We start from the raw sequence: 72,089 nt of genomic DNA on the forward strand, positions 1-72,089 counted from the left end.
TCTCAGTGTGTCCTCAAATGGTGGAGCAAGAGACAGAATGGAAGAAAACACTCTACTGTCACTTCCCATTCATGACCTAGTTACTCCTACCTCCAAAGCCCTACCTCCTAATACCATCACCCTGGGGATTAGGATTTCAACATATGAATTTTGAAGGATACAAATGCTTAGTCCAGAGCACTAATCAACAGATTTAATTATTTCATTATTTTCCCTCAATTTTCATCATTGTCTCCTCTTCAGAGAAGTTTACATATAAATTTAGTTTGGAAGAGGGGGTGCTGCACAAAGCTTTGGATTCATTTTGAATTTTGTTTGTTAGGTCATGTGATCAAACCATAATATAAACTGTACACCTTGAACATTAAAATCAATACCCAGGCCAAGTTAAGTACATTTCACACAGGGGAGATGGATAAGTGAAGGTTATTTTTTTCTCTTCTTGAAACCCAAATGTTCTCTTCATAATAAAAGTATACATAAAATGATATTTTCTTTTGTACTGAATCTCATGGAGATTGAAGGAACATATATAACAAGAGCACTGAGCAGCAATTTCCAGACTGATGGGACCTGACAAAGATGATCTATTAATGTGCTATAAGCCATTTCTATAAATTTTGCTGCCAATAATAAAAGGATGAAATATCCTTATTGGTATCTAAAATGAAAGACTACAACTATGTTACAATTAATATTACCTATATTAAAATTTCTGGAGAAAAAAAATATTTGGCAAGGACTTTTTTTTCACTAATTTATGACCCAATGTAGTATACTGTAACCCAGAAAAACACACAGGTTCTTCTCACTTACAAAAAACATTATAGTAACTCTAAGAGTAGTACAGTTCCTAAGAATAAAGGCTATTTTACGAAAATTCAATCTTTTTTTAAAAAAAAATTCTTCGACAATCATTCAAAACAGACTGGATGACAAAATGCTGTTCTGTGGTCAACTGGCTTTTATACAAGTATATAAAAGTTAACATAAGAAAACTTTACTCAGTACTCAGGCTCCTGTTTCCATCTTTTCTCCTCTTAGTATTAGTCTAGTCTCCCTACTCATTCCACCCATTTCTGAAGACCTGTTCTCACTGTCCCTGATCCTGTCCTATGTAAATAATCAGAAAACACAAAACAAAATCTGAAAAGATCTGATTAACAGTTACAGTTACATATTGATTAGTAATTACTCTTTAATTAAAATATGCATTCAAACTAATGAGCTATCTTACTGAGGACTTTCTTTTTCAAGGTTTAAAGGGAAAAAAATAAGTTCTCTTTAAATCTGGCTTTTCAAAGTTAATACTAAAAAAATATTAATTAAATTTTGCCCTCATCTGGAATGGCCAAAGACTTTCCATCCTGGGGCAATTCAGAATTTCAAGTTCTGCCTCTCTTAGCCAATGGTGCCACAAAGCCAGCTTGTCATTTTATATCAGTGATCCAGTAATCACTCTTAAATGGTAACTGTCTCTTATTCTTCATTCATTGTTTCTGTTATCTACTCCTGTGTAATAAAACTCCCCCAAAAGTTAGTGACTAAAAGTAACAAAAATCTATGAGTTCTCATAACTCTGTGGGTTAGTTGGGCAGTTCCTTAGTGATTCTTCTGAGCTCACTGATGAGGCAGCTTTCAGTAGAAGTAGAAAGTTCAGATAGAATGTTCCTTACTCTGTTAGACAATGCTGGCTATCAGCTGGGTGCCCAGGGATCTCCTTTTCCCCTGATCCTCCTATCTGCTAGACTAATTTCTTTACCTGGCCATCTCAGACAGTGTTCTATAGGCCAAAAGCAGAAGCTTCAAGCTCAGAAGTCATATAACATCATTTCCACAATGTGCTTTATTTTTCTTCAGAGCACTTAATGTCACATCATGTAATTTGAGGATGTACATTAGTGGACTTATTTATTTCTCTCTCACTAGAATACAGCTTTGTGGGAACAGGAGCTTTGTCTTTTTATCTCAGTAGCCCAAGTGTCTACAATAGTGTCTGGAACAGAATAGGAGCTCAATGATTAATTACTCAATGAATTTAAGGATGTATCTTCTTCTTTGGTCATCAGGTCCTGCCAATTCAGTATTCTAGGAGCCAATTATCAGATTTCCATTAACTCTCACAAGGATGCTGAAATGGCCTCCTAACCCACCTTCCTTGCTCAGGCTCTTCCCCACCTCCAGTCCACCCTCCATGTAAATCTGAGGGTTATTTCTGAAGAAGAGGTCTGATCATAGTATTTCCCTGCTTCAGAATTTCAGTGGCTTCCTTGCTGCCAATAAAATAACATCCCAAACCTTAACCATGGAATTCAAAGCCTTCATGACATGATCTGAATCTCCCTTTCCTGCCCCTATTCCTCTCCAAATACCCATCTCCCAACCCATAAATCTTGCTTCCAATGTACATCAACCTCACTCCTATTTTCTCATCACTAAATGCTCTACGCTGTTTGGTAAAACTTGCACTTTACCTTCTCTGGCTGACAAACTCCTGCCCATCTTTAAGATCCAGATTTTCATCTGGAAACTTGCCCAACATCCCCTTTACTCTAGGTTTCCTCAGAATTTTGAACTTAGCTAAATTAATTGTTTTGTTATAATTGTTTCCTTATGTATTCCCTCCCTCTCAACAAACCATTATTTCCTGTGTCTTTTCTTTTTAAAAATGTGCTATTACATTCTAGGCATTTCTCAGTATAAAGTATCCATTAAATAAATGTTGGTTGGGCAGCCCAGCCGGCTCAGCAGTTTAGTGCTGCCTTCATCCCAGGGCCTGATCCTGGAGACCCGGGATCAAGTCCCACATCGGGTTCCCTGCACGGAGCCTTGTTCTCCCTCTGCCTGTGTCTCTGCCTCTCTCTCTCTGCCTCTCTCTCTCTCTGTCTCTCATGAATAAATAAATAAAATCTTTTAAAAAATTTTAAATAAATGCTGATTGAATGAAAGTCCTAAAGATAGATTTCAAAGGAATCAGCTTTAGCATAGGATTAGTGTACTCAGTGAAGCTAGCTAGCTACATCCTGGGATGATTCCAGACCCAAAACCAGACCAGACTCAGACATTATGAATAAAGAGAGCTGGAGAGATAACATACCCTGAGGCTTTTGTCATTTGGCTTAAAGCTTTCGGCTTCCCCTTTTAGGCAGCCTCATCAGGAGGCCAGTTCACAAACACTAACTACTAAGAATGTGATCTGCTGCTGTAAACATACAAATAAGAAATTGCAGGAAAACCTAAAAGGTTGTGTTCCTTCTCACTTCATGGGACATGGCAGAGTAATGAACTTGAAATGTCTGAAGGTGGGAACTGTAGTCAATGATTAACTGATTCTGTATCTGCTCACATTAAATTATCTCTAGAACTGCTGGAAACAGATTCTTAAAGTAAAGAAACAATTTTCCCCAGAGATTTTTTTCCTAGTCAAGGACAATCAAACACCTGAAAAAGCAGTACATACATTTTTGCTCAAAGAAATACTGAAGCTTTTCTTCTTATATATTGATGTTGAGGACATTTTTAGAAACATAAGAACTAGTATTAACACTGTTTTAGTTCCCACCACACAATAGTTTTTCTTATAACCCTTTATCATGACATTTTTACTAGAGAGTAAATCAAATATCCTCACCATTTACTCCATGACATTTCCACCATTAGAGATAAAAGCTTGCCCTATATAAGGTGCTCCAGCTGGTGAACCTCAAGAAAAGCACTTCTACTGGTGATATTATGTCATATCCCTTATCTCTAGACCTTGTGTTTGCAGGAGAGCGGACTACAGATCATCTTGCCCTTGAATATTTTTCTCTAGTTAAGGACTATCAGCTCCCAAGAGAGTAGTTTGTATATTTTTGTTCAATGAAATGTTGAAACTTTTTTCTTGTACAATAATGTTGAGAACAATTTTGGAAACATACCAACTAGTATTGACCTTGTAAGCACTGAGTTCCTTTTTGGCTCTGATTTCATCTCTTGAGTTATAAAAGAAGGTGTTTCTTTAGCAAGCATATAATTAAATGTGGTAAGTTAAATATGATTTGTTTTTCTAAAGAAAATGTATTTAATCAGTATGTCTTTTGGCCTTTATTGATCAGCCAAGGACATAAAAATATTCTGAATAATATTGAATAATGTCAATAAGGCCCTTTCTGTTCTAAAATTATACTATCCCTTCTCCGTTTGGGCTGACAATTATGGTGAATAATAAAACCATCATTATCTGGAGACATGATGTGGGCACACTGCTAATCTGTCCCCCTTATTGCTTTAGTCCTGATATGGCAAATATGAGGCTTAGGTACAAATTATGACACCCATCCCCCACTTGAATTCATGGTCTCATTGCTAATCAATCTCACCATTCTTCACCACTGAACCCCGATTAGACTCAGGAATCCTTCTTAACCAAATGATTTTAGTACCCATAACCTAGTAAACAGATCCAGCATGTGAGATTTTTTTTTAAATTTAATATTTAAAAAAAAAATTTAATATTTCCATTTATCTCAAGTAGAGACACCTCCCAACCCTACTATAAAGCTAGTGAAGTAAAACATGAAGAATGAGATCAGATACATACAGGATCCAACTTTCAAGTAAAATATACTTTGGTCAAAACAAAACAACCAACAATCACAAAAACAAGAAAAGATAGGCCCTTTGATATTGGTCTTGGCAATGATTTTTTTTTTTTAATTGACACCAGAAGCTAACATAAACAAATGGGACTACATCAAAATTAAAAATTTCTGCACAGCAAAAAAAGCCATCAATGAAACAAAAAGGTAAGCTACAAAATGAGAGAAAACATTTGTAAACCACATATCTGATGGGGTAATATCCAAAATATACAAGGAACACATATACAAATAGCAAAAACACAGATAACCCAACTTAAAAATGAGCAAAGGACCAGAAAAGACTTTTTATAAAGAAGACGTACAAATAGTCAACAGGTACCTTAAAAAAGTACTCAATGTTAGTAATCATCAAGGAAATGCAAATTAAAACCACAATGAGATACCACCTCAACACTTTTTAGGGTACCTATTATCAAAAAGACACATGATAACAAATGCTAGCAAAAATGTGGAAAAAGGGAACTCTTGAACACTATTGATGGGAATGTAAACTGGTACAGCCACTATGGAAAACACTAATGAGGTTCCTCAAGAAATTAAAAATAGAACTACCATATGATTCAGCAACTCCACTTCTGGGTCTATACCCGAAGGAAATGAAATCACTATCTCAAAGAGGTATCTGTACTTATATATTAAATACAGTATTATTCACAATAGCCAAGGAATGAAAACAACCTCAGTCTCTGTCAACAAATGAATAAAGAAAAGGTGATATCTATCTGTCTATCTATCTATCTATCTATCTATCTATCTATCTATCTATCTATGATGAAATGTTATCCATCCTTAGAAAAGAAGGAAATCACCATTTGCAACAACATGGATGAATCAGTAGGCAATTGTATTAAGTGCCAAAGGAAGACAAGTCTGCATGGTATCACATGTATGTGGAATCTTAAAAAAGAGAGAGAGAGAGAGAAAGAGCCAAACTCAGAAACAGAAAGGAGAATGGTGGCTCCAGGGGCTGGATGGGCATTGATGGTTTGGTGGGGAAAATAGGAAGAGGTTGGTAAAGGGTACAAACCTTCAGTTATAAGAGGAATGAGTCTTGAGGATCTAATGCATAACATCATGACTATAATTGATAACACTGTGTTGTACAATTAAAATTTGCTAAGAGAGTAGAACTTAAGTGTTTTCACCAGAAAACAAAAACCAACCAAACAAAAAAGGTAAATACATGAGGTGATGGAATGTGTGTTAAATTAATTCAATAGTGGGAATCCTTTTTCAACATATACATATATCAAATCATCACATTTATATTTATAATACAATTTTATTTGTCAATTGAACCTCAATAGACTGAAAAAAAAAGTAGAAATAACAGGGCTGGAATGGGGTCTCACCAAAGGTATTAATAAACTTGAAGGGAGTCTGTCTAAAAAAGATGAAGCAGGTTGAGGCAGGTAAAAACAGAAGTCAGAAATACAAAATTTTCTGAGGATTATTTACCATGATCTAACAAAGAGAGATACTAAATCTAGCATTGCTATTCCTAGAGAAGTGTTCTCAGTCAGGAGGCAAGGATAATTCATTAGGCTTTATCAGAAAATGAATGAATCATTCCTCTAAATTATCTAACACTGGGTTCTGATCTGGCTTGTCAACCATCAATCAACTTTCTAATTATAGCTTCTCAGCTTGGATACAGGTGAGAGTGTTGTTGGAAAGCTGACATCAATAATCCAAAAACTAAAAATAGATATTCTCCATTTAAAACAAATAGATGGCAATGGGACAGATGAATGCTGGCACCCAGTCTGATCCATTCTGACTTTTCTTCTTCAAATAAATATATTGGAAACTTGCTTTATACGTCAGTCTCTTTTGAGTTTAGTCATATGGTTGTTCCCCAAATATTTCCAGTCCTCCACCTTTTGGACAGAGAACAAAACTACGTATCTTGGCCCTCTGTGGTTGGATGAGACATATGACAATGATGAATTCATGCATGAAAGCAATGTGTCACTTCTGGGCTGAGTATTTAATTGCCGGTATGAGACTTTCCAGAGCTTGTATCTCTAGTGTTGGTGGTTTGGCAACATTTGAGATATGAACTGCCCTGTCGTCTTGAGTCCTGGAAGGAGGATACTGTACTCAGTGTCCCCAGATGGTGGTGGTATCAGGAACCAAAGAGAAAAATGGACCAAGTAACCCATTCCATTGATGACTCCAACAATAATCATTCTGATGTGTTTTCTAACATGAAATATATATTGGGAGAGATTCCTACTGGATATAGCTTTAATATTGTCATAACAACCCAGTATCAGTCATTATCATGAGCATGAATTACTTTAGGATATATTGAGTTGTGAAAACTATTGAAGTGTATACAGAGATGTGCTTTTGGGCCTAAGAATTAAACAAATACTAATCAGGCATTTTGCACACATTATTTCATTTAATCCCTGTACCACTCTAGAAATTATTATTTCATCTTACACTTGATAAAATGGACAATGAAATTCTAAACAGGTAGTAAACAAAGATTCTTTACACATGACTATTTGTGGGCAAAAGCTACAGTCTTTCTATACTGCTATCTTGCCATTTGGTATTAACGCTTTAAATTTACTTTTTAAAAATTTCTTCCTATGTTGAAGCCCTATTTCTTGCTAACAATTTATTTGTGTTTAGTAATTCCCTGAGCCTTCCTTTTTAATTTGCTGCTTCTACTAAGTAGTGAGCTAGGGAAAGCAAATAAATAATTTGTTAGATGTTTTTGGAGGAAATATGTTCTGGCCAAGGACCTACTGTACTTGCTCTGTGAGCAAAGGAATTTTAATACATGGACTCTGAAATCTGTTTTTGAAGTATAAGACTTCCATTTTCAAACTTGTGGTTTTCAGACAAGTTCTGAAGAGTGGAGTTTACAAGTAAAGAAAATTTCAGAAAACTAAAATATCCACCTTTATATCTCTCTGGATCTGCCTAGAATTTTCATGAATTTTTTTGTTGTTGTTTATGATAATGAGTTTTAAAATACGACACAATGGTTTTAAAAAGGTGATACTTTTAAAGATTTATGCTGTGTAAATGTACTGGGTTTAAACGGGTCATTTAGTGATCAAATAAAATTGCTTTTAGGTTATTTGACTTTTTCCCCCATTATGTTTCTTCAATTAAATTAAAATTGTTTCCCAACTCTCATTTTATTCAGTAATTTTCATAAAACCTCTACTGAGAAAGCTAAAATAAAATGTTATTGCCTTTCTGTGGATACAAAAAATAGAAGCCTGATGGGGTAGAAGATAAAATAACCAAATAGCTAAAGGACAATCATCCAACCATGTACTACCATTTAACAGTCTGATCCTTTTGTGAATATTACTAAAATACAAAATTGCTGGCCAATGTCATCAACTACTGATTTTAACAGAAGGAGGTGAACAGAAGGAATCTGCTATTTCCTTTTAGACCCTAGTTCTAAGTAATAATGAATAATTATTAAAATTGCAAATGCTGCACTAAAGTAAGTATAACAAAGTAGGTTTTGTCAATTTTAGTTTTGTTTATTTATTTACTTTAAAGATTTTATTTATTTATTCATGAGAGACACACATACACACACACACACACACACAGAGGCAGAGACACAGGCAAAGGGAGAAGCGGGCTCCATGTAGGGAGCCTGACATGGAACTCGATCCCGGGTCCCTGGGATCATGCCCTGAGCTGAAGTTGGTGCTAAACCGCTGAGCTACCCGGGCTGCCCAATTTTAATTTTGTTCAAGCACTATGCCAGGCTCTAAAGATTCAAAAAGAAATTAAGAGATAGGTCTTTTCCTCGACTAAAGGAAATAAAGTCAGGATAGTTTGATGGTAAGGCTTTACAGTCATGGAGTCAGACACATTTGACATGGGATTCTGACTTAGGCATTTGATCTGAGTGATGTTAGACAAGACACTCATGAGTCCCAGGTGAGTCTCAAATTCCCAATTTGTGCTACTGCCTGTATCACCTGAGATATGGCAGGGAAGGGGCAATACATCCTCATGGATAAATCTGTGGATGCTAGAAACCAGTTGCAGTGGTTCTTAACCTGGCTTTTCCACTCATTAGCCTTAAAAAATTATTTTATCCTTCATTTGCAAAGTAGGAATAATAATAGCACATATTCCAAAGATTATTATGAAAATTAAGAGAGAAAATGAATGTAAAACACTTAGCACACTGTTTTCTTTATCAGTTTGCTATCCTCGCCATAATAAAATTCCATGGACTTGGTGCATTAAACATTAGTTTATTTTCTCACAATTCTGGAGGTAAGTCCAAAGTGCAAAACTCCAAAGTCAAGGTGTTGGCAGAGCTGGTTCTTTCTGAGGCCTCTCTCCGTGGCTTATAGACAACCATCTTCTCCCAGTGTCTTCATGTACTCTTCCCCTTGTGTCTGTGTCACAATCTCCTCTTCTTACCAGGACATCAATCCACACTGAATTTGGGCTCACTCCAATGATTTCATTTAACTTCCAACATCTCTTTAAAAACAGTGATGTGATGAGATACTGGGGGTTAAGACTTCAACATATGAACTGGGGGGGGGGGGGGTAGGTGGAGACACAATTCAACCCATAAAACTGGCCTAAAAGAAACAATAAATGTTAGCTATCATTGCTGCTGTTAACTGCTGCTGCTGCTGTTATTATAATAATCAAATAATTTATCAATCTCAAAAGGAAGTAAAGCACCACTACTGACCTAACAGTAGGCTTTTTTTATATTTGATTTCACAAAAAGGGGCATTTTAATCATAATGATATTTACTATCTGCTACATTATGTGGTTTAGGACTATTATAAGTACAAGCTTCTGATAGTTTCCACATTGATTAAAATACTAATACAGTCAATGTCAAAGGTTCAGTCCATTTTTGGGGCAATGGCTTCATTCTGTTCCGTAGTTGCAGAATGTACCCCAACCCTGGTTAATCACATTACAAGTAAAAGCCATTATTTCATAACGGGAAAAGGGCAGGAGGGTATGCATGGGTCAGCAGAACTCTATCATCAGGACCAGAAAAAGAACCCTGGGTGCATGCCCTCCTCTAAATGAATAAATGATCTCTTATCAGATCTTTTTTTTACAGTGATATGCAAAAAATGCTTAAGAAATGATAACTGTCTCACAAAAGAGCAATGAGTGGAAAAAGAGAATTTGCTTTTTGACTTTCCCTTTTTAAAGCACTTAAACTAGTAAAATGAAATTACTGGCATCTATAGGAATACTTAAAGGCCAGCCACTTACTTTACTCCTACCTCTTCTTATAATTTTCTTGGAAGATACTGAAACAGTGTACCCTGATGGGATTAAGGGGGGAAAAGGTTCAATTATATTTTCAGATATAGAGACACACTTTATTTTGTACCCATGAAAGTGTCAAGAACTCAGCTCCATTTTGAAAATGATATGCGGGATCCCTGGGTGGCTCAGCGGTTTAGCATCTGCCTTCAGCCCAGGGCGTGATCCTAGAGTCTTGGGATCGAGTCCCACATCCGGCTCCCTGCATGGAGCCTTTTTCTCCCTCTGCCTGTGTCTCTGCCTCTCTCTGTGTCTCTCATGAATAAATAAAAATCTTTTAAAAAATGACTTGCAATCTAATAGATATAGATGATAGGCTTACGTGTATAATAGCCTACCCTCAAGGTAGGAATATTACTCAGCCATCAGGAAGGACAAATACCCACCATTTGCTTCGACGTCGGTGGAACTGGAGGGTATTATACTGAGTGAAGTAAGTCAATTGGAGAAGGACAATCATCATATGATTTCACTCATATGGGGAATATAAGAAATAGTGAAAGGGATTATAAGGGAAAGGAGGGAAAATGAGTGGGAAAAATTAGAGAGGGTGACAAAACATCACAAAGGGTAGTGGAAGGGGAGGCGGGAAGGTGGGATGGGGTAATGTGGTGATAGGCACTGAGGAGGGCACCTGAAGGGATGAGCACTGGGTGTTATATGTTGGCAAATCGAAATTCAATTAAAAAAGATACCTATTTTTGAAAGATACTTGTTTTTTCATGGTGTAATTAGCATTTCACTGGTTCCATTTGATATTCTATTTCTTTCTAGTTTACTAATACTGGTTTGTGACATGGAAAGATGTTCTCTTTATAAGAAATTCAAATTCTCTTTATAAGAAAATTTGAATATGTACTCCATAAACTTATGCCTTATTTCTTAGAATCAAAAGTTTCTTTCAGAGCAGCCTCTTTTGTATTCTTTCCTTCACTCCCACACTCGTTCAATGTTTTCTATTTTAATATTTCTTTGATTATGTACTATCAGACATCATGTGGCTAGAAGAAAAGGAGCCTAATGACATTTCACACCTAGCTACTGTGTGACTTAGCTTGTATTTATTTTAAGTACATACAATTCTATTCTACATGAAGGGAAAGCAATGATTGTCTGTTTACAAGCTATAGGTAAACTAAAATTTAAATATGGAAAAAAAGGAAGTACTATTTAACGAAATGCTTAAAACTTTATGTAGATCTAATTTTAAAAACTCATAATGTACTTAGAAATAAGACTAAGAAAAAAATAAGTCAAATGGGGATTACACTAGAACACAGTTAATATAGTTATGAAGTCTGAATAAATTAATCCAAGAATATATTTCGATAAAATAAATAATTTATTATTTACAACAGGCACTCCTAAGAAGTCAAAATAATATATATTGCAAAGTTGTCAAGAAAATACACTTTGAAATTAAGCCAGCTATTAGAAATTTTCATATCTATTTACCTGATACTTTTAAATTCCCAAGTAAACTTTTATTCCTTTTTTCAGATATAAAGAAGAGCTGAAATTTAAAGTTATGATAATAAAGCAAAAGTGCAAGAAATGAGACATATAGACTAATGAAACAGAGTAGAGAACCCAGACCTTCAGCCTCTAAAACTGAGACAAAATTAATTTCTGTTGTTTAAGCCACTCAGTCCTATGGTATTTTGTTATAGTAGCTCAAGCCAAGTAATATAGGTTCCAAAACCAAAGAACAATAACAATCTCTTTAATAGTGCTGGGGAAATTGGATAACTACATGCAAAAGAATGAGATTGTACCTTTATAATACACCATAAACAAAAACTAATGCAAAATGGATCAAAGACCTAAACATAAATTCTAAAACTATAAAACTCTTATAAGCAAATATAGGGGGAAAGCTTCATAACATTGGATTTGTCAAGGATGCCCTGGATATGACACCAAATGCATAGGCAACAAATGTAAAAATAAGGCATACTATATCAAACTTTAAAACTTCCATTCATCAAAGGACACAAATCAACCGAGTGGAAAAGCAACCTACAAAATGAGAGAAACTATTTGAAAATCATGTATCTGATAAATGGTTAATATCTATAACATATAAAGAATTCCTCAACACTACAAAATAACATGTCTGGAAAATGGGCAAAGGACTTAAATAGACATTTCTCCGAAGATGATATATTTTTGATGACATATATATGATACATATATATAATATACATATATATTATATATATTTCTCCAAGATAATATATTAATAGCTAACAAACATATGGAAAGATCTATATTAATAGCTACAAACATATGGAAAGATAATATGTTAATAGCTAACAAACAATAATCATTAGTTAAATGCAAATCAAAACCATAATTTGATTTTCCCTCAGACCCATGAGAAGAAAACACCAAACAAACAGAAAATAACAAGTGCAGGCAAGGGTGTACAGAAATTGGAACCCTTATGAATTATTGGTAGGAATATAAAATAATATAGCTACTATAGAAAAACAGTATGTGATGCCTCAAAAGTTAAAATTAGAATTATCATAATCCTCAATTCCACTTCTCAGTGTATACCCAAAATAACTGAAAGCAGACTCTCATAGAATTATTTGCATGTCCATGTTCATAGCATCACTATTCATAATAGCCAATAGGTAAAAGCAACCCATGTGTCCAGGGACAGATGAATGGATAAATAAAATGTGGTATGCAATGAAATTTTATTCAGCCTTAAAAAGGAAGGAAATTCTGATACATGTTACAATATGGATGAACCTTGAAGACATTATGCCAAGTAAAATAAGTCAGTCACAAAAGTGAAATACTGGGTCATTCCATTTTAATGAGAAATCTAAAGTAGTCAACTTCATAGAGATAGAAAGCAAAATGGTCATTACCAGAAGCAAGGGGCAGAGATATGGAGAGTTGTTATTTAATTCAGTTTTGCAAGATGAGAAAGTTCTGGGGACTGATTATATAATGATTTAATTATACTTAACACTATGAGCCGTGTACTTAAAAATGGTTAAGATGGTGAATTTTATGTTGTGTATTTTTATAATAATAATTTTTAAAAAAGAAATTCACAAGATCTTTTCTAAGAGTAAAGTTAACATCTGCCTCAATTTTCTAGAAAAAGGACATGAAAGAGAGGAAAATCTATAAAAGTAGCCACTTGGTGAAACGGTCAGTGTTTTATACTCCAAAAATGGATTAATCAATCCCATTTTTATATAACATAAGTTTAAAATGCTGGGAAATACTCCTTTGCCTTGGTTAGAGGTGAATGAAGGAAGAGAGAGAGAATTTAGACAAGAAACAAAAGTTCTTTCAGCAAGTGTTGGCCACTCTCTCCTCTTTTTTTTTTTCCCCTAAGAAACTTAACAAAAGTGTGATGTCACACAGATCTTATTGAGCTGAATAACTGTGGGATCCCATGGTGACCTTAACATTTGAATTCACACTCCTACTCAATGGGTGGCTTTTTTCAGAACAAAAGCTTTTTAACATATTTGTTACAAAGCACAGCAAGATTTCTGGGAAAGAATATGTGACAGTTGAAGAGGAAGCCTACGCAGAAAAATTAATATGGCAACTTGTGGAAGAAACACACACAGGCTGCATTGGCTATGATATAATTCATGTATAACTAATTTCCAAAAAACAATGAATGATATATGATTTGCAATACAGGACTTTTTGTTTTATAAAACACCAAACAAGTGTGTCATCATTTTGCAAACGAATACAGACATGTGATCATTTTTCCTTATCTGAAAATAGTGTTGCTGGTAGGTCAAGGGAAAGGATTGAGAAGGATGATCAGATCTCCCTTAATATCAGATATTTTCTCACAGGCAGTATAACCAGAAAAGGTAGCACTGGAGTGGGGCTTGAATTAAAATTTAATTGAAGACTTTTTAATTCCTAGGTCCTCAAGTTTTTAAAAAAAAATAAGAAAAGGAGAGAATAGGTGAGGAGGGGAAGGAAAGAAAGGCAGGGGTAAAAGCATGGTTCTTGCCCTCCGTGACTTCACTATCTACTAATAAATGAGAACCACGATGATTATTTCATTTGGATAGGTGGGTAGAGTGGCTACAAATGGGAAAATATTTCAAGCTAAGGATAATGAATTTCTATAGAAGCCTTGATGTGGCTTCTTTGTAAGTAATCAACATATATTTGATGACTAAACAAGAATAACCGAAAATTTTAAGAAAATTTTTTCTTTCCTTCTTCTTCCCTCCCTCCCTTTTTTCTTTCCACTTTTAACTAGAAAAGTAGCCATGGTCATAAACACAGATGTTCAAGTCAAGGCTGAGACTAGAAAGCAGTACAATCAGACTGATCTGCAGGAATCTGATCTGTGACTCTAAAGGAATCCAATCTATGACTCTGTGTGGACAGGTATTTTTTCTCACAGACTCTCTTCTATACAGTGGTCAGATCTAGTGCTCGTTCATCAAATCCTGAGATGGTCTCCATATTTGGTACCCAAACAGTGACAAGTCAGAACAACAATGGGAAACAACAAGCCATATCTGATATTAAGGGAGATCTGATCACCTTCTCAACAAAAACACTGACCATGCTTAAAAAATATATGAAATAAATAGAAATAAAATGTTTCCATAGCTAACATCTGTTTGTGAAATATAGGAATAGATATTTTCTTAAGTCAGGAGATGAAACTATCTACTTTAAGATCTAAGTAACAAGCAGATGGAAGTATAATTCCTTTTTTTCTTTTAACCCCCAAACAGCTGACTCATTGCCGGAAGGGTATGGTGATTTCAGCTTGTAATAGAGCCACCCACTAACACAGAAATTAGTAATGAATAATGAATTTGCAGAGGAAGTGAAATTACAAATAAAAAGGATTATGTCTAAACTTTCATTTCTAGCAGCATCAGATACTCTGAACTACTCCAGAAAAAAATCAGCTAAAATGGTGAGTAAATATATATGTATAGTTTTAATTTTTAGTAATTTGCTGAGTTAAAAAATAAGAAACCAACAAAGGGATTTGTGGAGCTCCAACTCCACACCCCCCCCCCCCCCCCCCGCCCCGCCACTCCCCACGGCTACATAGGTGTTGGGGCCAGGCGGGAAGGGAAACTCCTCAAGATGGCGGATACGCCAAAATGGCTGAGGTTCCTGTCACCACCTCCACTTGGGACGACAGCTTGAGCAGACCCTTACACCTCTCCTTTGGACTTCCCCAACCGAACCCAATGCCCTTCAAACCCCAGAGGAGGAAGTCACCTTTGACTGGTCGAATTGCAATCCTTCCTTTGCATAGTGAGGGTCACTCTGACTGGTTGGATTGCAATCCTTCCTTTGCATATGAGCCAACCAATAGGAAACCGTTCTGCCTTACAACGTTATGTAAACCCCCTACCACCTTGTCTTGGCCCGACTTCCCCATTCACTCTCTTTCCCCCGTGAGTCGTGGAACCTCGCCCGAGGGTGCCTGCGATAAAATCTGTTCTTGGACCCTCGCTTGCCTTGGCGGTCTCATTTCCATCTAGTTACTAAAAAACTTAACAATAGGGAACTTGGGAGACAAGCCAGTGGCTAAGGCAGCTTTTCCCTCTGAGAGCTTCTGCCCAACCCTGGAAACCTGAGTTCTCTCTAAAGCCTGAATAATATGCAGGGGACGGGTGATAATATTTAGCACTTGGTAAAGTGAGAAATCTAATAAGATTTCCTATCAGCAGTATAAAGGTGAAGAAGCAATAAAATCTGCTACCCATAAGGAGCTAACAAGGAAATTTGCCTATCTCAAGCCAGGACATAGATGAGGATATAGTGGGGGTGGGAGGGAGCAGAGAATCTCTCCAGAGAATTCATAACCACAAGGTTGCCCTCATGGATTTACAGTTGAACTATTAATGCTTCTGTTGTCTGAAAAAGCTTAGATAGAGAGTAAAATTTAAAGAACTTAATTAAAAAAATAAAAAATAAAGAACTTAATTAAATGCCATGGTGACTGAAAGAAGCAAATGAAAATCTAAGGAAAGAATTGATTAGATGAAGGATAAATTCAAAGAAATTATCCAGGATAAAGACAAAGAAAACTATAATAAATAAAAAATGAGAAATTAAGATGGTATATTTAGGTGCCTGGGTGGCTCAGTCTTTTGAGCGACTGACTCTTGATTTCACCTTAGGTCATGATCTCATGGGTTGTGAGATCAAGACTCCTATTGGGCTCCACACTCAATGAAGAGTCTGCTTGAGATTCTCTCTCCCTTTCCTCCTGCTCCTCCCTCTGTTCATACATACGCCCTCTCTCTAAAATAAATAAAATCTTCAAAAAAAATGGTACATAACTAAGAACTCCAAAGGAAATAATAGAACGAATTGGGATGAGATGATATTAAAGGAGGTAAAGGTGAAGACTTTTCCAGAAATGTTAAAACACACCAATTATGAGAATGAGAAACAGCAATTATGAATTCAAAATCCAGTTGCAGCTCCAAAAATTATTAAATTTTATCAATAAAAATTAAAAACTTTTGTACAGACCCCCCAAAAAAAGGAAAGTGAATAGCAAGAAAGAAGGTATGGAGAAAAAGAAACGCTGAGGCAAATGGACTGTCAGAATAAAATGGTACAACCAATCAAAAGATTATCAGTGATCATTATAAATCTAAACTAATTCTTCATTAAATACAAAGTCCAGGGGCACCTGGGTGGCTCAGTTAAGTGTCTGTCTTTGGTTCAGGTCATGATCTCAGTGGGATTAAGCCCCACATGGGGCTTCTTGCTTACCACAGAGTCTGCTTCTCTCTCTCTCTCTCTCTCTCTCCGTCCCTCCCCACTATGCATTCTCTCTCTCTCAAATAAATAAACCTTTATTAAAAAAAAAAAGTTTAAAAAACCCAAAGTTCATCTCACTAAATAAAAAATGTTTAAAGACCTATTAATTTTATATGACTAATATATCATAAAGAAACAAAATACTGAAGGCCAAAAGAAGAGAAAAGATTTATGAAGCAAATACTAAGCAAAACAAAGCTGGAATAAGTATATTAAAACCAGATAAAATAAATATGAGGGCAAAAAAATATTAAAGATAAAGATGGTGACTTTAAAATGAATACTAAATTTCTTCAATTTTTAATTTATATGTACCTAGTGACATAACTTGAAAGAAAAATTAAAATTAACAGAAATATCAGAAGAAATTGACAAATTATCTATTACTGTGTGATACTTTAATATATCTCTCTTAGTAAAACAATATATCCAGCAGGAAAGAAATACAGAGACTTGAAAATAAAAGTAACAAAGCTGATCTAATCATTGAATGCTCCACCCAACAAGTGAAGAATGCATGTCTTCTTCAAACACATTGAGTTTCTGAAGTTTCTGAATAATTTTAAAGATTGACATCATATTAACTATATTCTCTAACAAAATGCAAGAGTAAGAAACCAATGACAAAACTATAGCTAGAAAACTATACGTTGTGCCATTTTATTTTTTTATTTTTTTATTTTTTTTTTAAATATTTTATTTATTTATTCATGAGAGACACAGAGAGAAGGCAGAGGCATAGGCAGAGGGAGATGCCGGCTCCTCGCAGGAAGCCTGATGTGGGACTCGATCCCAGAACTCCGGGATCACGCCCTGGGCCAAAGGCAGATGCTCAACCGCTGAGCCACCCAGGTATCCCCGTTGTGCCATTTTAAAATGCATTTCTGAATGATTCATTGATCACAGAAGGAATAATAAATATTATAAAATACTTAGAACTAAATAATATTTAAAATACTACATGTCCAAAATAAGACATGTAGGGGTGCCCAGGTGGCTCAGTCAGTTAAGCATTTGCCTTCAGCTCAGGTCAAGATCTCAGGGTCCTGGGATCGAGCCTCCCGTCGGGCTCCCTGCTCAGCAGTCTACTTCTTCCCTCCCACTCCACTCTGCCTGCTGGTTCTCTCTCTCTCTCTCTTACTCTCTCTACCAAATAAATAAAATCCTTAAAAAAAGTAAAATAAGATCAAATAAAATAAAATAAGACATGTAGAAGACTTCTGCTTTGGGGAAGATGGAATAGATGTACTTTTCTCTAATCCTCCCATCAACCACAATTAAAACCCCAGAATTTTATATGCAAAAAAACTTAAGACTCCAAAGGCAGTGTGGCCAGGAATCCCCAGAACACAAGAAACAATACTATGAGTTCCCTGGGTTTTCTTTTTGCCACATATATCCCAGACTGAATTTTGGGTAACTAACAACTAGGAAATGCCAATGGGCACAGACCAAAAAGACCCAACAAAAGCTTTCTCCCTCAAGTTAAAAGACCAGGAAAAAGACATGAATCACCTAGAGACTCAGCAAGTCAGAAAGCTTTTAGGCAGGGCCACCTGGGTGTCGTTGGTTAAGTGTATGCCTTCGGCTCAGGTTGCTATCCCCTGCTCCTGGGATCAAGCCGGTACTGGGCTCCCTGCTCAGCAGAGAGTCTGTTTTTCCCTCTCCCTCTTCCCCCCTCCTCTGATCTTGTGCACTTACTCTCTCTCTCAAATAAATAAATAAAATCTAAAAAAAAAATAAAAAAAAAAAATTGACAGGCTTCAGCAAGACTTACAAAAATACAGAGAGAACATACAAATTACTACTACTAAGAATGAGAGTATACCACTACAGACCCTGTAGATACTAGAAGGATAAGAAGGGAATATGATGAACAATTCTACACACAACATAATTTTGATAACTTTGATAAAATAGACCACGTCCTTAAAAAGTAAGTACCATAATTCTCCCAATATAAAAAATAGATCATTTGAATAGACCCATAATTAAGAAAATTGAATTTGTAATTAAAAATCCTCTCGGGGATCCCTGGGTGGCGCAGCGGTTTGGCGCCTGCCTTTGGCCCAGGGTGCGATCCTGGAGACCCAGGATCGAATCCCACTTGGGATCCCGGTGCATGGAGCCTGCTTCTCCCTCTGCCTGTGTCTCTGCCTCTCTCTCTCTCTGTGTGACTATCATAAATTAAAAAAAAAAAAAAATTATTAAAAAAAATCCTCTCCAAAAAGAAATGTTTCATTGAAAAATCTACCAAGTGTTAAGAGAATTAACACAAATTCAACAACATTTTCCAGAAAATAAAAGAGGAAACTCATTTCATAAGGCCAGTATTATCTTGATAATAACCAAAGTAGCACAAAAAAACCCTACAGATCAATATCCTCCAGGAATATAAATGTGAAAATTCTTAACAAAATAATAGCAAATAAAATTCACTAAAATATAAAAAAGAATTATATGCCAGAGCCAAGTGAGATTTATTTTGGGGATGCAATACTGGTTAAATATGGAAAACTCAATAAATGTAACTTACCATATTCACAGACTACAGAAGAAAAATCATATGATCATATAAATTGATGCAGAAGAAAGTGAAAAAATTTAACTTCTTTTTATGATGAAAAAAACTCTCAAAAACTAGAAGCAGAAGGGAACTTCTTCAACTTGATAAAAAACACCTATAAAAAGACTAGAGCTAACATCATACTTAATGAAGCGTAAATGTGCTTCTCCCTAGGATAGTTTTCCCTTTTAATCTCTTGCAAAAGATAAACACAGCCTTTTGAGAACTGGTTGGGCAGAGGAGGGAGGTCAGACAGACACAAACTGCAAATTGAAGTCCTGACTCTTGATTTAGTTAGCACAGTTTTATAGAATTTTTTGTAATATCTGTCTTACACAATTCTATATTAAAATCCATTTCTCAGGACACCTGGGTGGCTCAGCAGTTGAGCATCTGTCTGCCTTTGGCTCAGGGCGTGATCCCAGACACCCGGATCAAGTCCCACATCGGCTCCCTGCATGGAGCCTGCTTCTCCCTCTGCCTATGTCTCTGCTTCTCTCTCTGTGTGTCTCTCATGAATGAATAAATAAAATCTTTAAAAAAAAATAAAAAATAAATAAATAAAAGCCATTTATCATTTTATGACATTAGCACAGCCTTGACTGCAAAACCACATAAACAAAGCAAACTTATAGACAGATTTCAAATATAACCATAGATGTAGTCTAACCAAATTATCCATGAATCATATCTAGCACTGTATGGGAAAAATTAAAATATTATGTTCAAGTTGGATTTATCACTTTTACCTGAAGAGATTAAAAGAAAAACATACAATATTCTTGATAAATGTGGGAACACTTCATAAATTAGAGGCAGCCTCTAAGATGGCTCCCAGTGATTCCCCTCTCTTGGTATTCATGTTTTATGTAACATCTTCCCCTTGAGTGTGGGCTCATCATAATGACCCCTTCTAACTAACAGAATATGGTGAAGGTAATATAACTTCAACATGAGATTATCAAAAATCCAGGGATGCCTAGGCGGCTCAGTTGGTTAAGCATCTGCCTTCAGCTCAGGTCACGATCTCAGAACGCTGTATCGAGCCCAGCATCAGCATTAGGCTCCCTGTTTCTTCCTCTCTCTCTGCCACACCCCTGCTTATGCTCTAGCTCTCTCTCAAATAAATAAAATCTTTAAAAAAAAGAAAAAAAAAAAGATTACCAAAAATCTTCTAGCTTCTTTTTAGGATTTCTCTCTTTCTCACTCCAAAAAAGCCAGCTTCCATCCGTGTTGCAAAGTGCCTAATGGAGAGGCTTAATGACCACACCCCATGAATCCTACTTGTGTTAAAGATCAGATACCTTAATATTTTATTATAATCATAACTTCTTCATAAATGCCTTCTCTAAATCTCCAAAACAATTCTTCCTGTTATACTCCCTCAAAGTACCATGAACCTCCCCTTCTTAACACTTAACCACACATTTGTCTGTGTAATTTGTATATTAATAACCACCTTTCCATAAATTCTGTAAAGAATAAAGGCCAAGTATGTCTCTCTTTTTAGTTATTTTACTTTATTTCATTTTATTTTCTCATTAGCACTAGCACAATCCACACAAAGCTCTAAATAAACTTTTGTCAAATGAATGAGAATTCTACTGCAAATGTTTAATAAGACATTTTTTTAAATTTCTTAGTAATATTATTAAGGTGACAAATAATTTATTATTCAAATCAAAACAGTACTATACAGGTGGAAGAGGTATTCGTAGAAAAGGCCAGGACAACAGATATAATCTGATATGATGTGTCACCAAACATATCAGTATAACAAGAATCTTTAAAAATAAACTAGAGAATATATTTTCATATGAATGGTAATTAATTTAATATCATTAGTAATTTCATTATATTTAAACAGAATAGTTGAGATGCAAGGATGCATTCTATATGCAATTATAGTTTCATTTTCTATTGTATCTATAAGCAATATGTGATAATTTATTTTCAGTAGAACATTTCATCTCTCTGTAATATAAAATCCAATATTAATTAGGAAGTAAAAAGACTTAAGGTGTACCCATTCAAACATTTTGCTTTTTCTCTAATGAAAATTTGCATAGTAGCAACATTTTCTTATTTCATTCTAAATTAATTGAGGGAAGCCACCAGAGGCAGATCAGAGTCTTATAGATTTCTAGAGAGTTCACAAAATTGTGCTACTATGTATAATTATAAAATGTATCTGATTAAAGATAAGTGTATAATTAAAAAATGTAATTTTTCATATGTACAAGCTTCTGGCATTTTTCTTACATTTTGTCAATTTGTATGCTTTTGTTGACTTATTCTCCACTTTCATACAATCATGCCTATTATAAAAATCCCCATAGAGATTTCATTTCTGTACATAGAAAACAATTTAACTCTTTTTACAGAAATTTCATATTATCTCTTTATCAGTTTATTTTATATTCTTTACCAAAGCAAGTTATAGTACCAAAGAAGTAATTACATAGTAGCATTAGCTAAAATGCCTCATGTTATAGAGAATAATGAAGTGTCTGTGGCTGTTATGGACTGAATGTCTGTGTCTCCCTCCCCACCACACACACAAATTCTTATTTTGAAGCCCTAACTTCCCATGTGATAAAGAGGCAGCCCCTTTGAGAGGCAATTACATCATGATGATAGAGCCCTCAGTAATGGGATTAGTGGGATTAGTGCCTTTATAAAAAGAAACATGAGAGCTTATTCCTGTTCTTTACCATGTAATGGTACGGCATGAAAGTGTGCTGACTATGGTAGCAACTTTTAATCTTGGGCTTTCTAGCCTCCAGAATTGTGAGAAATAAATGTTTGTCATTTAAAACATCTAGTCTATAGTATTTTGTTATAGCAACCTGAACTGACTGAGACAATAACCACTGAACACAAGAAGTTATATGCTATTTATAATACTTGTTACTAAGAGAATAGCAACTAGGTGCTGGCCCTAAAGTAAATTAACACATAGTAACCCTCTTTTAAGGACAGTTAATATTATGCCCATCTTATCACTGAGAAACTCACTGATATTTACCTTTCTTAAGGTCACAATGCAATTGTAGAAACAGAATTTGATTTCATACTTACTGGACAATAAAGCCTTTTTTTTTTTTTTTAATAAAGCCTTTTTTACTTTACCATGGTAAGTTTGGTTTTTGTTTGTTTGTTTGTTTTTGTTTTTGCCATGGTAACTTTTGATCATTACCCCCCTCACCCAAACCAGATTTTCTCAACCTTTTATAACCAATGCCCTCATTTGATAAACAAAGATCTCATTTTCTGCTTTATTATACATTGAATGCCATGCATGACTAAAAAGCAAGCCAAAGCAATGAGGAACACACCGAGGGTGTTTTCACACTACTAAGCCACCCATCCACATACCCCCAACATTCTGATACATGCCCTTCTGCCCCTATTCCTTTCAACCCTATTCCTCTGCATGGAAAACACAGCCCTAAACTGTACTTTTCATTAAACTTTTGTATGTTCAGTTTATAATGACATATATATAATTGCCTATTCTTAGATTTACTATAGTAAAATTAATTTTAATAAATGTGCATCTCTAAAACTTTTCAGAATAGTTCATCAAGCTTCTTGCGAGTTCTTGTCAATTTTTAAGTAACATACAAATCCATTGAAATCGTTCAAAGTTCTATTTGTTGGGCTGTAAGTTTATTCCCAAATCTGAAAAATATTCAAAAGTCAACAGACTCTCAACCCTAAATAACAGCATTTAATAAACTATCAAAGGTGTTTTATTTCTAGAATTGGATATCACAGTTTATTTCTAGAATTCTGATAATCCCAACTGCAATAAAACTGTCTGCTTATGCCAAAGCAGGAGTTAAAGCTAAAGTAGTTTTTAGCTACTCTAAAGAAAGTTATTGCACTTAATGGTTGGTGGAAGCCATCAAAAGAAGGCATGAATAGAAGTAGGTAGTATTTATAAAGTTTTAAAAGTGGAAATGGTTTTCTTGCTAAATTTGAAACATAGCTTTAAAACTAGAAATGTCAGGGTTTCAAATAATACCATTTCCATGATCCTGGGCAATAGTACACTAAGTTATTATTAGAACTAAGATTTATTGAACACTTAACAGGGGCCAAACACTGTGCTAAATGCTTTACAATTATTCTTTCATTTGAAACACATAGTAACCCTAGGAAGAAGGTATTGTTATTCACTTCATTTTGTAGTTAAAGAAGCCAAGGTTCAAAGAGGTTAAGTAATTTACCCAAAGTCACATTGTTAAAAAGTAGCCAAGACTGATTCAAACTCAGACTGTTCTGACTCCAGAGCTTAAACTTTTAATAAAAAAGGTTTCATGGGCTTCACATTCTTCACATGGAAAATTTAAAAATCTGGAGATTATCTGTAATATTAATTCCTACTCTAATGATCTATGAATTTCAAGAACTCCCTCTACATTTCTCTAAGTGATCTAATCATTTTATATATGGTATGGGAAAAGGAACATATCTTCTAAAACAGTAATAAAATTTAAATGAAGAATTCAACATTTTTCCTTAGGACTACCGAACTAATTATTTATAAGGATTTTAACTCTTTTATTCTGAGTCTTAGCCTTTTTATTTTATCATTTAAATAAGGTATCTTGGGAAGGCATAAAACATACTAAACAGAAACCACCAATATATGAGTTATTCATGTATTCAAGTAAAAATAATCAAGGGCACTAGAACTTTTCAGAGCATAAACAGTAAAAAATATAAAAAATTCTTTCAACAATATATGCCATCTAAACTATTATACAACATCCCAGAATTTTCCTGGAGTAGTTCAGAGCTTGTCCCATCATTGCCTTCAAATTTTTGTGCTACAGGATTTGGCTTCACTAATTCTAGCAAATGAAATTTCTCCTTCGAGGGGTTATGGGCTGAATTGTGCTCCCTCAAAATCCATATAATGAGGTCCCAACTCCCAGTAATTCAGAATGTGATAGGGTTTTAAAAGAGACAATTAAGGTTAAATGGGGTCATTTGGGTGAGCCATAATCTAGTCTGACTGGTGTCTTTATAAGAACAGGGTATTTGAACACACAAAGAGACACCAGCAGAGGAAGGACCTTGTGAAAAACACAGCAAGCAGACAGTATTCCGTAAGTCAAGGAGAAAGAACTCAGAAGAAACTACCATGCCAACACCTTAATCTTGGATTTTTAGCCTCCAGAACTGTGAGAAAATACAATTCTGTTGTTTAAGCCACCCAGTCCATAGTATTTTGTTATGGCAGCCATAGAAAACTAAAACACAGTGTTTTCAGAGGTAATTCTCCAGTCATTTTATTTCTCCAAGAAAATAAAACATTTGGTACAACTGACTGCCTAGATCATCCCTTCCTCTGTCCAACTCAAGCAACTTAACATCCCCAATTCATTTCCAGGTAAACTTTTTAAATTTATGCCATGATGATAACCCCATATAGGATGCATAAATATATAAATACATCAACTAAAACCTAATGTATATCTAAAATGAAAGTAATTTTAGGCCTGCCCAGATACAATAATAACTTGGAGGATATAAGACATATCGATATCCAGAAAATCTTTGTACTTAAAACATTAACCTAGTTTAATTATTTTATTCCATTAGAGATCTGTGTGCTGACATTTTAATAGAAGATAAAGCTAATTTCAGACAATTCAGAAATATAACATTGAGAATACAGAAATACAAAGAAATAGCATAGAATATATTTTCATAAACAATTGGTTAGATCTTTGTCATTCAAAATTAATTTACTCAGATGCAGCCAATTTGAGATCACCTGTTTATTGATCATCTTTTATATGAATTATTTATAGACTCTCAAAAACACCCTCCACTCCCTCGTGTTACAATCAGGAATAAGTCCCAAGCCGGAAAATATCAGACCTCTTCAAGAAAAGGACACCTGGGTGGCTCAATGGTTGAGCATCTGCCTTTGGCTCAGGTCATGATCCTGGGGTCCTGGGATCAAGTCCTGCATCAGGCTCCTCGGAGGGAGCCTGCTTCTCCTTCTGCCTATGTCTCTACCTCTCTCTTTCTCTCTCTGTCTCTCTGTCTCTCTCTGTCTCTCATGAATAAATAAAATCTTTAAAAAAAAAGAAAAAGGAATAGATGTGTGATTTTTACTAATTTCAAAATGTAGCTGTAAATGCTTTCATACTGCTTCATGCTAACTACTTCCTTATCCTCTCATTATTGCAGTTGACCTAAAGTTTATCATATAGACCAACCATGTATCAATCTAGGATATTTTGAGTATGAAAAAGTCAAATAATAATTATGATAGAACTGCATGTAAAAATCAGATCAATCCTCAGATAATTAGGATATACAGTCACATTTACATATATATATATATATAAAGAATATATAGTGCCATAATAACCATTTAACACTTAAGCAAGGGCTAAAAATTTGATTTTTTTGTTCAGGATAAGAATAGAATAAATTTGAGGATTGTGTTCTCAAAGTGGAAAGTGAACATATAGTGACCAAATGGCAGTCATCCCTCAACTTCATCAACAAAATAGATATGTATATATGTATGCATACATATAATCATCTACAGGTAAAGGAGTCATGGATAAAAAAACAAATGCTTTCATCTTTTGTCAGGAGTAAATATGAATTTCTCAAATCAAAAAGCTGCTTATGGACAATGCCACAACACAAATCAAGGTTTCATTTGTTTGTTTAAGTACACACGAAACTAAATTTGCAGTTCTTGCCTGTTTTATGCCTTTTTTTTTTTTACACTGCATAAACATACAAATTTCTTAAATATGGCATCAAGTCACCACAGGAGCTTCAACTGCTTTAGTAGCCTAAGGCCTCCATTGGCTACCCCTTTCTGAATGCTCACACTAACCTACTTAGCGTTCCAGACTGCGTTGCCTCCTTCCTCGGTTGTCCTAACCAGATGGCTAGCTCCTGCAGGTCAGAGCCTCCTTCTTGTTTAGCACTGCCCTTTTAACACCCAGAATACTGGCTTGGAATGAAATGCATGCTCAATAGATTTTTGCCAAATGGACTGGAAGAAAGAAGCCTGCTTTTCTTGACCTTGCTTCAGAGAAATATCTTCAGATTTTCTTTTAGTATTTTAAATTATGATGAAACTTAAAAGAGACCCCCCCCCCAAAAAAAAGAAATAGGAAAACAGGTTCTATAAGAAAAGTGTAGTAGAGAAGTGTTTGGTTTTGTTTTTTCCCTCTTTTTTTATTGTTGCAAAGAGAAGACCAAAAGGTTATATAAATGTTTTCAAGTTAATGAAAGATAGTGTGACCAATAAGCACCTACCAAAAACTAAAAAGAAATTTGGCTTAGTTTTCAATGAAGGGGCCAAATAGTGTTCACACTCTAAGAAAGAACATCATATCCATTCTAAGGATGATTAAGCACTTCACTCAGGCAAGGCTGTGGCCCCTTTCTTCATAGGAGATTCAAATAAGAATGTCAATTTAGGTAAATTTGTCTCATACATGTCTAGGCAATAGTAGAAACAATGAACCCCATAAAGTCCCTTCAAGCTTTCTGATTCATAACTTACCCTTAGAGAATAAATTTGAAACCACAAACTAAACATTGAAAAATTACAGCAATTTTGAACTGGACAGTACATTTAGATTCTTACTTTATTGAAATCATGGCTCTAGTTAATGCAAGTATCTCAAAAAAATAATTCATAAAAAGATATGTAACCCTACTAAGTGTCCCAAGCTGCCTATCCAAGTTGTAATCATAATGAAAAATCTGGGGTATGAAAAGCAAATGGTTGTAGACAGAATTTGTCAGTATTTTTAGATACTATTTCCAAGAGAATAAAATTTTCTTTTTTTGAGAAATAAATTCTAATAGAACTCATTATTTCTATAAACATACAGAACATCTTGTGTATACACACTTGAATGTGCCAGTTAATTATACTACCCATAAACAAATTTATATTTATAATATATGATATATAATAAAGAGTATATATTTATATTTAAATAGTATATATTTATATTTATGAGTGAACAAAGAATGTGTTTATATTTATAATATATGATATATAATAAACAGTATATATTTATATTTAAATAGTATATATTTATATTTATGAGTGAACAAAGAATGTGTTGGTTCTTATTTATTTTAGTCAGGATTTCTTTTGAAGTATAGTTAACAAACAATGTTACATTAGTTTCAGGTATACAATACAGTAATTTGACAAGTTTATTTATTATGCTATCCTCACTACAAGTACAGCTACCAACTGTCATCATATAATGATATTACAATACCAATGTCCATATGCCCTATGTTGTACCTTTTGTTTCCCTGACTTATTCATTCCATAACTGGAAACCTGTATCTTCCACTCCCCTTCACCCATTTTGTCCATCCCTCCATCTCTCTTTTGTCTGGCATCCATGAGTTTGTTCTTTGCATTTATAGGTCTGTTTCTGCTTTTTGTTTATTTGTTTATTCATTTGTTTTTTAGATTTCACATATAAGTGAAATCATATGGTATTTGCCTTTCTCAGTCTGACTTATTTCACTTAGCATAATACTCTTACCTCCAACATGTTGTCATAAATGGCAAGATCTCCTTTTTTTTTTCTGGCTAAGTAAGATGCCATTGTATATATACACCACATCTTCTTTATTTCTTCATCTATCAGTGGACACAATGGATATGCTTTCATATCTTGACTATTGCAAATAATGCCGCAAGGAACATAGGTGTGCATGTATCTTTTCAAATTAGTGTTGCTTTTTTCTTTAGGTAAATACCCAGTAGTGAAATTATTGGAACATATGGTATTTCTATTTTTAATTTTTTGAGGAACCTTCATACTGTTTTCCACAATGGCGGTATCAATTTATATTCCCACCAATAGTACACCAGGACGCCCTTCTCTCTACATCCTTATTAATTCTTCTTTTTTTGATACTAGTCATCCTGGCAGGTGTAAGGTGATATCTCATTTTGTTTTGCATTTACATTTGATAAGTGATGCTGAGCATCTTTTCATGTGTCCATTGGCCATCTGTGTGTCTTCTTTGGGAAAATGTCTATATATCTGCCCATGTTTTAATTGGATTATTTGGGGGTTTTTTGGTGTTGAGTTGTCAGTCAGTATTTTAATTGTTCAGTATCACCTATGCCAGGGAACACTCAGGAAAAAAAATAAACTATAAAACTTAACATTTAATACATCTCACTTGTGATTTCTAAATTGTTTTTGAGAACTTCTAAGACTATTTATAAACAAAAAAGTTGAAATTTTAAAACACATTTTGAAAATGTAAGGGCCTGGACCAAAAAGAAATTCTTGAAATAGGCTTTCTTTTAAATAATAATTTTTTAAGGGCTGAAAAATTAGCAGCCATTTATATATTACTTATGAGAAGTCAGCCCTACTCATTTGCCATACATTTACAAACATTATATCTTAGATTCAAAATAGGGTGATATCAAACCTCTATAATTACTTACATATTAATCTCTTCTACTAGACTGTGTTCCTTGATGAAAAGGTCTTTAACTCTACATTCAGTGTCTGGCACATAGTAGGTGTTCAACAAAAGTTTAATGAATAATTGAATAAATGGTTAAACAAATGGCCTTATAAAGAAGGAGACCACAGTATGAGTAATTTCAGCATAATTCTCATTAACACTAGATCTTGAAATACCAAATTGTGGATGGGATAAAATGGGGTCTGGAATATGCCAAGAATTAGCCATTAAGCTGCCTTGTAAATAAGCACAGAAATGCAAGCTTTCAAAGGACTTCCTAGCTCTTCCATCACTAAACAAAAGTTAGAGAAAACACATGGCAACTAATGTCATCAAAATGTCAAACAGAATCCTTGGGTGAGATAGTAGATGGTAAGTGATAAGCTAGAATAGATAGAATGGCAGAGAGGATTCAAATGGTTCATACTTCAAAGAACTTTTTATGTCAAACTGAGGAGTAAGCAAAAAGCTTAAGGTATGATAAATACTTCTGAGCAATAGTAATATAAATCTTGTTTTTGTAGGTGGCTATCTCTGTCCAAAAGACAGATCATGATGAAGAGGAAAAATGGGGCAAGAAGACTACAGATAAATATTACACTAAAATAGTGAGAAAATGACCTAATAAAACAGCAATGGGGAGACAATGTAGAAACTAGGTTATAAGAACATTTTGGAGTTAGAATTGAAAGGACTTGGTATCTGTTTAGATATGGAAAGAGAAGTTAAAAAAAAAATGGGCCTAAGAAACAGGGTTTGAGAAGCTATTCATGTAGTGATCCACTGAGACTGAAAATACAATAAGTTTAGCAGGTGTGGTGTTGGGGGAGAAAGGAAAAGGTCACCTGAAAATATGAATCTGGAACCAGAGAGAAGACTTGGGGCTGGGATAAACAGAAGTCATTATATATATGTAATATATATGTAATATATATGTAACTATGGCAAACAAGAAGAGAAAACATCCAAGAAAAGAAGTCTGAGGAGCCCCAATATTCAAGGGATTTAACGGACTCATCCTTTAGCTATTTTTTATGCAGTGTACAGATATTAATACATTCACTTTGTGGTAACATTGAGAGAATTATTTCACTATCATGCTTTATTTAAATGGCTATCAAATGGGACAATTATAATCTACAACGTATTTTTTTAAAGATTTATTTATTTATTCATGAGAGACAGGGAGAGAGAGGCAGAGACACAGGCAGAGGGAGAAGCAGGCTCCTCACAGGATCACGACCTGAGCCAAAGGCAGGCACCTAACCGCTGAGCCACCCAGGCATCTCTCTACAACAGATTTCGCAGGAGAACAATAACCATGCTTACTCTTTGTTCACCATAAGATATTAAAACTTTCTTGAGGAAGTGTCTTTTGAGCTAAGCTCTGAAAGATGATTAAATTTTGATGAAGTGAAATTGGGCCAGAACTCATCAGTTAGAGAAAACAGATTGTGTAAAGACACTGAGGTGGGAGTAAGCACAGTACATTCAAGAAAACAAAAAATTCCAATATGGCTGAATCTCAATGACACAAGGAAAGTGGTTAAGGATGAGTCTGATGAGGTAGGAAAGGGTCAGATCTTACAAGGTTCTGCAGTCAGATTAAGGATTTGGTGCTAAGGTGCACTGCTTATTCTTCATGGTATCTGCTCAGCTCTGTTCTCCTTTAGGCTGATACCTGTAAACTAAATTATACAAGGTTCTTGCACTCTGGTTTCTAGTTAAATTGGCCAATTGACAAAAGAGCTGAGACTGGAGAAGAAATGAAGATCAAGTTAATTCCTTCTTGTTTCACAGCAGTATCATTGGTAATAGCTTGTCTCTCCACAATTATAGTCCTAGCTCTCTGAACCTTCTCAGCGAGTTCTGATAATACAACCTCCTCCCCTTGCTCCTTCAACCTGAAGGGATAGTAAGCAACTTCCACATTTGTCTACCTTCATGTTCCTCGGGATCTTCTACTAATTAACGATGACTGCAATGCAAAGTGAATCTTTCATTATAATCTCTGCATTTAAACTATTTGAACTGAAGTCTGTTTCTTGTCTGAATTATGACTGATGCTCAACAGAACAGCCAAAATCCATTTGTATTTTTCAATTGATCACTGTTGCTACTGTGAGGAAAATCACCATACTGGGATAAGCAAGAGTGATATGAGAATCTATTAGGAGGTTACCATTGAGGTCCAAGGATGTGATTCTGGGCAGTTTTAACTGGGGTATTGACAATAGAGATGGAGAGACACGAGATTTGAGAGCTATTTGAAAGACAAAAAGCAAGATTTGGCCATTGATGGGATTTAGAAACAAGAAAGAAGAGGGGTTCAATGATAACTCTATTCAATAACCAAAAGAAATAAAACACTGGTTGAAAGAAATCAAGCAATGCTGCATTAGCAAGCATGCCAAAAACTGCTTATGATACTGATAAGGATAACTGGAAACATCTTGAAACCCATATCTACCCATATCTGTAAACTATCCAAATACTGAATCCTACAAAAAAAATTTTAAAGCAAGACAGAAGCAAAAAAGCCAAGAATACATCAATCAACATTTATAGAGTATCTATGTGCAAAGCACCATCAAAGGTGCTAGAAAAAGTCATCACAGAAGAACAGCTTGGAAACTGGGCTCTGAAATTAGACGTAAAATATTCCTCTTCCCTCCCTGGCAACCTAACCCCTTGGGATATATTTATATGTAAAGTTGTAGTCCAATGGTAAATGATCTGAAAGTATTTTTTATGTGATAGGATAAGAAGAAGAAAGAACTTTTTGGACTTGAGGCTTATGAAGTGTTCTGAAATGGTTTTCTAATGGCTAATATTAATTAACTTATTGAGTTCTCTTTTTGCACTAAGCACTATGTTAAGAGTTTTATAGCTTTACAGTTGCTTCCAGTAACTCCACTTCCTTTTCAAGAAAGGGAATTCTACAGATATCAACATATCTGAAGTGTTTTTGGTTTAGTCATAATGAAGGGAAGATTTTTGCTACACTTTTACATAGACAAAACACTTTAAGACTTCTGTTAATCTAATGTGCCTTTTAAACCTTCAGAGTTGGGATGCCTGGGTGGCTCAGCAGTTGAGCATCTGCCTTTAGCTCAGGGCATGATCCCAGAGTCCCAGGATCGAGTCCCACTTTGGGCTTCCTGTAAGGAGCCTGCTCCTTCCTCTGCCTGTGTCTCTGCCTATCTCTCTCTGTGTCTCTCATTAACGAAAAAATAAAATCTTTTAAAAAAAATTTTTTTTAAATAAACCTTTGGAGTTATAAAAGGTTTTAGAAATTTATTATTCCAAATTTTCAACCCCCTCCATATTTCACAGATATGGAAACCAAGTCCTAGAATACTAGGTAATTTATTCAAGGCTAAACAACTAGAAAGTGCAAGGTAGCTCTTGAATATACCATCATTTTCTTAAACATTCAGTAATATATTTAATATCTGCTTAGTAGTGTTGCGTTTTTAACCAATTTGCCAGCATCAGGCTTTGAAATTTTAATTACCTCTCGATTTAAGTCTAATTATTATATTTTGTTAAATAATTTTTGCTCCCATCAACATTCTTTTTTTAGATTACTTAGTTACACTATTTTAACATTTAATATAAAATGGCTTAAAAAATAACAACTTATAAGCCACTGACCTACATAATTTGCTATGTCAACAACTGATAATATTCCACTTGGAAAAGTAAATGCAACTAAAGCTGACATTAAGAAAACTTTTAGGAAAACCAATGCATTTATTTTATATCAGAGTGACCACAGATAAATTCATAATCTTTTATAAACTTCAGTTATAACTATTGTTTTAACTTCATTAAAGTTGTTCATCTTTGCTCCGAGGGTAGATTTTAAATAAATCATTTTTTAACCATATGTTACTTGTATCTGTGTGGCAGAAACAGCTGTGTATTAATTAAATCACCTTTCTTCTTCCTTGTGGGTAGAGTTCCCAAAAATTTGTCCCAGCCTCCCTTGCAGCTGGGCTAGGGCACAAGTAACTCAGTTTTAAATAAAACAATGTGGGAATTTTTCAAACTTGAATCTTTTTTCTGCCTCCAAAATACATTTAGGCCATGGATAGAGTGTCTACACAGAGGTCTATAGGTAGGAGGTCCTATTTTTTAGGATAATTTGCTTGTCTTCTTTTCTCTTGGCTGTTGTAAACAGCTCCAAACACTCCTCTTTATATTCTCTCACACTCCCTTCCTTTTCCTTTCTCATCTCTTCCTCTCTTTTATTTTTTCTACTGTTCTTGAGCAACTTCAAAACTCATCTCCATATTGTAACAGGCCTTAAGGCTGGCCCAGACCAAAGGAAGGAAGGAATAGCTCTTATCTTTTATCTTCCACTTTCTTCATCTCACCTACCTAGGTTATACCACCTTACTCCTCTCTCAAGTTATCAACTACTCCACACCTTTTTCCCCACTCCCAGAGATCCCATTGTAGATCTTCCTTCTTTCTCAAGGAGACTTGAAATTTGGACTAAACTTTTAAAATTAGATTGTTTTCAAAATAAAATTTTATTGTCTGGTGTTTGGCTTAAGATTTTGATATGTGGTTCTCAGAAAGACAATGAAGTAAAACTTACCTCTGCCATAGCTTTAATGTTCGCTTATGTTTTTCCTCTCCTTAGAGAGGTTATCCTCTAAGATTAAACTCTTAGATTTGAACCCAAATAATGAATTTGTAATAGTAGAACTCCAGTGTGGTTGGCTGAGATGAGAATTTGTGCAATTTAATCATACTTCTACCAAATTCTTTTGACTAAATGTATGACAAATAAGCAGTATTACTTTGCTTTACATTACTGCTTAATTTTTACTTTTGATATATCCTGTATCAGTACTTCTTACCTTTAGTATGCATTAAAATTTCATGGAAAACTAGTCAAAACCCAGATTCCTGGGTCAACTCCACAGATTCTGATTCAGTAGCTCTGGGGTGAATAATGTCCATTAATATGTACAGTAGTTCCCCCCCATCTGCTGGGGATAAGATCCCAGACACTCAGTGGGTTCCTGAGACTGCAGATAGTACCAAACCCTGTATATACTATGTTTTTTCCTATACATACATACTTGCAATAAAGTTTAATTTATAAATGAGGCACAGTAAGAGATTAACAGTAACTAATAATAAAATAGAACAATTATAACAATATGCTATAATAAAAGTTATGTGAATGTGGTCTCTCTCTCTCAAAATATCTTACTATACTGTATTCACCCTTCTTGTTCTTCTTGTTCTTGTGATGATATAAGATGATAAAATGCCTACATGATAAGGTGAAGTGAGGTGAATGATGTAGGCATTGTGATGTAGCATTAGACTACTACTGACCATCTGACCATCCTCTTCCTTCAGAAAGAGGATCATCTGCTTCTGGATCATAGTTGACTGCAAGTAATTGAAACCATAAAAGCAAAACCAAGGATAAAGGAGGATTACTGTATTTCTTAAAAAAAGATTCCAGAATATATTAATAATGGTGGTGTGAAGACCACACTTTGAGTACCACTGGTCTGCAAAGCTTCATGAAGCTCACAAGATACTTAAAAAGAAAGGTCTGATTTCAGTTGAAATAAAGACATGATAAAATCTGGTTCCATTTTCAATAATGAACCTTTTTAACAAAAACATTATTCTGTCATTTAGTCCTACAGCTCCAAGGAAATTTAGTATTATCAAATCCATACTATTATCATAAAGATGGGAAAACTGAAACCTATAAAATGTTTCACATCTAAGGGGAGATAGAAATAAAATAAAGATGTAGCAGAGAGTGATTTCAAAGATGGCAGCAACAGTATTTCCTATCTCTATTACAATGCAACTTTATTACTATACACTTAAGAGGTGATACCTATTTACCTTCACCCTGAATCAGGGCTGACCAGGGACTTGTTTTGATCAGTAAAGAGCAGTGGAAGCATGGTTGCATAACTTCCAAGACAGGGTCTTAAGAGATCATCAGTGTTTACCATCATCTTTTGCCCAGCTAAAATCCAACACCAAATGACAGGCATGAGTAAAGTTATTTTGGGTCTTCCAGCTATTCTACAGGCTCAAACAAAAACAATGAAATAAAGAAACTGCACATCAACCTACATAATTAGGAAAATAATCAATTGTTGCTTAAAGTCATTAAATTGTGGGGTACCTGGGTGGCTCTATTGAGTATCTGCCTTTGGCTCAGGTCATGATACCAGGGTCCTGAGATCAAGACCTGCATTAGGTTCTTTGCTCAGCAGGGAACCTGCTCCCCTCCCCTCTGCCTGCCACTTTGCCTACTTATGCTGTCTCTCTCTCTCTGTGTCAAATAAAGAAAATCTTGTAAAAAATAAATAAAGTCATTAAAAAAATAAACAAATAAAAATAAATAAAGTCATTAAATTGTGAGGTGGTTTGTTTTACAGTGATAGATAACTGCAACAATAGGTCTCCACACTCCTCATCCGTTAATCTCTGTAGTTCCCTAATGCTGTCCTCTTCACATTTCTCTTCCCCTATTGCCTTATCTGTTCAGTTCAGCCAACACTTTTTAAACATCCACAATATTCTAGATACTATGGATTCAGAGATTACAATAAAGCCCTCAATGACCTCATGATTAAGAATGGAAGACTGAATAAATAAATGTCACAAACTTTGATCAAAGTACTAATACGAATTACATACAGAATTGGTATACAGGAATGGTATATGTGTGCATGTGTGTTCACTGGGTAGAGAGGCAAGCATGAGAGGAGCAGAGAAGGCTTTACAAAGGAATTGGCATCTGAACATCATCATAAATTACATACTAAACAGATAAAGGCAATAATGATGTGATATAAATTCACTACCATACCTTATTTAAATGTATAATTTTTGGATTTGCAGCATTAATTTTCCCTAATATTACAGATAATGTACGATTCTAAGAATGTATGTATGTTTACCTTTACTGCGTCACTGAATAAAGTTGTTATTTTCTATAAAAAGAGCATTTAAAGAAAAGAACACACATTTTCCCCTCATATCCTCAATAATTCTGTTGTCAAAAAACCTATTAGAAAGCATAACCTTGGGGGTACCTGGGTGGCTCAGTGGTTGAGCATCCTCCTTTGGCTCAGGTCATGATGCTGAGGTCCTGGGATTGAGTCCCACACTGGGCTCCCCATTGGGAGCCTGCTTCTCCCTCTGCCTATGTCTCTGCCTCTCTCTGTGTCTCTCATGAGTAAATAAATAAAATCTTTTAAAAAGAAAGAAAGCAGAACCTTATCTGCTAGCAATTTTCACCTAAATCATAGGTTAAATAACAAATGGAAATATGGAGCATCTATTCATCCCATCATCAGAAATGGGCTATCAAAATTCCCTTGAATAGCTTAAAATTGGAAGGTTCTTCAGTGTTAAGGGCTCCCTTACAGAACTACAGAAACCTGCTATACAGAAGGGGACATATTACTAGATACTCTGGTTTAAAAATTGTTGAGTGAAAAGGAGTAGTTCTAGGTATGATGTCTAAGAAAGTTCCCAGACCCAAGGATTGTCCCACTGCTACTTACTGTGTTTGGGGATGCTGCACCTGCCACTAACAAAAGTTGCTGCATTAGGAAGCTGGTGGCTTGGACCCATGCTGCCACTACCATCATCTGAACAGAATAATTATGGTCCCTATCCAAACAACTTAGTTCTAAATTCAAGTCTCTTGTGTGTGTACCAGACTGGAGGAACCCAAATCACACCTGGAAACTTAGCCAAGGATATATGTGGCAGTGTTTTGTTTTGTTTATTTTATCCTCTATTTACTGCAATACTGGAAATCATAAAATTAAGAAGCTGGAATCCATGTTTAAGAAAACAATCCATAGGATCTACCACAAATGCTTAGTGTGATTTTTACCAAATAAATAAAGAAGTCAAATTGCAAACGGAAGAAGTTATACTTTCTTCACTCAATCATAAACATTAAGATCAGAATGATTTATCTGCTGTGTTCGTGAAGATCATATTGGGACCCATATTCAAAACTAGTGACACCAAAGGAAATACACTTTTAATTTATTTAAGGCAAAATTATTTGTTAAAAAAGTATAAACATAATTCATGAAAATATTTATACACACCCATATTATACTTCTTTAAAGCTAATAACAATCTTCAATCATTTCCTCATCCATTTTTAACCAAATTTCCTTTGGTTATAAAATTTGAGTTCACTGTCATATGTTTGCCAGAGAAATATTACAACTTTTGCTTGCTGATGTTAATTTACAGTCCCTAATTTTAATTAATGTATACATGTTACATATGTATTACATATTTCGATAACATAAGCTTATTATTTTAAGATAGAATATTTCAGAGATATTAATCAGAGTATTTTAGGTTCCTTACTTCTTGATTTGAACCAATTGTCAATTTCTCTCATATCATGTTCACATAACATAACAGCAAAGTGGGTAGATGCAAGATAAATTAATATCCATAAATACTCCTACAATGGCAAAAGTCAATTTTGGTTTATGTAGAGCAAAAATTCTAGAATATAACATATTGGGGAAGTTTCTATTCTGCATTAAAAAAACTGTTTTAAACATGAACATTTCGGGAGGAGCAAGATGGCGGAAGAGTAGTGTCTCCAAATCACCTGTCTCCACCAAATTACCTAGAAAACCTTCCAATCATCCTGAAAATCTATGAATTCTGCCTGAGAATTAAAGAGAGAACACCTGGAATGCAACAGTGAGAAGAGTTCGCGCTTCTATCAAGGTAGGAAGACGGGGAAAAAGAAGTAAAGAAACAAAGGCCTCCAAGGGGGAGGGGCCCCGCGAGGAGCCGGGCTGAGGCCGGGGCGAGTGTCCCCAGGACAGGAGAGCCCCGGCCCGGAGGAGCAGGAGCTGCACCGACCTTCCCGGGCGGAAAGGGGCTCGCAGGGAGGTGGAGAAGGACCCAGGAGGGCGGGGATGCCCTCGGGCTCCCGGGGACACTAACAGACACCTGCGCCCCAGGGGAGTGCGCGGAGCTCCCTAAGGGCTGCAGCGCGCACGGCGGGACCCGGCGGGACCCGGAGGGACCCGGAGCAGCTCGGAGGGGTTCGGGCGGCGGCTCCGCGAAGGGGGCTGCACGGCCCCGGGAGCAGCTCGGAGGGGCTCGGGCAGAGGAAGAGGCTCCGTGCGGAGGGGGCTGCGCGGTTCCAGGAGCAGCTCGGAGGGGCTCGGGCGGCGGCTCCGCGGAGGGGGTTGCGCGGCCCGGGAGCGCGAATCCACCAGCGCAGGCCCCGGAGCACAGGGCGCCGGGACACAGCCCAGGATCCCGCCTCCCCCCGGGACAGGCAGAGGCCGGGAGGGCCCAGGACAGCAAGGACGCTCCTGCCCCGAGCTGAGCAGATCAGCGGCCCCGCCCGGAGCCTCCAGGCCCTGCAGACGGAGCTCCTGCCGGAGCTGAATCCAGGTTTCCAGAGCTGGCCCCGCCACTGGGGCTGTTCCTCCTGCAGCCTCACGGGGTAAACAACCCCCACTGAGCCCTGCACCAGGCAGGGGCACAGCAGCTCCCCCAAGTGCTAACACCTGAAAATCAGCACAACAGGCCCCTCCCCCAGAACACCAGCTAGACGGACAACTTCCAGGAGAAGCCAAAGGACTTAAAGTACACAGAATCAGAAGATACTCCCCGGTGGTTCTTTTTTGTTTGTTTGTTTGTTTTGTTTTGCTTTTTGATTTGTTTCCTTCCCCCACCCCCCCTTTTTTTTCTCCTTTTCTTTTTCTTTCTCTTTTTCTTCTTTTTTTTTTTTCGTTTTTTTCTTCCCTTTTTTTTCTCTTTCTCTTTTCTTTCCTTCTTTCTCTCCTCTCTTTTTCTCTTTTTCCCAATACAACTTGCTTTTGGCCACTCTGCACTGAGCAAAATGACTAGAAGGAAAACCTCACCTCACAAGAAAGAATCAGAAACAGTCCTCTCTCCCACAGAGTTACAAAATCTGGATTACAATTCAATGTCAGAAAGCCAATTCAGAAGCACTATTATACAGCTACTGGTGGCTCTAGAAAAAAGCATAAAGGACTCAAGAGACTTCATGACTGCAGAATTTAGAGCTAATCAGGCAGAAATTAAAAATCAATTGAATGAGATGCAATCCAAACTAGAAGTCCTAACGACGAGGGTTAACGAGGTGGAAGAACGAGTGAGTGACCTAGAAGACAAATTGATAGCAAAGAGGGAAACTGAGGAAAAAAGAGACAAACAATTAAAAGACCATGAGGATAGATTAAGGGAAATAAACGACAGCCTGAGAAAGAAAAACCTACGTTTAATTGGGGTTCCCGAGGGCGCCGAAAGGGACAGAGGGCCAGAATATGTATTTGAACAAATTCTAGCTGAAAACTTTCCTATCTGGGAAGGGAAACAGGCATTCAGATCCAGGAAATAGAGAGATCCCCCCCCAAAATCAATAAAAACCGTTCAACACCTCGACATTTAATAGTGAAGCTTGCAAATTCCAAAGATAAAGAGAAGATCCTTAAAGCAGCAAGAGACAAGAAATCCCTGACTTTTATGGGGAGGAGTATTAGGGTAACAGCAGACCTCTCCACAGAGACCTGGCAGGCCAGAAAGGGCTGGCAGGATATATTCAGGGTCCTAAATGAGAAGAACATGCAACCAAGAATACTTTATCCAGCAAGGCTCTCATTCAAAATGGAAGGAGAGATAAAGAGCTTCCAAGACAGGCAGCAACTAAAAGAATATGTGACCTCCAAACCAGCTCTGCAAGAAATTTTAAGGGGGACTCTTAAAATTCCCCTTTAAGAAGAAGTTCAGTGGAACAGTCCACAAAAACAAGGACTGAATAGATATCATGATGACACTAAACTCATATCTCTCAATAGTAACTCTGAATGTGAACGGGCTTAATGACCCCATCAAAAGGCGCAGGGTTTCAGACTGGATAAAAAAGCAGGACCCATCTATTTGCTGTCTACAAGAGACTCATTTTAGACAGAAAGACACCTACAGCCTGAAAATAAAAGGTTGGAGAACCATTTACCATTCGAATGGTCCTCAAAAGAAAGCAGGGGTAGCCATCCTTATATCAGATAAACTAAAATTTACCCCGAAGACTGTAGTGAGAGATGAAGAGGGACACTATATCATACTTAAAGGATCTATTCAACAAGAGGACTTAACAATCCTCAATATATATGCCCCGAATGTGGGAGCTGCCAAATATATCAATCAATTATTAACCAAAGTGAAGAAATACTTAGATAATAATACACTTATACTTGGTGACTTCAATCTAGCTCTTTCTATACTCGATAGGTCTTCTAAGCACAACATCTCCAAAGAAACGAGAGCTTTAAATGATACACTGGACCAGATGGATTTCACAGATATCTACAGAACTTTACATCCAAACTCAACTGAATACACATTCTTCTCACATGGAACTTTCTCCAGAATAGACCACATATTGGGTCACAAATCGGGTCTGAACCGATACCAAAAGATTGGGATTGTCCCCTGCATATTCTCAGACCATAATGCCTTGAAATTAGAACTAAATCACAACAAGAAGTTTGGAAGGACCTCAAACACGTGGAGGTTAAGGACCATCCTGCTAAAAGATAAAAGGGTCAACCAGGAAATTAAGGAAGAATTAAAAAGATTCATGGAAACTAATGAGAATGAAGATACAACCGTTCAAAATCTTTGGGATGCAGCAAAAGCAGTCCTAAGGGGGAAATACATCGCAATACAAGCATCCATTCAAAAACTGGAAAGAACTCAAATACAAAAGCTAACCTTACACATAAAGGAGCTAGAGAAAAAACAGCAAATAGATCCTACACCCAAGAGAAGAAGGGAGTTAATAAAGATTCGAGCAGAACTCAACGAAATCGAGACCAGAAGAACTGTGGAACAGATCAACAAAACCAGGAGTTGGTTCTTTGAAAGAATTAACAAGATAGATAAACCATTAGCCAGCCTTATTAAAAAGAAGAGAGAGAAGACTCAAATTAATAAAATCATGAATGAGAAAGGAGAGATCACTACCAACACCAAGGAAATACAAACGATTTTAAAAACATATTATGAACAGCTATACGCCAATAAATTAGGCAATCTAGAAGAATGGACGCATTCCTGGAAAGCCACAAACTACCAAAACTGGAACAGGAAGAAATAGAAAACCGGAACAGGCCAATAACCAGGGAGGAAATTGAAGCAGTCATCAAAAACCTCCCAAGACACAAGAGTCCAGGGCCAGATGGCTTCCCAGGGGAATTTTATCAAACGTTTAAAGAAGAAACCATACCTATTCTCCTAAAGCTGTTTGGAAAGATAGAAAGAGATGGAGTACTTCCAAATTCGTTCTATGAGGCCAGCATCACCTTAATTCCAAAACCAGACAAAGACCCCACCAAAAAGGAGAATTACAGACCAATATCCCTGATGAACATGGATGCAAAAATTCTCAACAAGATACTGGCCAATAGGATCCAACAGTACATTAAAAAAATTATTCACCATGACCAAGTAGGATTTATCCCTGGGACACAAGGCTGGTTCAACACCCATAAAACAATCAATGTGATTCATCATATCAGCAAGAGAAAAACCAAGAACCATATGATCCTCTCATTGGATGCAGAGAAAGCATTTGACAAAATACAGCATCCATTCCTGATCAAAACTCTTCAGAGTGTAGGGATAGAGGGAACATTCCTCGACATCTTAAAAGCCATCTACGAAAAGCCCACAGCAAATATCATTCTCAATGGGGAAGCACTGGGAGCCTTTCCCCTAAGATCAGGAACAAGACAGGGATGTCCACTCTCACCACTGCTGTTCAACATAGTACTGGAAGTCCTAGCCTCAGCAATCAGACAACAAAAAGACATTAAAGGCATTCAAATTGGCAAAGAAGAAGTCAAACTCTCCCTCTTCGCCGATGACATGATACTCTACGTAGAAAACCCAAAAGTCTCCACCCCAAGATTGCTAGAACACATACAGCAATTTGGTAGCGTGGCAGGATACAAAATCAATGCCCAGAAGTCAGTGGCATTTCTATACACTAACAATGAGACTGAAGAAAGAGAAATCAAGGAGTCAATCCCATTTACAATTGCACCCAAAAGCATAAGATACCTAGGAATAAACCTAACCAAAGATGTAAAGGATCTATACCCTCAAAACTATAGAACACTTCTGAAAGAAATTGAGGAAGACACAAAGAGATGGAAAAATATTCCATGCTCATGGATTGGCAGAATTAATATTGTGAAAATGTCAATGTTACCCAGGGCAATATACACGTTTAATGCAATCCCTATCAAAATACCATGGACTTTCTTCAGAGAGTTAGAACAAATTATTTTAAGATTTGTGTGGAATCAGAAAAGACCCCGAATAGCCAGGGGAATTTTAAAAAAGAAAACCATATCTGGGGGCATCACAATGCCAGATTTCAGGTTGTACTACAAAGCTGTGGTCATCAAGACAGTGTGGTACTGGCACAAAAACAGACACATAGATCAGTGGAACAGAATAGAGAATCCAGAAGTGGACCCTGAACTTTATGGGCAACTAATATTCGATAAAGGAGGAAAGACTATCCATTGGAAGAAAGACAGTCTCTTCAATAAATGGTGCTGGGAAAATTGGACATCCACATGCAGAAGAATGAAACTAGACCACTCTCTTGCACCATACACAAAGATAAACTCAAAATGGATGAAAGATCTAAATGTGAGACAAGATTCCATCAAAATCCTAGAGAAGAACACAGGCAACACCCTTTTTGAACTCGGCCATAGTAACTTCTTGCAAGATACATCCACGAAGGCAAAAGAAACAAAAGCAAAAATGAACTATTGGGACTTCATGAAGATAAGAAGCTTTTGCACAGCAAAGGATACAGTCAACAAAACTCAAAGACAACCTACAGAATGGGAGAAGATATTTGCAAATGTCGTATCAGATAAAGGGCTAGTTTCCAAGATCTATAAAGAACTTATTAAACTCAACACCAAAGAAACAAACAATCCAATCATGAAATGGGCAAAAGACATGAACAGAAATCTCACAGAGGAAGACATAGACATGGCCAACATGCACATGAGAAAATGCTCTGCATCACTTGCCATCAGGGAAATACAAATCAAAACCACAATGAGATACCATCTCACACCAGTGAGAATGGGGAAAATTAACAAGGCAGGAAACAACAAATGTTGGAGAGGATGTGGAGAAAAGGGAACCCTATTACACTGTTGGTGGGAATGTGAACTGGTGCAGCCACTCTGGAAAACTGTGTGGAGGTTCCTCAAACAGTTAAAAATAGACCTGCCCTACGACCCAGCAATTGCACTGTTGGGGATTTACCCCAAAGATACAGATGCAATGAAACGCCGGGACACCTGCACCCCGATGTTTATAGCAGCAATGGCCACGATAGCCAAACTGTGGAAGGAGCCTCGGTGTCCAACGAAAGATGAATGGATAAAGAAGATGTGGTTTATGTATACAATGGAATATTACTCAGCTATTAGAAATGACAAATACCCACCATTTGCTTCAACGTGGATGGAACTGGAGGGTATTATGCTGAGTGAAGTAAGCCAGTCGGAGAAGGACAAACATTATATGTTCTCATTCATTTGGGGAATATAAATAATAGTGAAAGGGAATATAAGGGAAGGGGGAAGAAATATGTGGGAAATATCAGAAAGGGAGACAGAACGTAAAGACTCCTAACTCTGGGAAACGAACTAGGGGTGGTAGAAGGGGAGGAGGGCGGGGGGTGGGAGTGAATGGGTGACGGGCACTGGGGGTTATTCTGTATGTTAGTAAATTGAACACCAATAAAAAATAAATAAAAATAAATAAATAAAAAAAATAAACATGAACATTTCTTTGTAAATGTGAAAAAAATATTTTTCCAGTGAAAGTATATAGTATTTCCTAAATGTGAATCCTAGTAAACATTAAAAACAATTAATTTTCTCAGTCTAACCTGCCCTAAATAATGATTTCTTCAAGTCAATGAATTTCATTAACTTTCACATGTTCATCCATAAAACTGAAAAGTTGAAATTTTATCAAAAGATTACTTGAGAGGAAAGGAAGCTCTGTGGTTCAATGAAAAGTCAGATGTTATTAATGAGCGTGGACTGCAGCTGTAACACATGAATCATTATAAGGAGCTGAAAGTCTCACTGTTCAGTGCACAAAACTATTAGTCTAATTCAGCCTCAGTTAAGTGGTAAAAAGTTGGCAATGAACCAGGTGGATTACTGGATGTAGTCATAGTGATAAATTGAATTTTTCTTTTATAAAACATAGGCAGCTAAGTCTCATTCCCACAAGGACAGACGAATCATACTTAAGACCAAAGATATAGGATTAGAAATGTCTAGATTAAAGTTTTGCAGACATTTTTTATGGTCTTCAAAAAAGAGATACAAAAATTCAGATTAAAAAAAAATCTCAAGAAAAACCTCCATAATGTTTACATGTCAGCAACATAGAGAATATGTTTCAAAAACCACAACCCCAATTACTACTTTAAGGAGAATCATGAGGTATTTCTGAATAGTGGGGCTATGAGTAATTTTTAATAAAATTTTTTATCTCTGTTTTCCACAATGAACATTCATTTCTTTTACAAAGGAATAGCCTATAAAATTGTTATTTGCAATCCTCTTCAAAAAAAGCAAGTTTTAAAATATCTGATAACATAGAACAAAGTTGTTTAAGAAATATTTTTAGCTTAAATTGTAAAAAAATATTTATATATAAATTCAAAATATTTGCCCTTATAAATAAGATATAACAATCTATGGAGTACTTTTACTCTCAAGTATGTCATTTGGCTATCACAAAAATCCTGTCAAGTAGATGGAGTGTTACTTTTTTCATTTTACAAAGGAGATCATAAAAGCTCCTAGAGAAAAGATATTTTGTCCAATGTTAAAACAACTTGTAAATGGCAAAAACAGAATTCCAAAGCCCCTGCTCTATGTCATTTATGTGCTTTCTAAACCAACTCTAAATAAAAAGTAATCTCAATCACCTCTCCTACATCACAGTAAATAAAAAACCAAAAAAATATATATATATTTTTTTGAAATCACATAATATAATGGAAAATGTTTTATCTTCTACCAGAAACACTAATTGTTTTTAAAAGAGAGTATACTCCCAAAAGATGATCTGACAATCTAGGCAATGATAATGGATTACCTCCATTACCAGGTAAACAATGAATTTATTTTATCAGGATGTTGGATACACATCATCTCTACTTTGTGTTCTACCCAAAGCAGTGACTCTAATGTAGGAAATCTGGCCAAGTAAGAGAAGATCTGAAGAGGTAGGGGGTTAGGCATTTTGGCAGACTGGCCTCTTCAATCCTCCTTAGAGCTCTGACCAGCCCTGATTAATGTGGAAAAGCAACTAAACACAGTACCATATGTTGTCTTAACCCTACCTGGTTAATAAAATCCAAAATACTAAAACCCTCAGGGAATATTTAGAATGAACAGATATGATTTTATAGCAGACTTCCTAGTATAATCTGTAACTGCCTAAAAAAAAATTAAAGGAAAGCACAAGATAGATGAAGTATTTCATTTTAAAGATTTTACTTATTTATGAGAGAGAGAGAGAGAGAGAGAGAGAATGAGCAGGGAGAGGGGTAGAGGGAGACAGGCAGAGAAGAAAGAAGAATCTCAAGTAGACTCCACAATGAACCTGAGCCCAAAGTGGGGCTTGATCCTACAACCCTGGGATCATGATCTGAGCCGAAACCAAGAGTAAGACACTCAACCTAGTGAGGCTTCCATGTATCTGTAGATGAAGTATTTTAATGCTGGAAATTACAATATACATCTAAGTGTAGAAGTTGAATACTTAGTAAAGTATTACTACTTTACTCTCAAAAAACAACTTCTTGAATTATGCCACAACCTGCATTATACAATCCTATGCTCAATTGAAATTATAGATGAACTCTTTTTAGAGTTCATTTCTTTTTAGGCTATAGCTGCTTCTAACCTCAAGAGAAAACTGACTTTAAATTTTAAAATGAAAAATCCATTTCTACAATGGTGAAAAGGCTTCATATAAATAAAATATATCTTCTACCAACAGCTAAGTACTGCCAAAAAGCAGCATATATGTTAAGAAGGCAAATTAAACATTTATTCTAGGAAAGAGCATATTTTATTTAGCTGTGTTTTTAATTATAAGTAATTGAAAATTCCAAATAATGTGTATTATATGTAGCTTCTGAAAATAGTTTTCTTCTTAATAAAATGAACAAGAACAAACAAAAGTTATTTAAAATGATTAATGCAATGGAAATACAAAGTGCTATGGGCAGATTGAAGTGAGATTGTTTTTTTTAAGATTTTATTTATTTACTTATTTGACAGAGAGAGCACAAGTAGGGGGAGCAGCAGGCAGAGGAAGAGGGAAGCAGGCTCACCGTGGAGCAGGGAGCCCAATGTGGGGCTCGATCATAGCACCCTGGGATCATGACCCAAACCAAAGGCAGACACTTAACTGACCAAGCCAGGCACCCCAAAGTAAGATATTTTTAACTTCAAATTAGCAACAACATCAACAAAAAACAGGTAATTTCCAATCCTAGTTACAACATGACAAAACAACTGTTCTCATATATACTATGAGAATTCAATTTGGTCCAATCTTTATGTAAAATAAAATTAACAATGTTTTATTATTCTAAAATTTTATTTATTTATTTATTTATTTACTTACTTACTTATTTACTTAAAGCATGAGTGGAGGAGCAGAGGGAGAGAGAGAGAGAGAGAGAATCTCAAGCAGACACTACACTGAACACAGAGTCCAGTGTGGGAATCAATCTCATGATTCTGAGATCATGAACTGAGCTGAAACCAAGATTTAGACACTCAACTGAGTGAGCCACTGAGGCACCTGAAAAATGACAGTATTTACCAAGAGTCTAAATAAGATTTACATGCATTGACCTTGAATTCTCCAAATGAGAAATAAAAGTTGGACCTTTTTTATACATGAAGATAATCATTGGAGAACTATAGGAGAGAAAGAGAGAAAGAGAGAGAGAAGAAAGAAGAAAGGAAAGAAAGAAAGAAGAAAGAAAGAAAGAAAGAAAGAAAGAAAGAAAGAAAGAAAGAAAAGAAAAAAAGAAAAGAAAAAAGAGAAAAGAAAAGAAAAGAAAAGAAAAGAAAGAAAAGAAAAGAAAAAAGAAAAGAAAAGAAAAGAAAAGAAAGAAAAGAAAGAAAAGAAAGAAAAGAAAGAAAAGGAAAAAGGAAAGAAAGAGGAAGGAAGGGAGGGAGGGAGAGGGAGGGAGGGAGGGAAGAAAGAAACTACTGAGAATACATGATATGTATCTATTAAGGATATAATGGGTATGAAAACTATGAAATAATATTGGGGAAAAAACTTATCAACAAACAATAAAGTTAAACATCAGGATCCTAAATTACACACACACCCACAATTACAATTTTACTTTAAAAATACAGAAAAAATATCTCAGAATCTTAACAATGATTGGGCTTCAATAGTGGTAAGGCTATAGATAATTTTTATTTTATTATTGCTGTTTGTATTTTCTGCATTTTGTATGAAACATGTTAAAACCTTGACTTTAAAAAAATAAGAAACAAAAATAGCATAAAGGAAGTAGAATTTTGCAATCTAAATTTCAGTGTAACTATAAATTCCATTTCTTTTCTCTTACAGAAATGATATCACTTTTGACTCTTAAGTCTTACATACCATAATTAAAACTCTTAACATTTAATCCACTTTATAGATTGATCAGTAATTAAACAGAAAGACAATACAAAATAAAAAGTCACACAAGATCTAATTTTGTTTTGCATTTTATGCATTACCTTGACAAATAATGAACATTTGATAAATTCAGTTGTTAAAATCCGACTCTGAAGAAAGTCAGTATATGATATCTCTAATAAGAATGTTTACTTTTTGACCCAAATCAGAGGACATAGCAAACCAGGTTATCAAGTGCAAGGCTGCAGTTGCCTGGGAGGCAAGAAAGCCTCTCTCTATAGAAGAGGTAGAGGTGAGGATCCCTGGGTGGTGCAGCAGTTTGGCGCCTGCCTTTGGCCCAGGGAGCGATCCTGGAGACCCGGGATCAAATCCCACGTCGCGCTCCCGGTGCATGGAGCCTGCTTCTCCCTCTGCCTATGTCTCTGCCTCTCTCTCTCTCTCTCTGTGTGTGACTATCATAAATAAATAAAAATTAAAAAAAAAAAAAAGACGTAGAGGTGGCACCCTCAAAGGCTCATGAAGTTCGAATTAAGATTATTGCCACTGCAGTTTGCCACACCGATGCCTATACCCTGAGTGGGGCTGATCCCGAAGGGAGTTTTCCAGTGATCCTGGGACATGAAGGTGTTGAAATTGTGGAAAGTGTTGGCGAAGGAGTTACTAAGCTGAAGGCAGGTGACACTGTCATCCCACTTTACATCCCACAATGTGGAGAATGCAAATTTTGTCTAAATCCTAAAACAAACCTTTGCCAAAAGATAAGAGTTACACAGGGAAAAAGGATTAATGCCAGATGGTACTAGCAGATTTACTTGCAAAGGAAAGACAATTTTACATTACATGGGAACCAGCACATTTTCTGAATATACAGTTGTGGCTGATATCTCTGTTGCTAAAATTGATCCTTTAGCACCTTTGGATAGTCTGACTTCTAGGTTGTGGCATTTCAACTGGTTATGGTGCTGGCTCTGAACACTGCCAAGGTGGATGGAGCCTGGCTCTACTTGTGCCGTCTTTGGCCTAGGAGGAGTTGGATTGGCGACTATCATGAGCTGTAAGGTGGCTGGAGCCTCTGAATGTATTAATCCCCAGGACTTCAGTAAACCCATCCAGGAAGTGCTCATTGAAATGATTGACAGGAGAGTGGACTATTCCTTTGAGTGTATTGGTAACGTGAAAGTCATGAGAGCAGCGCTAGAGGCCTGCCACAAAGGCTAGGGTGTCAGTGTCATAGTTGGAGTAGCTGCTTCAGGTGAAGAAATCACCACTCGCCCATTTCAGCTGGTAACGGGCCCTGTATGAAAAGGCACTGCCTTTGGAGGATGGAAGAGTGTGGAAAGTGTTCCAAAGTTGGTGTCTGACTATATATCCAAAAAGATAAAAGTTGATGAATTTGTGACTCACAGTCTGCCTTTTGACCAAATTAATGAAGCCTTTGACCTGTTGCACGCAGGAAAGAGCATTCAAACTGTTGTAAAGCTTTATTTTTTTTTAATTTTTATTTATTTATGATAGTCACACAGAGAGAGCAAGAGAGGCAGAGACACAGGCAGAGGGAGAAACAGGCTCCATGCACCGGGAGCCCGATGTGGGATTCGATCCCGGGTCTCCAGGATCGCGCCCTGGGCCAAAGGCAGGCGCTAAACCGCTGCGCCACCCAGGGATCCCATAAAGCTTTAAATTCAACAGAGAAAACATGTCCACCCTTGTACTGAAGTCTTGTGGTCCAACTGGAACAGTCAGACAAGCAGGGAGATACTCTTCCAAGTTCACAGCCTCTTAGACCTTCTCTACTACAACTTCTAGAGTAACCTTCTCTCTAGGGAAAAATATTTTTTGTAGAATTCATAAATCTCTAATCAAGGACAAGGCTAATACAGTCATAAATCTGATTTCTGAACTCTCCTTCACATGAATAATTGCCAATCCATTAAGGAATACTTTAACATAATAAAAGTAATTTCTGCATTAAAAAAAAGAATGTTTACTTTTGGGGCTCCTGAGTGGCTCAACTGGTTAAGCATCTGCCTTCAGCTCAGGTAACCATCTCAGGGTCCTAGGATTGAGCCCCTAGTCAGGCTCCCTGCTCAGCACAGAGTCTGCTTCTCCTTCTCCCTCTGCCTCTCCTCCTGCTCTCATTATCTCTCTCTCTCTCTCAAATAAATAAAATCTTTAAAAAAAAAAAAAGAATGTTTACTTTTTACTCTTCAAATAGTGACCATGCCCTGTTCCTTCAATACTCTGAGATTTGTTGACATTGCTTAAAAAAAAAAAAAAAGCCCAGGGATCCCTGGGTGGCGCTGCGGTTTAGCGCCTGCCTTTGGCCCAGGGCGCGATCCTGGAGACCCGGGATCGAATCCCACATCGGGCTCCCGGTGCATGGAGCCTGCTTCTCCCTCTGCCTGTGTCTCTGCCTCTCTCTCTCTCTCTGTGTGACTATCATAAATAAATAAAAATTAAAAAAAAAATCTATAAAAAAAAAAATAAAAAAAAAAAAAAAAAAAAAAGCCCAGAAACACACATAAAAAGTGAATGGTTTTTAAAAGAAAATTCAATAAATAAATAAATCTTTTAAAAAATAAAAATAAATAAAAAAATAAAAATAAAATTATTTGATTCATTTCAGGATCACAATTGATTTATTTCTTTTTCCAAGTTTTTACTTAAATTCCACTAGTTAACAGACAGTGTATTATTAGTTTCAGGTGTAGAGTTTAGTGATTCATCACTTCCATAAAACACCTGGTGTTTATCACAAATGCATTCTTAATATCCATCACCTATTCAACACATCCTCCCACCTACTTCCACTCTAGTAACCATCACTTTGTTCTCTATAATTAAGTCTATTTTCTGGTTTGGCTCTCTTCTCCCCCCAACCCCTTGTACATTAGTTCTGTTTCTTAAATTCCATTTGGTATTCATCTTTCTCTGACTTATTTTGCTTCACACAATACACAGTAGCTCCATCCATGTTGTTGCAAATGGCAAGAGTTCATTCTTTTTGATGGCTGAGTAATATTCCATTGTGTACATATACTACTTCTTCTTCATGCATTCATTAATCGATGGACATTTAGGCTCTTTCCATATTTCGCTATTGTTGATAATGCTGCTGTAAATACTAGGGTGCATGTATCTCTTCAAATCAGTATTTTTGTATCCTTTGGGTAAATATCTAGTAGTGCAATTGCTGGATTATAGGGTAGTTCTATTTTTAACTTTTTGAGGCACCTCCATACCATTTTCCGGAGTGGCTTATACTAGTTTGCATTCCTAATAGCAGTGTAAGAGGGTTCCCCTTTCTCCATATCCTTGCCAACACCTGTTGTTTCCCATGTTGTTAATTTTAGCCATTCTGACAGGTGTGGGGTGATATCTCATTGTAGTTTTGATTTATATTTCCCTGATGATGAGTGATGTTGAGCATCTTTTTGTTTGTCTGTTAACCAACCATCTCTATTTCTTCTTTGGAAAAATGTCTATTCATGTCTTCTGTCCATTTCATAACTGGATTATTTGCTTTGGTAGTGCTAAGTTCGATAAGTTTTTTTTTTACAGATTTTGGATACCAAACCTTTATCAGATATGTCATTTGTGAGTATCTTCTCCCATTCTGAAGGTTCCCTTTTAGCTTTGTTGATTGTCTCCATTGTGCAGAAGCTTTTTACCTTGATATACTTTCACTAGTTTATTTTTGTTTTTGTTTCCTTTGCCTCAGGGGACAGATCTAGTAAGAAGTTGCGATAGATGATGTCAAATAGGTTACTGCCTGTGTTCCTCTTTAAGAATTTTATACTGTCAGGTCTCGCTTTTGAACTTATTTTTGTGTCTGGTGTACGAAAGTGGTCCTATTTCATTCTTTTGCATGTAGCTGTCCAGTTTTCCCAACACCATTTGTTGAAGAGACTTTTTTCCATTGGATATTCTTTCCTACTTTGTCAAAGATTAATTGACCATGTAATTGTGAGTTTAGTTCTGAGTTTTCTAATCTGTTCCAATGATCTTGATGTCTGTGTTTGTGCCAGTACCATACTGTCTTGATCATTACAGCTTTGTAATATAACTTGAAGTCAGGAATTATGCCTCCAGCTTTGCTTTTCTTTTTCAAGATTGCTTTGGCTATTTGGGGCCTTTTGCGGTTCCATACAAATTTTAAGATTCTTTGGTCTAGCTCTGTGAAAAATACTGTTGGAATTTTGATAGGGATTGCATTAAATATGTGGGTTGCTTTGGGTAGTATAGACACTTTAACAATATTTGTTCTTCCATGACCATGGAATGTTTTTCCATTTCTTTGTGTCATGTTCAGTTTCCTTCATCAGTGTTTTCAGGAACAAAATTGATTTATATCAATCGTTATAAGTTAGAAATTGCTGCATATAAATATCTAGCAATAACGATTATTCTATTCTTTTATCTTATATTTGTAATAAACTGATGATATTACACTTACATTATTTTTCAGGGATATCAAGGAAGAACACTTTAGAATATGGTTAATAATAATTTTTGCTCAAGACTGAAAATACTAAGCACTGGAATAATAATTATGGCATACAGTATTTGAGGCCAAGATAAGAATCTTTTAATAAAATTTAATAAAGTTATACAGTTAAATTTTCTAGATTATAAAAATAAGGTAATTTACAGTCTAATGTTTATATCTATTGGAAATTCTCACTAGATTTAAGATTCTCTTTCCAGGGCAGCCCCGGTGGCTCAGCGGTTTAGCGCCACCTTCAACCCAGGCCATGATCCTGGAGTCCCGGGATCGAGTCCCACGTCAGGCTCCCTGCATGGAGCCTGCTTCTCCCTCTGCTTGTGTCTCTGCCTCTCTCTCTCTCTCTCTCTCTCTGATCTCTCATGAATAAATAAATAACATTTAAAAAAATATTCTCTTTCCAGAATTTGCTTGCTTATTATTAAGCAATCAATCTAATGTACATAATTCTTTATTGCAGTCTTTATCTCTACCTCTATAACTGCCTCATACCCTAGTTTGGACTTTTTGTCACATTTTAAGACTTTTTGTAAGGACATTTTAGTAATATTTTAAGGCAGAATTTTCCTTTGTATATAAAGAATAATTTTATTATTTGATTTGATTAAATGTTTATACCTTCTTAAGGTATCAATAGATTCCTCTGCCAGGTGGCATTTTTAAATGTTTTGTATATGTAACCAGCATTTGGGGCTTATTTAATGCAAATGAAATAGTTTTAAAGATTAACCAACAATGATAATGAGGTTTTTAAAAATGATATCCAACTCTTAAGCAAATCACTGAAATCCTAAAGCCCAAAGGAGGAATAAAACACAGCTCTGGGAACAGGGGTAAGTTCCAAGAGTCAGGTCATGTTGAAATGGTAAGGGATAAGGCAAGGCAGGGACACTAGTAGGAGAGAAACTTCTGTGGGTTTTGAGAGGATGTTTTAGTGTAGTATTGAAGGAACATGCTAGACTTGACACAGAGGGGCAGTTCTGACACAACTGAGTGAGTACTCCATTACCTGTGGTATTTATACTTCAAAACATAGTCTATGAGGCCCATGAAAGGAGGGGCTGTGGTACTTTTCAAAGAACTTGAATCTAAACACTTGAATCACAGTATAAACCTCTATAGTGGCTTAATAATATTGCTGAGCATTTGATTCCACTTCATCTTTAATATTCTGCCACTGAATTTGCTTTAATATAGAATATAGGGGCATGTGGACAGCTCAGCTGGTTAAGCATCAGACTTGATTTTTGGCTTGAGTCATGATTTCAAGAGTCATGAGATTGAGACCCATGTCAGGTTCTGTGCTTAGCAGGAAGTCTGCTTGAGATTTTCTCCCTCTCCTTCTGACCTTTGCACTCTCTCTCTCTTTCTCAAATAAATCTTAAAAATAAAACAAAATAAAATATAGAATGTTTACAATGGTTCATATCTATTAATGCATTAACATTCCCAAGATGGCTATATGTGGCATTCATCTGTAAGTGGCACCTGGAGACAAATACATCTATCTACCTCATCACACATACCTCTAAAATAGCCCTCTCAAACTCTAAGACCAATAAAGCAAATAAAATTAAAAATCATTTTAAGGGGTGCCTGGGCAGCTCAGTCAAGTGCCAACTCTTGATTTCAGGTCAGGTCATCATTTTAGGGTCATGAGATCAAGCCCCACCTCAGGCTCCACACTCAGTGCTGAAGTATGCATGAGATTCTCCCTCTCCCCCCCCTTTACTCTGCCCCTCCCCCTGCTTGTGCTCTTTCTCTCTCTCTCTTTCTAAAATTAATAAATAAATAAAATCTTTTAAAAAATCATTTTAAAAACTGCTAAAGGAAAATAGAAGGAATCTTGTTTTTTCAGGTTAGTCAATCCTCTCTGTATTACATAGTCATGTACTTATGTTTTAATTTTACTTTTTATATGTAATAGTGATTTTAGATTGGTCTAAATTCTTGATGAGGAATAATTTTTACCTATTCTCAATTTTCACGTACTAAGATTTAACTCTGAGTGCCTAGAGGCAGTGAGAATTCATCCAAAAGTTAAGATCCTGGGATTGCTAAGCAGAGTATGGGCAAGGGCAATTGCAGTTTGCTTTATAATCTTTCATATAACTACACTTACCTCTTTCCAATTTGAATGTTAAATTTCTAAATATATATATATAATATATATTATATTTATATATATTTTCATATATTTATATATATAAATTAAAATTTTAAATAGGATAATAACTATAATATGCAAAGGAATGATGAGACTAAGCAACACACTTACTTCAATGTTACTTTTAATGTAGGTTCACAACCAAAAAAGTGGTTTCATTAAAAGTACTGACCTAAGGAAAATTTATTTAAGGATAAATAATAAAAAGAAGTGTCTAAACCTAAATGCAAGAAAAGATCATTGGAGGCTGAAATAGCTAAAGTCTTACAGAACTGATTACATTAGTTGGGGTAGGCTAATGGTTGTAACAATCAGCACCAGTATCTCTGAGGCTTAATGTAAGATTTATTTCTTGCTAATGTTACATTCTTTTGCAGTCACTCAAGAACCCAGATTTCTTCTAGTTAGTGACTCCACAATTTCCAATTGCTTCTCCCACTCCTAAATGATCAAAGAGAGCAAATATGGAATAAGAAATATATACTATATCTACATATAATATACTAATTAATATTATATAAATATAGTAATTAGTATTATAAATATTAGCATTATATATTACCTAATATATAATGTATGTTTATGTATATTTATGTTAATTTATATATTTATAGGTTATAAATAGATGTGTACTTTTTAGGGTCAGAAGGTATTTTTAACATACTATATTTTTCTTCAAATTTGTATTTAAATTCTAGTTAGTTAACATATGGTGCAATATTGCTTTCAGGGGTAGAATCCAGTAATTCATCACTTATGTACAATACCCAGTGCTCATCATAACAAGTGCCCTCCTTAATACCTATCACACATACAGCCCATCCCCCACACACCTCCCTCCATCAACCCTCAGTTTGTTCCCTACTTTTAAAAGTCTGTTATGGTTTCAACATATTTTGAATTCTAACTCAAAATACTTTTGTTTTCTTTTAAAAATATATTTTTTATTTATTTATTTGACAGAGAGAGACAGCATGAGCAGGGGGAGGAACAAGGAGAGAGGGAAAAGGAGACTCCCCACTGAGCAGGAAGCCTGATGCAAAACTTCATTCCAGGACCCTGGGATCATGATCTGAGCCAAAGGCAGATGCTTAACTGACTGAGCCACCCAGATACCCCAAAATATTTTTTTTCTAAGATGTGGTTAAATCTGAAGGTTTTTTATAAAGCAAGTCAATATAAAGAGACATTAAATAACTATCAATGCAAGCATTGTATTTCACTGATATGGTAAAAACAAATCAGAAGAAGGTTTGTGAATCACCTTTGTGATATCAAAAGTCCCTTCCAAGTTAAAATTCTATTACTTTATTACATGAATCTGATTTCCCCTAAGTTCCTCATTTTCAGGTAAGCCATTTATAGTTTAGTAATGGTACATGACCCATGTTTCTGCTGAGGAAAATGTTATGGGCACTTTGGGATAAAGATCCCCTCAGGTTTCAACAGTCACAAGCACCTGTTACATTGATCCAGTGTTAAGGACCAATGTTGCCATTTTCTACAGATGCTCTGACCTGAAAATAGTGAGAAATACGAAGATCAGTATATAAACAATCCTTGGACCTGATTTTTTTTTTTTTACAGTATCTTATATTGCAGCTCACAGTTCCCTTTTTTACAGATATGGTTTGCAAAAATTCACAGAAAAGCAAAGTGAGGCTTAAACATGATTTATAATATCCATGGGCCATAAAATTTTGCAATATTTTTGCCAAGAAGTTTGGCTTCTCTCTGAGATGTTAATATGTTTGACCTAATGGAATATACTCAGAAGGTTGCTGGTCAAGTGCTATTCATTGTTATGGGCTAAACTGTCTCCCCCAATTCAAATGTTGAATTTGAATGTGACCTCACAATGTGACTATATTCAGAGAGAGGGTCTTTAAAGAGGTTAAATTAACTAATTAAGATTAAGTGAGGGATCCCTGGGTGGCGCAGCGGTTTAGCGCCTGCCTTTGGCCCAGGGCGCGATCCTGGAGACTCGGGATCGAATCCCACGTCGGGCTCCTGGTGCATGGAGCCTGCTTCTCCCTCTGCCTATGTCTCTGCCTCTCTCTCTCTCTCTCTCTCTCTCTGTGAGACTATCATAAAATAAAAATTAAAAAAAAAAAAGATTAAGTGAGGTCATTAGGTGGGCTCTAATTTCATATAACTGGACTGGTGTCCATATAAAAGATTAGGACATAGAAATGCACAGAGGGAAGATCATGTGAAGATATAAAGAGAAGATGGCCATCTACAAGCTAAAGAGAGAGATCTCAGGAGAAATAAACCCTGCTAAAACACTGATCTCAGACTTTTAGCCTTCAGAACTGTGAGAAAATAAATCTCTGTTGTTTAAGCCATCCAGTCTGTGCTACTTCATTATAGCAGCCTTAGCAAACTAATACACACCATGTTTATGTGTTTTCAACACATGTTCTCCCAATTCCTGAGACAATTCTTGTTTTCTCTAAAATGGATTGAGGAAGGTGGGTGGCTGAGTCAGCTAAGCATCCAACTCTTGGTTTCGGTTCAGGTCACAATTTCATGGGTGTGGGATAAGCTCAGCATCAGGCTCTGTGCTCAGCAAAGAGTCTGCTTGAGGATTCTCTCCCTCTCCCTCTGCCTCTCTATCCACTATCTCACTCTAAAATAAACAAATAAAATATTTTTTAAAAGTGGATTGAGGAAATTTATTGTGAACCCAGACAGTCTATCCAAGGGACTCTTTTCCCCCCAATGGTTCAGAGATCACTCAGGATTATAAATAATTTATGGTGGGGCCCATAGTCTCCTAATAAAGATGACACTCTTCTAGCATCAGTGCAGAATCAGTCCTCTATGGCAGACTCTAAACACAAGATGAAATTCTCAGCTGGAAAGCCTTTATACCAGTAGCTACTTCTCTTGATAAGAATACCTCTGAGGGACTTGATTTCAGAGTATACTTCGGTCCATGTGGTCTTTAGGTAGGACCTCACCAATTTGTGGAATTCTCTGAAGCTAAGAGGCTGCTTCTCAGAGAGACAAAAAATTCCAAAGTACAATTTGGTAAACCACACTGTTCACTATGAGAAGAGAAAGAGGAGAAGCAGGTGGCTGGGAAAGTATGAATCTGTGTCCCTTAAGAAGGATCATTTGTCTTATTGCTATCCAAATATCATAAAAAAGGAATACGTCTTGAATGGGAGACATTTTAATATGTTCTCGAAGACCACAGCAGTGTTTCCCAGAGTGATCCTCTTGGAAAACTAGCTTCAGGAGATGTTCTTCCTTATAAGAACTTCATGACCAAATGGATTTTTAAAATACTGCACTCTTTATCATATACTCAGGGATTCAAAATTTATATAAATATACAAAAGGCCCTAAGAAACCCTATAGATTAAAAAAACAAGCCCTAAAAAGCACAACTATTTAACTCTGTCAAATCCACCATTTCTCAAACCTATCTGACCAAGAAACTCTTATTAGAATTATTAGCAAGCAGGGGATCCCTGGGTAACTCAGCAGTTCAGTGCCTGCCTTTGGCCCAGGGCTTGATCCTGGAGTCCCAGGATTGAGTCCCACATCGGGCTCCCTGCATGGAGCCTGCTTCTCCCTCTGCCTGTGTCTCTGCCTCTCTCTCTCTCTCTCTCTCTCTCTCTCCTCTCTCTTTCTCTGTGTGTATCTATCATGAATAAATAAATAAAATCTTTTAAAAAAAGAATTATTAGCAAGCATGCTATGATATAGTTTGGGACTATAGTTTTGAAAAGGTAGTCATGAAGAAACCCTGCTAGATAGTGACGAAACAGATATATATACCACAATTAGAATGTGAAAGAAACTGAAATTCCCTTCTCTTAATAATAGTATTTAGCTGTTAAAAGGAAAGTAATAGACTTATCTTAGTCATTCTAATATACCTCCTCTCCCTTCTTAGAATTTATTTGATTATATATTTCTCTAACTGCATGCACCATACTAAATGCTACAACACATATACAAATGCACAATTAAGCTTTACTGTTTATTTCCAAAGAATGTTTGGCATTTATCTGTAGTGGAGTAACGGCCCTTCTGAACTATGTTAAGAGGCAGCATGAAGAACAAAAAAGGAACTTCTGTAAGTATGACTTGACTCTAATTACTCCTCACTGAGAAAGCTGAGTAGTTCTATGTAATATCTGTCAAAAAGATGACTGACTCAGAGAGATTTGGCCCCAATCCCTTGGCAACCATTTTAACTTTGTGACTGTTTATGCCAAAAACAATCAGCCCAAACTGTACACATGTCAGACACACACACAAAAAGTTATCCAAAATGATATGAAGTCAAGTGCGGAGTTAATCTTTTCAAATAAGTTGATAGTTTTACAGTTTTATGTGGTATATTTACCTACCACTCTAAAGTGTAGAAGATATGTCTGAGATATGAAATTAATACTGGGTTGATTTTGTTTCATTTAAAAATATTTAGCCTGCATTTGTTAAAGATTTTATTTATTGATTTATTTGAGAGAGAGACATAGCATGAATGGTGGGAGGGGCAGAGAGAGGGAGAGAGTTTCAAGCAGACTGATTGAGCATGGAGCCTCCTGACATGGGGCTCAGTCTCACAAGCCTGAGATCATGACCTGAGCCTAAACCAAGAGTTAGATACTTAACCGACTGAGCCACCCAGGCACCCCTAGCCTGTAGTTTTTAAAAGAAACTGTCCTTCAAATATTTATTCACATTTGTCAAAAAAAAAAAAAAAGGTATATAGGTATTGTCAAAGCTAGAAAATATACCCAGGGTGATTCATCACAGTGGAGTAGGTGAATGCTAAAGGTTTCTGCTTGTCAAAGACCAAATTGCTTCATTGGCTCAATTAGCTCCAAAGATTCATAGGCAAATGAGACATCTACCATTGTTGTTTACATGAAGTTTTCAAAGTGTTCAACGACACACTGAATCTGGCCTATTTCTTGATAAACATGTCCCAATGCCATCCTACCAAAAACAACCAAATCAAAGGAAATTCTCCTGTATTTATTACTGCTGAGAACAAGTAATGTGATTAAAGGTCCAATTAATTCTAACTATTAAATACAACATTATTATTTTTTTACTCTTTTTTAGAAATTCTTCCATGTATAAAATAAACATGAATATTTAATATATGTTCCTTTTCTTGACCAGCAAATCTTATGACTGATGACATCTTAAAATCAAAGAAATAGGGTTTCATTAATATTTTTCTTCTCTTTAGAAATATTTTGAATAGAATTGGATTAATGCAGGTTCATGACACAAAGTCACTAATCTATATATATGCACCTAATAACAAAGTACCAAAATACATGAGACAAAATTGATAGCAATGAAGAGCAAAAATGACAGTCAACAATAATAGTCAGAGACTTTAATATCTCACTTTTAATATTGGATAGAACAGCTAGACAGAAGATCAACAAGGAAACAGGAGACTTGAATAGAGCTATAAAATGACTAGGCCTAACAGACATCTATAGAACATTCAACATAACAATAGAATATATATATATTCTTCTCAAGTATACATGGAACATTCTCCAGGATAGATTATATGCTAAGCCAAAAAGCAAATCTTAGCAAATCTGAAAAGATAAAAATATAAAACACATTCTTTGACTACAATGGAATGAAATTAGAACCTTTTAGCAGGTAAGTATTTGGGAAAGTCACAAATATGTGGAAATTAAACACAGCATTCTTGAATAACCCATAGGTCAAATTAGAAATCAAAAAGAAAATCAGGAAATATACTGAGATAAAACACACAACACACACACACCCCAAAACTTATGGGATGCAGCTAAAGCAGAATTTAGAGGGAAATTTCTGTTTATGCCTATATTAAGAAATAATAAATAATTCAAATGAAAATCTAGCTTTCCTCAAGACATAAACTAAAACTAAAGCAAGCAGAAGGAAGGAAATAATAAAGAGTACAGCAGAAAAAAATGAAATAGAAAACAGGAAAACAATAAAGAGTATCAATGAAACCAAAAGCTGGTTCTTTAAAAAGACTGACAAAATTGGAAAATGTTTAGCTTAGTAGACTTGGAAAAAAGAAATAATACTCAAATTAGCAGAATGAGTAATGAAAGAGGGTACATTACTGCTGGCATTAGACAAATAGAAAAATAAAGGAGTACTACAAAGGTAAAAAGAAAACAGTTACATACAAGAGAAATCTCACAAGAGTACTAGCTGATTTTTCAGCAGGAACTTTGCAGGCCAGGAGAGAGTGGCATAATATATTCAAAGTGCTGAAAGAAAGAAAAAAAAAAAAACTTGTGGCAAATAATACTCTATACAGCAAGGCTACCACTGAGAATAGAAGAAAAGATAGTTAACCAGACAAAAAAAAAAAAAAATTAAAGGACTTTATCACCACTAAAACCAGACTTACAAGAATACAGATTCTTTTCAACAAGTGCATATGGAACATTCTCCAGAATAGATTACATATTAGACCACAAAACCAGTCTTAACAAATTCAAAAAGATCAAAATCATATCATGCATCTTTTCCAATGACAATACCATGAAACTAGAAGTCAACCAAAAGAAAAAAACCTGGAAGAACACCTTTCTAATACCTGGGGGTTAGATAACAATATATTAATCAATGAATGGGTCAACCAAGAAATCAAAGAGGAATTTTTTTAAAATGAAGACAAATGAAAAAAAAAATAACACAACAGTCAAAAATATTTGGGATGCAGCAAAAGCTGTTCTAAGCATGAAGTTTAGTGCAATTCGGGCCTACTTCAAGAAGCAAGAAAAATCTCAAACAAACAACTGAACCTTACACCCAAGGAGCTATAGAAAAAGAACATAACAAACCAAAACCAGCAGAAGTAAGGAATAAAAAAGATTAGAAAAAAAATGGTATAGAAACAAACAAAAAACAGGGATCCCTGGGTGGCGCAGCGGTTTGGCGCCTGCCTTTGGCCCAGGGCGCGATCCTGGTAGACCCGGGATCGAATCCCACATCGGGCTCCCGGTGCATGGAGCCTGCTTCTCCCTCTGCCTATGTCTCTGCCTCTCTCTCTCTCTGTGTGTGACTATCATAAATAAATTTAAAAAATCAAAAAAAAAAAAAAAAGAAACAAACAAAAAACAGATCAATGAAAGCAGGAGCTGGTTCTTTGAAAAGATTAACAAAATTGATAAACCTCTAGTCAGACTCATCAAAAAATAGAACGGACTCAAACACAATCAACAAGTGAAAGAGGAAAAATAACAACCAATGTGACAGAAAGACAAACAATTGTAAGAGAATATTATGAAAAATTATATGGCAACAAATTGGACAACCTACAAGAAAATGATAAAATTTTGGAAACATATAACTTACCAAAACTGAAGCAGAAAGAAATGGAAAATTTGAAGGACTGATTACCAGCAATGAAATTGAATCAATAATCAAAAAACTCACAACAAACAAAAGTCCAGACCCAGATGACTTTATAGATTAATTCTACCAAATATTTAAAGAAGAGTTAATACCTACTATTCTCCAACAATCCCAAAAAATACAAGAGGAAGGACAACTCCCAAATTCATTCACCAGCATTACCCTGATACCAAAACCAGATAAAGACACCACAAAAAAAGACAACTACAGGCCAAAATGCAAAATATTGAACAATATGATGAAAAAGGATGCAAAAATACTGAACAAAACTATGAAACTGAATCCAAAAGTACATTAAAAAAATCATTCACCATAATTAAGTGGAATTTATTTTCAGGATGCAAGGTAGTTCAATATTTGCAAATCAATCAATGTGATACATCTATCAATAAAAGAAAGGATAAAAACCATAGGATCATTTCAGTATATGCAGAAAAAGAATTTGACAAAGTATAGCATCCATTCATTATTTTAAAAATTCTCAAAAAAGTATATTTAGAAGAAACATCTCAAATAATAAAGGCCTTATATGAAAAATCCACAGTGAACATAAACTCAATGGAGAAAAAATGGAGAGCTTTTCCCCTAAGGTCAGAAATAAGACAAGGATATAAAAAAATAATAAGACAAGGAGGTCCACTCTCACCACTCTTACTTAACATAGTACTGGAAATCCTAGTCACAGCCAGCAGACAACAAAAAGAAATAAAAGGCATACAAATTTGTAAGGAAGAAGTAAAATTTTAACTATTTGCAGATGACATGATACTATATATATATATATATAGTATATATATATATAGTATCATGTATATATAGTTATATATATAGTATCATGTATATATAGTATATATAGTTATATATATATATATATAAAACCATAAAGACTTCACCAAAAATACTACTAGAACTGATCAATGAATTCAGTAACGTCACAGAATACAAAATCATGTACAGAGATCTGTTGCATTTCTATACACTGATAATGAAGCAGCAGAAAGAGAAATTAAGAAAATAATTTAAATAGAAAATACTTACATTTACAACTGCACCAAAAATAATAAAATGCCTAGGAATAAACTTAAAGAGGTGAAAAACCTGCACTCTGAAAACTATAAAATACTGATAAAAGAAACTGAAGAATACAAAGAAATGGAAAAACATTCCATGTTCATGGATTGGAAAAATAAATATTATTAAAATGTCTGTCCTTACCCAAAACAATCTACATATTTAATGAACCCTATCAAAATACTAACAGCATTTTACATAGAACTAGAACAACAATCTTAAAATTTGCATGGAATCACAAAAGACCACAAATAATTAAAGCAATTTGAAAAAGAAAAACAAAACTGAGGGTTGATGGAGGGGAGGTGGGTGGGGGGAATTGGCTAAATGCGTGATGGATATTAAGGAGGGCACTTCTTGTCATGAATACCCAGTGTTATATATAAGTAATGAATCAGTAAATTCTACTCTTGAAACTAACATTACATGTTATAATTTTTTTATTTTTTTTACATGTTATAATTTATATATAGCATTTAGCAACTTGAGGAATGCCTGGATGGCTCAGCAGTTGAGCATTTGTCTTCAGTTCAGAGCCTGATCCTGGAGTCCTAGGATGGAATCCCAAATTGGACTCCCTGCATGAAGCCTGCTTCTCCCTCTGCCTGTGTCTATGCCTCTCTCTCTGTGTCTCTCATGAATAAATAAATATTTTTTTTAATTAACAACTTGAAACATTAAAAACATCAGTGGCAGCCACCATTTTAGTGTCTACTATATATCAGGAATTTTACATAAATTAGTTGGTATTTAAAAACCCCCCAAAATGGCCAATAAGCACATGAAAAGATGCTCAGCATCATTACTCATCAGAAAAATGCAAATAAAAACCAAAATGAGGTATCACTTCATACCTGGCTAAAATCAAAGTCATAGAATAACAAGAGTTGGTGAAGATTTTTTAAAAATTGAAATCCCCATATACTGATAGAAGAAATGTAAAATGGTGCAACTATTTTGAAAACAGTCTGGCATTTGGTCAACTGATTAAACAAAGAGGCACCATATGAGTTAGCAATTCTACTCCTACCCAAGAAATGAAGACATATATCCACACACACAAAAAATGTACATTAATGTTTAAAACAGCATTATTCATAATAGCTAAAAAGTAGAAACAATCCAAATCTTCATCAGTGAACAAATGTATAAACAAAATGTAGTAATTCCATACAATGGAATATTATCAATCCTTAAAAGGAATGAATACTGATATATGCTACCACATGCATAACAAACCTTGAAAATATACTAAGTCAAAGAAAGTAGTCATAGAAGTCCACATATTATATAATTTCATTTACACAAAAGTTCAGAACAGAAAATCCCACAGAAATAGAAAGCAAATTAATGACAGCTTAGGACAGGATAGGGTAATGGGAGACAGGCAGGTGATAGCTAAAAGGTATGGGGTTTCTTTTTGAGAAGAAATATTCTAAAATTGACAGAGTTAATGGTTGTATTTATTTGTAAATATACTAAAGACCACTGAATTGTACACTTTAAATGGGTATTGTATATGTGAATTTGTGATTGTATATGTGAATTATATTTCAAGAAAGCTATTTAAAAACTGATAATGTAGCAAAAAAAGTTGATAATTTAGCAAGTAGATAGAAACTTTTCATATAGAAAAAAGTACCAATAGAAGAATTAGACCATTTTGCCAGTATAATGAGAGATTTTAACATACCTAATAAGGTTCTAGTTATTATTTCATTTTATAGATAACAAATCTGAGGCTGCAAAATGTAAATTAGGTCATGCATCCAGTAATCATTCATGGCCAAGTCTGTAGTTCTTGAAAATCCAAGATCTTTATTCTATTCCATGATTTCATTTGCATCTCCTTAATGATCAGCCAGTTACAAAACAAAATCCAAATAGATATGTATATACCCCAGTGTGTGAAAAATAGTCTTTCAGACAACAGAAATTATGTTGACCTTTAGCAAAAGATTTCCTGTCTGGCTTTTGGCTAACTGTACCTATCACCAAATATCCATGTATTCCCCCAGGCTTCCTTTATGGCATTGGGGCTGTTAGTTTATTTTCAAATTGCTTTTTTTTTTTTCTTTTTTTTTTTTTTTAATTTTTATTTATTTATGATAGTCACAGAGAGAGAGAGAGAAAGGCAGAGACACAGGCAGAGGGAGAAGCAGGCTCCATGCACTGGGAGCCTGACGTGGGATTCGATCCCGGGTCTCCAGGATCGCGCCCTGGGCCAAAGGCAGGCGCTAAACCACTGCGCTACCCAATTGCTTCCCATTTGCAGGAACCTGTGTATTACGCTTGGTTTTGAATAACTTTAAAAGATAAAATAGTTTTCAAGTATCATTTTCAATTTATATTTTTCCAGTCCTCCATACCCTCCTCTAGAGCAGCAGCTATCAAATTTTAATGTGCATAATAAAGCAGACCATAGGACTTGTTATAATTACCACATCACAGGCCCTTCTCCAAAGATTCTGATTCCATAGATCTAGAAGGAGCCTGAGGATTTCCAAATAATTTTGAAACAGGTGATATTCAGATGACTCTCTGAGAAAAAAGAATGGATTTTATCCTTCTCCTTGATAAACTGAATATAATCATATTCTTGAGAGCGGCAGGATGAGTTCCAGGTTTGGATTAACATAGAGTTATAGTCTACTTCTGCTGCTTTCTAGTTCTGACCTAGGACAAATCTAACTTCTCTGAGTGCCAGTATTGTGAGGATTTAACAAGAAAAAATGTAAACACCCTTAACTCAGGAACGATTGCACACCAAAGTCTTAAAAAAAAAAAAGTATTTTTCCTTTCTCTCTCCCCTTTGAAAGCTCTGATCTTCAAATCCAGTTTACTTTCTCTTCTACAACATTACTAAAAAAAAAACAAAATGCTGTCTGCTAGCAATGCTTATAGCTCAGAAAATGCTGCCTGTCTTCTTAAAGTCCTATGCATTAAAACAAGGCTACTCATTTCCTCGATGATTAATCTTCTATTCATCACTAGTTGAATTTTCCATTGGCACCAGTTCATTTTGGCATTTTAAGCCTTCTTTGGGCAATAATGCCATTTGTTTAGAGAAAATAGAATAAAGATAGAAATTCAACACTTTACTAAACAATTTATAAAGTACTGTGCTCCAGGGCAGCAAGAATTCACCTGAACTTTGTTGTGGAGACTTACTGATTCTCTGATTCCTTTGAATGTGGCTGGCAGGTAGCTTAAGTCATCCTGGCCTGATCAGCTTTTATTCTGGCTTCAAATAGAAGTAAATTACCTTCTATTACTGGACACACTTCAGGAGACATAAGTTCTTTGGAAGAGGCTAAAAGAGTACATTTTCTACACTGGGTAATAGCTGTGCCATGGAAGAAGACAGGAAAGAAATGTAAAAAGTTGGGTAATTTATACTTTAATCTTCATATGTATAGATCCTTGATTTGATATAAGTTCAGGTTGGTGAAATACAAAAGAATATTCTCTCATTTATTAACTTCTTACAGCCTATGGACCTTTAATCTTAAAGGTGCTCTTAATTTAAAATGATTTTCTAATGGAAAACAAATGGTAGTAAACTTTAAGAAAAGATAGAATGGTATAGTCATTAAAACATTGTTGAAGGAATATGAAATACTTATTTGAACTGACTACTGGCATAGCTGGAAGGAATCTTTAACCTTTAAGTCTCTTTACAGCTCTGATTCTTGTTTCCAAATTTAGATTTCATCACACCGAAAAAAAAAAATATATATATATAAGAAGAGTAGCCTCAATGTAGGTTTGGTATACATTTAGGATTTATTTTGCCATCTTTCACTTGCAGTTTTCTTACAAAAATAACCCAAATATATGGAAACAAAAATAAGATAAAATGATATTTATCAGTATTTTATTCTGTAGTTTGTTCCTTTCAGATAGTAGCCTACTCTCAAGAATATAATTTGTAGTATTTATTTCATCCAGAACTAAGTCTAAAACTTAGCTTTGCTATTTCTAAGCTGTGTGACATTGGTGATGTTACTCAAATTCTTTGACCCTCCATTTTCTTATGTGTTAAATAGGAATAACATTAATTCCCTCATAGAATTATTGTGAGGATTATATTAAATAAGCATCTAGGACTGATATCCTGGAACACAGCATGCACTCAACAAATAAAAACTTTAAATATGCTATGAATATTTTAAAATAAATAACAATAACAATCAAATAGTCTATAAAGAAAAACAGGTAGGGCATTTCATAGGATAAACAGTTGTCTGAGGCATAAAATCATAAAAACTTAGTTGCCACAGGAAACCTAGGAAATCAAAATATTTGCATTTCTTCAGAACCAAATGTTTGAGTTTTTGCTATTTTGAGGTTGGGATAATCACATTAATCTTTGGTTTTAATAAATTTATTAGTGTTTCTTATAACCACTGTGAATCTCTTCTCTATGGGTTTATCTATGGAAAAAATGGAAAGTAACTACTACCTTATTAAAATAGAAGTATTCAGATTTGAAATATACACTACTACACAAGGATACCTAAGATTTGAAGGACATTTCTTTAAGAAGAATTTATAATTGTAATAAATTAAGAATACCATTTTCAAAATTTAAATTGTATACAGGCAAAATTACTGAAGCCCTAAAATATGCAACAGCTTGGAGTTTAATTACAACTGGAAAACTATACTTTGGAAAGTGTATGTGGATGGAAATATTTATGAGTTGGCAGAGAGAGAGCTGGCACAGTACATTTGCTATGGAATAATTTTAACTGTTACCTTATTTTACAAGCTGGATTTTATCTGGTACCTTTATGGGAAGGCTGAACAAGTCTGTACATTCACTATACATGCTGAGGTTGCTGTTTTAGCTTCAATTCCAGATATGCTTCAGAAGGTTTTAATAAACTTTTTATAGGAAATGATCAAATGAAACAAACTAGAAACATTTTCCATGTTAAGAACAATACATTTTATATGCTTTATTGTTTCATATATCATCAATTTTGCACCAGATTTTGGCCAAAGAAAAAAGATCCTGCCTCAAAAAAGTTTATTTTTTGGACCATAAACAAACAAAAATCCAAAAGTAAACAAAGACCAAATCAAAGAAGGCATAAAATAAAAATCAGATTATCTGCATTATATGTTAAGTGGAAAAAGAAACCTTATAAATTTTCTGCTCATTCTGATTACAATCAAACTGTCAAAATAGAGTGGTCTTCCCCACAAAAGGTTTAAAATTCCTAAATTAACTGTGAAATATGAAAATAGCTACACTTTGGACCTATTGTTAATACTATGTATCCACCTCTGAATACTTAAATCAGAAATATTCAATTTTAGGAATATATCTTAAAGAAATATCTCAGGTCTATTAAATCTCTCTATATAAAGATGTTCACACAATATTATTAAAATATTAAACATATTTAAATATCTAAATCTGTCCAAAGTAGGGAAATAATTAACAAGTTATATTCACAGTGGTTTATTCCACAGCCACTGAAAAATGATATTGTAGGAAAATAAAAGTACATGGGGAAGTGGACATTTGATCATAAGAAAAAAATAAAGAATGTCATCTGACTTTTGTTTAAAAATTTGTGCTTATGTGCTGAAAAGCTGGTTTTTAGTTCTATTCATCAGTGTTTCTCCATGTAATATAGATTTATAGGTGTTTTTGCTTTAAAATTTAATGTATTTTCTAAAATTTCTAGCAATGTATATCTATTGTTTTTGTAATAAAAAACATTTATTATAATAATAATTAAACATGGAAAAACTATAAATAAGTAGTAGCAACTGCCTTTTTACAAAAAAGTAGAACAACAAAAAAATAGGTAGACTACTTCTCTATTGACATTTCTGCTTCCTAACCCATGTCAGAATTTTTATGTATGTCTAACCAAATCAACCAAAGAAGCCAAGGAAGTCCTTTGAGTCCAGAAAGAAACCTCAACAAAGGCCAAAAGTAAATTAAGAACTAGAGAACGGGAGCAAAGTCAGAATACTGTGGACCCAGAAAACATTTACACAGGTTATTCCAGGGATCAAAGGGCCAAAAACTGAAACCCAAGCTGTGAAAGGCAATTGTTTCTTGCCCAGCTCCACCTTTCATGTTAAAGTGTGTATGTGTGTGTGTATGTGTGTGTGCGCACGCGCATGCATGTGTATTAGATTTTAACAGAGTTCTAGGGAAATCTAATTTTCCTGAAATTATATTAGGAAAGGCAACTTTAAAACAAATACCCTAAATTCTGGAGAAAACTGATGGCCTAAACCTGAACTCTAAACTCTAAAGCAAAACTTCAGTCTCTAATTCCAGGATGGTTTTGGTGTGCATATTATGAAGAGCAGATGAGATTGTACAATGCTCAGGAATGTCCTTGCTCTTGTGTTCCCCAAATTATGAAGATTCTTCCAATATTACTATGGCTATAGTAAGAGATAATTACTTAATTCATTTTAAATCTTTAACTCTAAATTAAATTAAATTTTCTACATTGTCTGGCAATTGAATTTTCTGCATCGGCTGGCAATGCAGGGGTTATTTTTTTACCTCTGATTTTGCCAATTTTTCTGAAAATCAGATGTCCAAAAGTGAACTTAGCACTAATATATTCAGTATCACAAGGATTCCATTCCTAGCACTTTCATAATAATTAATCTCAGATTATGAATAGGCAAAAACTTCATTTTTTAAAAAGATTTATTTTTTGTTAGAGAGATTGAGCAAGAATGGTTGGAGGAGCAAAGAGAGAGAAACTTCAAAGTAGACTCCCTGCTGAGTGTGGCACCCAATACAGGAGTTCAATCTCACAACCCATGAGATCATGACCTGAGTGGAAACCAAGAGTCAAATACTTAACAGACTGAGCCATCCAGGCGCCCCTACCTACACAAAACTTTTAGAACAACCTGTGTTGTAGTTATAAAGAGAACAAAGAACATGCAAATCAGATTATAATTTCAACTAATAATAATGTTATTTACTAAGCTGGTAATAGAAATAACAGTTTTATTTCATTACATCTGTGATTAAGATATGACCCCAGGGCTAGCTCTTCAAACTGAAGTTTTCAGGTTGGATTCCCAGATATTTCCACATTTCCAGAGTCCCATCATCTCCTACCGACAATACCAAGGGTCAGAACTATTTCTTCAAGCACTTTACTTCCAATCCTGAGTCTTTTCTTGCACTTCCTATGGGACCACTCCTTCATAGCTCATTTCAGCAGAGCTAACCAAAACAGCTACTTAAGAGTACAGAAGCCACTCTCTCCATGTATGGAGATCTCAGGATACAAAATACCTAAGTACAGGCTGGCTACTCAATTTACCTTAGCACAGCTTAACATATAAATTCAGGGTTTACAGCATCTCCAACTCTACTTAACTAGTTCACCTAGAGCACTAGGTGTGTGTGCCTAACCACACATCTAATGAGTCAACCTGACATTTCAATAGTCCACTAGGTGGCAGAGATGTTTACAAGGAAGTAAAGATGAACAACGCCCAAGTCTTCTTAAATAGAAGCAGGAAACAAAAAGCAGGAAACAAAAAGAGAACCTAATTAGAGGAAATACGGCATTTATAAATTACATAATACATATATATTAAACTGTGAAACCACACATACATAAACAGAAATTCAGATTTTTTTCCCAAAGATTTTATCTATTTATTAATGACAGACACAGAGAGAGAGGCAGAGACAGGCAGAGAGAAGCAGGCTCCCCACAAGGAGTCTGATGAGGGACTTGATCCCATGACCCCGGATCACAATCTGAGCTGAACACAGATGCTCAATCACTGAGCCACCCAGGCATCCCAGAAATTTTAAATTTTAACAAGATATAAAAGTCCACCACAAATAGTAACAGCTACCTGGTTCAGCCAGCACTATTTATTTTAAATAATTTTTTAAACAAAATTTGCCTCTTTTTTTTTTTTTCATTTTTAAGGGAGCTTGAACTTTAAAGGAAATCCAAGATTACTGGTATTTCACTGTCACAAGTAATTTATTTCAGTCTGTACACTTGCAAGCTCTGGGTCTCCTCCTATTGTCCGTTCATGGCTATATGTCAAAATTTATTATTTAATCAGAGTTAATATATCTTTTTTTAGCCATGCAACTCAACTCTTGAGTTGACTTGCTGAGCAAAGTTTTCAGGAAGCTGTTTCTCCATTCTCATTCTACAATCTTTATTTAATCTACTTTAGAAATTATCCTCCTGACTTGAAAATAACTTCATCTCTCTATATGTTCTATCTGATAAAAAGAAATAAGGCCTTGTGGAAGAAACTGAGATTTTTAAATCAAAGATCCAGGGATGCCTGGAAGGCTCAGGGGTTGAGCATCTGCCTTCAGCCGAGATCGTGATATCAGGGTCCTAGGATTGAGTCCCACATCAGGCTCCCTACAGGGAGTCTACTTCTCCCTCTGCCTATGTCTTTGCCTCTCTCCGTGTATCTCTCATGAATGAATAAATTAATTAATTTTAAAAAAATCAAAGACTCAGATTTGAATCCTGGTTTTGACACTTACTAACTACCTGATCCTGGACACATTTCCTGACATCTTCAAGCCTTAGTTTCCTTTTTAACAAAATGGGAGAAAATAGCTAAACTCCTGACATCTTCAAGCCTTAGTTTCCTTTTTAACAAAATGGGAGAAAATAGCTAAACTCACATGAGCATCAAATTAGAGTATGTGGAAGTCATTTTAAAGTATTATGCAAATATAAATGATTAAATATATATACATATATATGTAAATAAGTATTATCATCATTTACTATTAACAGGTCAAATTTGAAAGAAACATAGGACTGAAAAATATCAATATTATAAACCTAAAAAGACTAGCTGTAAAAGATCTTCAGGCCCCAACTTCAAGTTTCTAGAGAATAAACAATTGTGTTAGCAGAAAGCCATGATTCTGACATGGGCACATGGATTTACCTGATGAAGAAATTTTATGGGGATCCCTGGGTGACGCAGCGGTTTGGCGCCTGCCTTTGGACCAGGGCGCGATCCTGGAGACCCAGGATCGAGTCCCACGTCGGGCTCCCGGTGCATGGAGCCTGCTTCTCCCTCTGCCTATGTCTCTGCCTCTCTCTCTCTCTGTGTGTGACTATCATAAATAAAAAAAAAAAAAGAAATTTTATGAACATAAGCAAACGAATGATTCAGATTCTCTTCTTTAGAAGTTAAAACTATTTATTAATAGAATGTATGCTATTTCTATTTCTCTTGATGGAAATATAGTGTCATATTCT

The 72,089-nt window shown here is 35.5% G+C and overlaps 1 long non-coding RNA gene and 1 pseudogene across 1 annotated transcript in view; one reads left to right on the forward strand and one right to left on the reverse strand.

Annotated features, from left to right (window-relative positions):
• Positions 1-9,531: 9,531 nt before the first annotated feature.
• LOC100688187 lies at positions 9,532-49,476 on the forward strand (annotated as a pseudogene).
• Positions 49,477-71,884: 22,408 nt separating this feature from the next.
• The window catches only part of LOC111098792, a 63,984-nt gene continuing 63,779 nt past the window's right edge, over positions 71,885-72,089 (reverse strand). Inside the window, exon 4 of the long non-coding RNA XR_005369525.1 lies at positions 71,885-71,944. This is a non-coding gene — a long non-coding RNA (uncharacterized LOC111098792). The remainder of the gene's footprint in view (positions 71,945-72,089) is intronic.

Source organism: Canis lupus, chromosome 14 (assembly GCF_011100685.1).
Source record: "Canis lupus familiaris isolate Mischka breed German Shepherd chromosome 14, alternate assembly UU_Cfam_GSD_1.0, whole genome shotgun sequence".
In the NCBI taxonomy this organism is placed as follows: domain Eukaryota; kingdom Metazoa; phylum Chordata; class Mammalia; order Carnivora; family Canidae; genus Canis; species Canis lupus.